The following is a 70,049-nucleotide window of genomic DNA, read 5'->3' as shown; positions in this document are numbered from 1 at the left end:
GCTCCTCCAAAGGGCCACGCACAGCCTGGCTGCCCAGGACTGCTGTGTGCATGCAACGAGTACACAAAAGCAATACAAACGTGCATGCCTCGAAACTACCCCGTGCTCGAAAGAAAGTCACCAAGAGACCGTTTCGCGCCGTCCTCACGCCAACTGTTCCGACCACTGCCCAGCCACACCACGGTGTCCGTCCGTCCACCTGGAATGCTCTCCGTGGCATCAAACTCCACCTGCCTGTGGCTTGTTAGGGTGTGTGTTTGTTCTGCACCAAGTGATTCTCCAATTCTCAGCAGGCGCTGACCAGCGTCCTACACATTAACTCACTTCTGATACTGTCCACCTGGAGGCTGAGACAGATCCCACGGGTTAGAGGCTCTGTCCCACAAGCCTGCCCCCACCGCCCTTCACACTTCAGCCGCGAGTGGCCCACGGGCGACCGATCCCGGGTTGCGTTCATTTGCTCCAGAGGCTCACAGAACTCAGGGAGCCCGTTTACTCCCTGGATTACCAGTGTATTATAGAGGACGTTCGAAAATACGAATCAACAGCCAGATGAAGAGATACAGAGGACAAGGTCCCCTTGGCATGGTGGCGTGTGGAAGCATTCTGGTTCACCAACCCGGAGCCCTCTGAACCCCATCTTTTTGGGGTTTTATGGAGGCTTCATTACATGGGCATGTTGATAAATCACTGGCCATTGGCGACTGATCCAAAGCCAGTCCCTTGTCCCTCCCCAGAGGCTGTGGGCGGGACTAAAAGTTCTTCCTAGTCACGTGGTGGTCCCGGCGGCCCCACGCGGATGCAATCACAGGAGGAACCAACAGAAGAACAGCACGCGTGCGGGAGGGCGTTTTTTCTTTCGCCCAAGTGGAAAGAATTCCTGTCCTCCACGTGCTGGCTTTGAAGAGTTCTGCGACTAGAACAAAGAAAGGAGGGATTCAAAGACAAAATTCAATTTTTTTTTTAATTTTATTATGTTATGTTAGTCACCATATAATACATCATTGGTTCAAAATTCAATATTTAGCAGCCCGTAATGGGCATACTCCTCCTGCCAAACGGGTGGTGTGTTTGTCTTCAGGAATTCAGACTTTAAAGGATGTCTTTCTGGAAGGGAACTTCTGTACTTCCTAGACGGTTGGTGGCTTCTGCAGAACTGGGAGCAGGAGGGAAGCCACGCCCAGACCAGCAAGGCAGAGGCTGCGCAGGGGCGTGGTCTGGGGACACAGGAACAGTCAACAGGAAGGAAGCCAGTGGGCCCCGCACCCGGCCTGATGCCCTGATTCTGGAAGCACATTCTGTTGGGGCACCCGAGGTGGTGCTGGGTTTCCCTCTCCCCTACTCCTAATGCTCAGCAGAGGGAAACGTGCTCGGGAACACTTCCATCGGGTCCAGAGATTCTCAGGGATGCCTCTCTTACTCCTGGCACATTCCGAGTTTTCCAGAAAGAAACGGCCTGAAAGGGACATGCTATGCCTGGGAACATTCTGCTTCACGGGACAGCTGCTGAGACCCTTCTGGGTGTCCTCGCGCTGGCCCGAGTCCCTAGACGTGTCCGTGCAGGGGTCCAGCACCTGACTCCGGCCAGCCCCACCCCGGGCTCCCGGGGACCCCGGGACAGCCTAGCTGGGGAGGCAGGGGGCAGCAGAAGAGGGGCAGAAAGGACGTTCATCCGGACAGAGTTCACTCAGGCCAAATCCGTGTGAGAGAGACCACAGGCTGAGCTGTGTTGTTCCTAGAATAACCTGACACAGATCTCGTTGCAGGAATGAGACAGCAAGGTTAGTGAATTCACCTGCTGGTGAGCAGGCCCACCAAGAACCTGACTTTTCCCTAATACCGAAGTCCTGATGCCCAGCCCTGCAATCCCAGCCCCCCCAAACCCCACACCCCAGCCCCACAGCCCCAGGACCCCCCACCCCCTCAGGTCCTATAGCCGCCCAGGACCTACAACCTCCAGGGCCCATACCTCTCAGGACCCCATATCCTTAGGACCCCACACACTCAGGGCCCCATATCCCCAGGAGCCCACACTGCCCAGGACCCACGCCCCCTCCCAGACCCTACACCCCCAGGACCCACAACCCTGGTCCTCACACCCCTGGGCCCCACACCCCTCAGAACCCCATACCCCCCCAGGCCCTAAACCCCCAGAACCTACAAGCCCAGGGCCCTCCCCACCACCCCCCGCCCCCGGCCCCCGGGCCCAATCCCAATGGTGGCTCAGGAAGCACTCCAGGCCAGAGCAGTTAGAGAAGTGGTGACTCTGAGGCTGCAGGTGTGGGAAGCTGGGGCAGGACAGGTGCCTGGGAGACAGGCCTCCACCCGGCAGCCTGGGGGAAGTGGGCGGGGCCGAGGGCGGAGCCTGTGGAGGATGAGGCAAGCTGGGCCCTGGAGCAGGGCTGGCTCTGCTGGGCATGAGGGCACAACCTGGGGGTCAGAGGCCTGCGGTGCACCTGCAGCTCTCCTGGGCCCCCACCCACCTCCATGACCCACTGGTATAGAATGTTCACAACCAGCTGCATGCTGCTTGGTGGGCTACCAGGGGCTGACCAATTCCGTCCTCTGCCCCACGGCCACTCCTCCCTTCTTTGCTTTGCCCCCGCACACACACACGGGGAAAGCAAGTTCTTCAGTGGACCCGTTAAAGTAAATTCCTCTGGGAGATGCCCCGTTAGCACCACGCTGCTTCCATCCCACCCCAACCCCCCACAACAGGCCTGTCGGTCCTCCTGCCCCAGGGCCTTTGCACATGCTGTCCCTCTGTCTGGGATAAGTCTGTACGCACACATCACCTAGATCCCTGCCGCTGGTCCTTCAGCCCTCTGCACACTGTCCCCTCCTCAGCATGCATGTCCCTGCGCTATGAGCACTCCTCACACTTTGTAATTGGTGCTTCCTTCCATGACCACCTGACTGTGTGTGATTCAGTTAGACCAAGGGCAGGGTCCACCCCTGCGTCCCAGGGATGCCTTAATGGACTCTGTGCTGTCGCCCGGCCGCTCCCCACCACCCCCACTTCTCTGTGTACAGGACCCCACGTCCGAGAAGGCCAGGCTCGAGTCCAGCCACCCGTGGCACTTCGTGTCCACTCCACGGAACTTGACCTTGTCACAGTTCTCGCTGGGGCCCCTGCTGCTCCTCGGACCCCGATCCGGAGCTGTGTCACGAGGACCCCTTCTCCCACTTCTCCGAGAGGTTCTGTGGGTCCCGCAGGTCACGGCCCATCCCCACGGGCATTTCCACACATGCCTGAGCACAGAGTGTCCCCTGACTTCTGGAAGAAATGTGAGCTAACTAAAACATTGCCTCCTGGGAGGAGCAGCCCCAGTGAGCCCTCACCCATGTAGTACTTTGTACTAGGTGAATTGGGGCCACTGTGCAGAGGGCTGAGCCCCCAGCCCCGTCAGCTGGGCTGCAGGAACTGCCCAGCCAGACCAGAGCCATGGTGAAATGCAGCAACTGGGGGAAGCGGGGGCAGGGAATGGTGTGACTTTGGGGGGTGGGGCCTCTGGGGTCCCCGACTCCTGTCTCGGGTCCCCCTTGACTCAGCGCTGCACCAGGAGCCACGTGCCTTGCTCCGAGGCCAGTGGCAGACCGGGGTTTTCGCCCAACACTTGCTGAATGCTGGCTGGGGGGACATGGCACCTGCCAGGGACGGTGGGGGGCTGGGATGGTCCTGCCCTTAGAGGAGTCACGGAGACGCTACAGGCGGAGAGCGCCCATGGGAAGACAGAAGTGCTAGGGAGGGTCCAGTCTGGAGGCCACGTGGTGGGGGGGCCTTCCAGTCTGGCGCAGTGTCTCCATCATCCCCAGACAGAGTGGCACAAGGCCAAGCCCAGACGTGGCTGGGAAAACTGCCCCAGGAGCAGGGTCCTGCCTCCACCAACAAGGGAGGCACCTCCACCAACCGCGTGGGCCCGGAGGAGGGCAGGGCTCTGTGTGGCCGTCAGCAAAGCAGGGCTGCTCGCAGGGAGGCCACAGCCCCAGCTCAGCGGTACAAAGTGCAGGACAGCAAAGTGGCAGAGCCTCAGAGCAAGCGCGGCTCCTGTGTGATTGCCAATGACCGAGCCACTGGGCCAGACACCGCCCCCCCACCCCTCCACCCCTCCCCCCCCCCACCCCCGCACGGCAGCAGGCCCAGGGTGCTTGTCATGCAACCAGCCCGAAAGGAATTCCCACCTGGGGGCACCCCGCTGCCTCAGTCATATTGCCTGGCTAGTTTGGGGCCCCCCTTGACTGGCTTGTGGACAAGGAAGGTCCATAGGAATGCCAAAGTGTGCTTTGGAGGAAAGGGACATGCATCTGGAAAAGAAGGATAAGCCCCACAGGGACCATCCCAGCCTTGCTCTCTGCTCCGTGTGGACCGCGGAGCCGTGGCACCAGCTAGAGAGGTAGGCTCAGGCCCCAGGCCAGCCCCATCCGAGCCTGTGTCCCGGTGAGATCCTCAGTGGCTCCCGGCCCTGCTGCATGGGGGCAGCCCGCCCTCAGGGGCTTTGCAGAACACCCCTGCCGAGGCTGGCCCATCCCCACTGCTGCCCGGAAGGGGGGCCTGTCTACACCTCCCCCTGGGCCCTTGACCCTCATGCAGTCCCTTCCCAGGGCCTCCCTCATGCTGGCCGCAAAGGAGGGCCGCCGTGCACATTTCCCAGGTGCGAGCCAGCAGGAAACCTTGCGCTACCTGTCGGTGGGTAGAACCCCAGCGATAAGAGGGGATTGGACGGAAAAGCTAACATTTTGCTTTAAGCTCAAAAAACAATCTTTATCAACAACCCTATAAAAGGTCAATTTATCATCCCGCTGTTATGCACCCTGTTTCAACAACAGTAGGAAGCACACAGTGAAGGCAGAAACCCACATAGAATCCACGGTGCTCAGGGCTCCCCAGTCAACCCCGGGCACTGAGCGTGGAGGTCCCGGCCTCACTGGCCCTCTCATCCCAGCTTCCATGCCCTGGGAAACCCGCAGCCGCCATGTGAGCAGCCCTGGCCTCTGTCATGGCTCCTGGGCCTTCCTGGCGGCGGTGACCAAGGTGATGATGATGAAGTAAGCATGTCCGTGTCCATTCTAACAGGGGCGTGGCCACGCACCTGATGCCTGGCGGGGTGGCCACCCGATGGCTGTTCCTGCAGTAGCCACATCCCTCCGCTCTCCCTGGCTGACCCTGAGGCCATGCCCTCTGCCCTGGACCACAGCTACTGCTCCCCGAGGGCAGGAGCCTGGCTGACCGACCTCAGAGCCCCACGCCGCCCAGGCCGGTCCCTCACCGAGAGAAGCTCCCGGCTTGTATGCGTGGTGACTGCACCTCTGCACCTTGCAGACGGAGCCCCAGGAAAGAAGTCTGAGTCATCCTGGGGAGAAAGCAAATGCCGAGGGAAGCTGCAGCGAGGCCAGCGGGGCCTCTGCCGTTCCTTCCAGAACGTTCCACGGGAGGCTAAGGGGAAAGTGAGCTCACCCTGCCGAGGCTTCAACCTGGCAAGTGTAAATGCACACAGCTGGCTGGCAGATGCACCCAGACCCGGCAGAAGCTCCAGGAAACAGGCTGAGGTCCACTGGTGCCCCTGTCCACGCCACCCCCTCTTCCGAAACCCTCCTCAGGCTCCCCCTGAGCTCTGTACCGGCCACCCTGGGGGAGGTGGCCCCCGGGAGGAGCAGCCAAGCTGCACTGGCGCCTGGTCTTGGAGGGTGGCAGGGCGCTGGGACAAGGGTGAGCTGCCCTTGGAACTGCACGGGTTGCAGCGGCACACTTTGTTCAGACGTAATAACAGCTATTAGGCTGCATAATTGACCCAAAGAGGGAAGTCACTGCAGCGAGAAACAAAGGGCGCTCAGTGCCGCCTGGCCGCCGACCAGCTGGCCCGTGGGGCGCCCAGCGCCTCTTACGTGGGCAGCAACGTCCCCGGCCCCCGGGGAGGGGCGCCTCCGGGCCCCGGCTGGCCCGGCAGCCTGTGCGTGGATCACGTGCTCGCACCCCCAGACTGAGCACGCTGGCCGGGAGGCGACACTAGAACATCAGCATCACCCCCATTCCAGAGGCAAGCCCCTGTGGAGGGGCACAGCCTGCGCCTTCTCAACTCGGCCCACCGCTGGAGCCTCTGGCCCCGCGCCCGGTGCCGCTGAGCCCGCCGCAAAGATCGGAAAGGCAGGCAGGCGTGCAGTGTCAGTGCCGAGAACGAGGGCAGGGGAAGACCGCACACCGTGTCTAGCGGAGCCAGGACAGCAAAGGTGAACTCGACACGAAGATAAAAATAAAGCAGTACAGGAGGTCCCTGCCAGCAGAGGGCTGTGCCCACGGTGCCCCATGACCACCCAGCCTGGGGCAGTGCGAGGCTGCCAGCAGGCGGCCCCGAGTCACCGAGTGGGCTGGCTCCTCGCTTCCCAAAGATATCTGAGCAGTCCGGCTGCAGTGAACGGCTCACAAGGTTCACCAGGCCTTGTAAACAATTCCTGGACCAGCTTTGAAGGGCAGGAAGTGTGCGGCAGGAATCTCCCCAGGGATGCTGGAGTCATCCGTCGGCAGGACACTCAGGGCGCCTCCGTGGCCTTGCCTTCCCCGGACAGCCAAGGGGTGTACGGAGCTCTGGGGTCACGGTGAGGAGCACCCCATCGGGGCACCAACTGGAGCTCCAAGGAGAAGTGCTTTGCTCACTGAGGAGCGAGGGGTGTGAGGCCCGGGTCCCCCCACCCAGACACTAGGAGCGCCCAGGGTAGGGTGAGGCTGCCGGCCCCAGCCATCCGCCTGCAGAGCCACATCTCCTTCTGGGGGATGGGGGGGGGCCTTCCATCAGAAGGCACAGGAGAGGCTTTTTCACATTTCAACAACAGCAAATGCAATTTCAGCTACCCTCTGCCTTGTGACACGGGAGCTTCGGGGGTCGTGTGAAGAAGTGCACATGGCCCTGCATGATAAGACAGACAGTGCACAGAGCAGCCTCCCAGAGCCCCAACCGCCCCGCCCCAAAAAGCAGGCCCTGGGTGGTCAGGACGCACGGACGGGAAAGGCAGACCAAGGTGGGTGACTCGAGGCTGTCAGCCTGACGGCCGCACAGCAGGACTCCCAGAGGGTAGGGGTGCTTTGTGGGGAGTGCAGGCGCCAGTTTCATGCACACTAGAACATCAGCATTACCCCCATTCCAGGCAGGGGAGACAGAGACAGCCATTCCTGGGCGGCCACTGCGGTGCCCCCCAGACCTCTGCCCGGCCAGTCTCCGCAGCATCCCCGCGAGAAGTGCCTGAGTGGGCTTCTCCAATGGCAGGGCGAGGCTGGGCCCAGGATCCCCTTAGTGCGTGGGCCCTAGGCAGGGGCAGGGAGTGGAGGGATCTGCCTGCTTTCCAGCAGGTGCTCCCTGGAGCCCCAGGTCCTCTCTCCACGAGGGCACACCGCCAGCCAGAGAGGTCTTTCCTCCCCTGCCCAGTGGCCCTGGAGAGCTGTCCCTGATCTCTGCAGACCTGCTAAGGGCAGCTCAGTCTTGCTGAGGCAGCCAGGCTCTGGAATCTGCTCTTCGTGCCAGATGCTGGTCCGGGGCAAACAAGACAGGCTCCCCGAGAGCCCTGAGAGCTCAAATTCTCCTTCACTAATTGCAAACCTGTGCAAGACTGAGCACGAGAATGAAAGCCACCAACTTGCAGCTCAGAACAGAACGTACTGTTCACTGGCTATCCATCCATCATCTTACCTGGTATTCCAGAGGCACAATGTTCCCATAACATAATCGTTTAGTGGAAACCAAGCATTCTGACCATTACTTTTTCTGTACTAGCTTGTTTATTTGGAGTAATTTGCAGCCCTGAAAAAAATAATAAAGCAAGTGCTAAGGGACAGAGACTGCCTGTAGGAGGAAGAGCTTTGTTTAACAGTTTCCCTGTGGGAAAAGGCAGGCCTTTAGGATCCTTCAGCTTTGACACAGGATGGTCTCCTTGCCTTTTTATGGGACGGAGGTCAGCCTCCACAGGAAGGAGCAGAAGCAGAAGCAAGGGAAAGGACTGCAAGCACATGGACTGTGTGCAGTGTGTGGCTCGTGGCTCGGTGGTAGCAGCTCGGGAGCAGAGCTGGGGGACAGCCAGGCTCTCTCTGGAGAGAATGGAATGCTCAGTCAGTTTATTTCCCAGTGCTCACTGTTCTACTAGCGAGCTGGTGGGCATGTTGGCAAAGCTCACACAGGATGCACCGCCAGGCCACGGAGCACAGGATTGCAGTCCCCCTCTCGGGAGCCTTTCCGCTCTCCAAAAGGATAACGCAGCTCCCTTTCTTTCCACTCATCCTGGACCATCTGAGGTCAATAAAGCAAACCCTGCTGACCTCGCCAACAGTCGGGCAGTCCAGCAAGACTGAGAGACTGAGCCTCACGACAGATGGCTGTGGAAACACATGTGTGCACCTGCGTGTATGTGCATCCTGTGTGCGCATGGTGTGTTTGTATACTTGTGTGCGCGGGTGTTGTGTGTATTGTGCACACGTATGTGTGCGTGTGTTCACTGCACGTGAGCATGGGTGTGCGTGTATAAGTCCTGTGTGTGTTGTGTGCACACACGTGTGCGTGTGTGTGTTGTTGCGTGTATGCAGGTATGTGCATGGGTGTGTGGGTGTGTGTCAGAGAAAGCTGCTAATAGAACAAATTATTATGGGATCACAGAAACCTAGACTCCTATCACCAGGACACTATAAGAGCCTGTTGGCTTCAAAGCTTTGTTGAAGAGCAAAAAGGCCTCTGACTCCTACAGGCACTGAGTAACTGAGGCAGGGACCACCAACAACCCACCCCAACGTCAGATCCACAGTTGCTAGGGCACTGGGCCCCTGTGAGCCCACAGGTACTGTGTGAGGTCAAGTTCTTTCAAATATGGACATTAACCCTCAGAGAGGTGCAGAGGGTTCCTGAGGTCACAGCCGGGAAGCGGCCAAGGGTCAGAAATTCAAATGCAGTCCCACCCCACATCCCACCCAGAGCTCTGGCCCCATGCCTAATAGGGGCCGGGGGCCGAGAACGCCTGGTCATGGGGTGAGCACCGCACCCCTTTCTCCAGGGCCACCTCCACAGGGTCCAATCTGCAGGGAGCGGGGGGTCAGACCCCTCCAGCAATCAGCAGGAACTGGAACAGGGTGGACTGCTCAGTCTCAGGTGCAAACGGAAACTCCCATTCGGGAGGAGCCCGCAGTCCCGTGGGATGCCCTCGGGGCCCAGATGTGCTCCATGGGCCTACAGCTGCCAAGCTACCAGAGCTTGGAGATGAAACGTCCCCAGTGCCCTAGACCTCCGAATCCACACGAGCCCCCGGAGATGGGCAGACACTTAGAGGCTCAGAACCCTGCTCTTCCCTGCTCCAGGAAGACCCACCAGCCGGAACATGGAGGAAATGGGCAAGAACAACCCCGGGGTGCCCTGGTTTTCCTCTGGGGCACAGTCCTCCCTGCAGCCCCCAGGCTTACTCCCCCCACCCTCTGGTCCAAGCTGCGGTGGCCAAGGTCTGGACGGAGCCGTGCAGGTGGCCTGCAAGTGGCCTGAGCCGTGGGGCTGCAGGGCCAAGCGAGGAGGTGGCACCCCAGACCACACGGGGGAGGGGCTCCTGGCAGGGGTGCAGGGCAGGGATGGGGTCGCTGCCAGGGACAGGGCCCCACAGCAAGAGGGAGAGGGAGGAAAGCTCTCTCCCCACACACTTCCGTTGGCCAAATCCAAGGAGAAGACCATGCCGTGCTCTCCCGGGCTGGACGAGCCGCTGCAGACACAGACCCGGAGGAGCCGGGAATGGGGAGCACAGCCGGACCTCAGGCCAGAGTCCAGATTTTAAAACTTAGCACACTAATGGATACTTTTCTACTCAAACCTAAATCTTCCTATGAATTGGAAATCCAATTCCTACGAATTGTAATTCCCTCCACCAGGAAGGAAGGGAAGATCGGTGAGTTAACAGAGCAGGCCTGGATGAGATTTGAAGCCCCTTCCTCATGGGCACCAGCGACCCCCCTCCCCGCACGAGTGGACTCCCTGGGGCTGCGGGTCACTTGGACCCGGGGTGGCTCCTCTGTCTAACGTCACCACCACCCCAGCCACGAGCCTGCTCGCCATGTGTCTAACACGTGCTCAGACTGTGCAGATGTTCCAGATAAAGGATTTGTCTTTCGGAAACTTAAAACCGTGCGCTCCGAGGAGGGATACCTGACGGGAGCTGGGCCAGGCACGGGGGCACAGGAAAGGCCTGCCCCGAAACCTCTGCTTCCCGGGAACGGGGTCCGCTGGGGAAGGCTGGAGCCAGCAGGCCGTGTGGGCCTGGTGCACGGCCTGGTCCCCCCTGGGTGCCGGGGAAAGGCTATGGGGACCACGATCGCCCTCATGCCCAGCTGCTGAGTGAACCCTGCTCTAAGCCGGCTGCTGTGTCCTCTGTGGTTACTAATGTCCAGGGACGTCCCAGAGGGGAGACCAGCCCTGGACCAACTGCAGCATTGCAGACGATCACATTTTGTACTTCCAAGTGGTCTTTCTCTCAAAGTGGGTTCTATAACCTAAATTTTACAGCTCCAAGGGGCTTGCCGCCTCAAACCTGACACAGAGACATGAGTCGCAGGTACGCCCCAAACCCTGCCCCCCAGGGCCACCCTCCCAGGATCCGAGGCCCCGTGTCTGATGCGGGCCGGGGGCTCCGATTAGCCAACAGAAAGCACCGAGCCTGCACTGGGGGGGGCCGTGGGGAGGCAGAGCCCTGGGCTCCAGGCATCCTGGCCCAGCCCAGGCAGCGCCAGAGAGAGCGAGAGAACTGTGAGCCCGGGCCAGCCCTTTGGGAGACACAGGAAACACCCAACCGGCTCTGGGGCCATTTGTTCTGCAGGGAAACTAAGAAAGTGCCAAACTCGGGGTTCACAGCCTGCTACCTCCCCCGTCCTCCATCCTTCATGAAGTTGGTGCTTCTCTCCATGTGTTTTTTCCTACGGCTGAGAAGAAATTGGTGTTGTGTCCTGTAAAATATAAGGTCTTCACATTGTCCAGCATCTAGATTCCATTCCCGGACGGGCTCTTGGCAAACATGCTTGATGCTGAGGACGATGGTACCGATGAGGAGGACGGAGGGCCAGAACCTACCACAGTCGTGTGAATTCAGAGAGCAGTCCTTACCAGTGACGTCCTGAGCCCCGCGTGGGAGTCAAGGTGTTCCAGGTGAAACTCTCCCTCTCCGTGAGGAAGGAGGAACACTGAGGCTTGTAACAGACGTCCACAGTATGCAAAAGAGGCTTGAGTGGGAGAGGAGGAGGCCTGTAAAGGAGGGGGTCCCCCCCCCGCAATGCTTGGAGCCGGGCAGGGCCCTTGGAGCAGCAAGAATACTCACTCTCGGTTGTCCACAGAGCAAGGGGGTGCCATGATGCTACCAGGGTCACAAGCAGGTAACTGGCAGCCTGGTGTGGAAGCTGGGATAGAGGGAAGATCTCTCCATTTAGCACTAGATCTGCCCCTTGACTCTCTCCTGTTACAAGAACGTACGAGTGCAGCTCCCTGAATGGGAAAACTCCGTGGTCCCCTCTGAGGAACGCGCTTCAGAGCAAACCCAGAACACGCCCCAGGACAGCGACAATCCTCAGGGCTGTGCCATGCCCTCCACCTGCTTTTAAAGCCCAGGAGGCAGGTCGCTCCTATCTGCCGTGTGTCCCCCACTGCCGCACTGAAGCCCCTCGTCCCCCATGGTTCCATGTGGTCTTTTGAGCCTGCAGTGTCCTGTCCATGATGACAGTCACGTAGAGGATGAGGCTGGGGATGTGCACCCCCAGCTCCTAGAGGAGCGTCTGGTACCCTGCCTCACTCCACTGAGCTGTGTGCTGCTGTTGACCCTGCTGGGGGTCAGCAGGGGTCCTAGCCCGGGCCCGAGCCCAGCTGCTGGCAGAACGCATGGCTTTGAGGTGGGATGCCCCTACGACCTGGAACGGCCCATTGAGAGGGGGCTGCTTCTCCACCAACGTAATCAAGACTCAGGGCAAGGGGCTTCAGCACGGGCAGACCAGCTCCGGATGGCCAAGGCTCCGGCCTGCAACAGAGACGTGGGCTTCACCCTCTGTCCCACGTGTCTCTCTGGCTCCTCAGCCCCACCTGGGTGGGTAGTGGTTCCCCCCAGTCTCTCGGTGCCTCTGTTGAGGCTGGCCTGGGGGCCACATGAGCAGAGAGCAGCCACCGGCTCTCACCCTGGCCCACGTGGGGCCTGAGCCTTGGCTCTGAGGCTGCCCGGCAGGACCTCAAAGCTGAGCATCTGATGACAGAGGGCCAGCCACCCCATTCCCTGGGCTTTACCTTGTCATTGTCTGGGCCCCACAGAGCCGGCACGTGAGCGATTTGCAGAAATCCCAGGGCAGCAAATGGGTGCGCAGTGATTTCCGATGGGTCTTCCGGCAGCCGTGCTTGACCCACCATCAGCAGCCTCTTTCCTGGAATCTGCGTATCCCATCCATCCTGCCTGATGGAAGGAATTCCAGGCACCAATTAGCTGCTATGTAGCAAACACCCTGGGGAGCTCAGGTCTTGTTGAGAATGAGGATACTTTGTCTTCTCTTGCAATGTTGCTTTTCACTTTGTATTGATGTTGCCACTTAGAATTCTATTGGACTGAGCCACCTCCACACAAAAAAAACAACAAATTTAAATCATCCTCCTGGATCATCCCCACTCCAGGAGGATAAGACGAAGGTGAATGTGGCCAGAGCCCCTGTCACAAAGGCAGGGAGACCACGTCGGAGAGCCAAATGGATTCCAGCCCTCTCAGCGTGCGTGGCCACGGGGCTTACGACTTCAAGCCGAGGCGGGCCTGGAACCCTGAAACAATGAATCATGAAAACCAGCTGGGAATCCCACCTCCCCTTGAGGTGAGGAAGTAAAACCACATATTGCCTGGTAGGAGATGAAGAAATGGCCGTGGCTGTAGGATCAGAGCCTGCCTTGCGGGGACAAAAAAGCTTCTACATCATCTTGACGATGTTCCCTTAACTGACTGCTCTCCAGGTCTTGGCTTTCAGACCACAACAGGCTTTCCTGTCCGTCACTGCCTGCTGTCCCCACAACCAGAGGCTGGACAGACAGACCAGTGTGTCTACTCTGAGCGACAGGAAGCCACAAGCAGCAGCAAGAAAAAGTTTGGCTTTAACCAAAAGACTAAATTTCCAGTCAGGCCAGTTCCAGGGGTCATGGGCAGGTAGACCCCCAAGCTGCTTGGACCACGTGCTTCCAGATGCTTCCTTCCCTCTGGAGAATTCTGAGGTGCCAGCATTGGGCACATCAGCTGGCTCTGGGATGGACCGGCTGCCGTGGGGGTGGCCGTGGCCGGCCCGTGGCCAACCTTGAATATGCGGGTCTGCTGGGCATGGGACACAGCTCGGGGCCTCCAAGAGCTCACCTGCAACAGCACTTCGCTTCCCTAAGGCCACTTTCTCATCTGCAAAATGAGGAATCAATATCAACTAGACTTCGTTCCCGCACGGAGAACGTGTGATTCTGTGCCACTTGAAGATTTTCTGTAAGGGGAGGGGGTGGGGGTAAAAACCAATGATTCGGTCAATGGCCCTAGAGTTGCTGACTCCCTGGGGAAGGTGAGGGCTAGCAGGTTGGCAGGAGCCGGCTCCCGGTCAGAACTGGAGACTGGACAGAGCCAGCTCTCAGCTCAAGGTCTCACTGGGCCAGAAGTCCCGGGTAGAGGCTCTCGGGAAGAATCCACTTCCCAGCTCATCCAGATTGTTGGCAGAATTTGGTTTCTTGTGCCTGTAGGATGGAGGTCCCCGTTCCCCAGCTGGCTGTTGGCCGGGAGCCCCTCTCAGCTTTGGGCCCGCCCCATTCCTTGCTGCCTGGCCGCCCCATCTTCAAAGCCAGCACTGACATGTCAAACCCTCTACACATCGACTCCCTCTCACTTCCTGCAGTATACAGTTGACCCTGAACAAAGCAGGTTTTAGGGACACCAGCCCCCACACTGTCAAAAATCCGTGTATAACTTTTTACCCTCAAAACACTAAGAGTCTCCTTCGGACGGAAACCTTGCAGATAACCACGGTTGATTAACAAGTATTTTGTATGTTGTATGTATTATATGCCATATTTTTACTATAAAGTAAGCTAGAGAAAAGAAAACATCATTAAGAAAATCATAAAGAAGAGAAAATACATTTGCAGGACTGTCCTGTATTTATGGAAAAAATACACAGAAGTGGACACGTGCAGCTCAAACCCTTGTTGTTCAAAGGTCAACTGTACTGAGAAATTAGTCTTTGTTCCCAGTTCCTGGCACAGAGCTTCTGGGACATGAGAAGGGCGGGAGTGAGCAACGCCTCCTTTGTTACCCAGAACAGCCCCCTTTAGACCACACCTGAGTTTACACTACGGATGTAGCTCTTGGAGGACCCCTCAACAGCTTTGGGATGGGTCCGGTTACCAGGAAGACCAAGCCCCAATTAGGGTTTGGAACTTTCGGCCCCACTTCTACGTCCAGCGAGAGGAGAGGGGCCAGAGACCGAGTTCCGTCACCAGCAGCCAATGATTCCATCAATCGTGCGATGCAGCGGAATCTCCATTCAAATCGCTAACTGGATTTGGAGAGCTCGCAGGTTGGTGGACGCATCCAGGTGTCAGGAGGGTGGTGTGCCCAAGGGGCCATGGATCTCCACACCCCTCCCCCTCCTGTAATACCATGCGCTGTGTGTCTCTTTCATCTGGCTGTTCCTGAGTTGTATCCTTTATGATAAGCTGGTGATTTACTATGTGAACTCTTTTCCTGGGTTCTGTAAGTTGATCCAGCTAATTATCAATCCTGAGAGGGATCATGGGAGCCCCAAATGTGTACATGGCCAAGCAGAAATGTGGGTAGTCCGGGGACTCCGTTTGTGGCTGGTGTCCAAAGTGGGGAACAGTGTCACTTGTCAGCTCTGATGCTAACTCTGGCGAGTCAGAAGTGAACTGACTTGTCGGACACCCAGTTGGCATTGGAGATTTGGAGAATTGGTGTAAAAAACACTAGCTGTTTGATGTCAGGGGAGGAGGCGGGGGGAAGACTCGCTTCCTCTTCTGCAACCAGCCAGAGAAAACCCTCTGCTTAAAAGCACCCGTGGAAATTAGGCTTGGCCCATGTAGAACATCTCCCTATTTTCAGGTCAACTGATTAGCAACCTTGACTGCATCTACAAAATCCTTTAATCCCATTCTCGGGGAAGTGACCCCAGAGGGTGGAGGTCAGGGGGCCATGGTGGAATCCCACATTCTGCATGGGAGGAGCAGAATCTGGGGGGTGGGGGGGAGACCTGCTGGAGATGGCGGCTTCTAAGAAGCCACGGAGGGGCAGGGCACATGGCAGCCTCATCATCAGCTGGGCTTCCAGGTGAGATGCTCAGTGGTCAGCGGCTTGTCCCGGATCAGGATGGTGGGCGGTGGCACCGGGTATTCTGGGTCCTCCTGAGAGAGGTACGTGATTCCTACCAATATAAAGCTGCTCAGCTCAGAGAGGATTTTGTGGGGCCGTCCTGCTCCCCAACAGAGAGAAACTCTTCCTGGGACCTTGGCTGATTCACAGCCTGACACCATTCGCCCCTCTGCTGGAGCAAGAGTCTCTGTGGCAAGAACTCGGCAGGAGTCTGTGCCGAAGACTGTGCCCTACACAGTAACCACCAGCTGAATGAAGGAGGGAATGAGGCAATGAATCAGCAGCCTGCCTCCCACCCCTGAGCCTGGCAGCCAAGGGCCATGCCTTCCTCCCCACCAGGAGGTGGATGAGCGGCAGCCCCTCCCAGGTCCTGCTCACACGGCTCTGAAGGTCTTTGCTGCCTGCCGGCCTGAACCGTGCAGCCCTGAGGTGCCTCCAGCAGCTTCCAGCAGCCACTTCCTCCCAGAATCCAGACCCCTGCAAGTAATCCTGGCCCCTCACTGATGCCGCTGGCCACACCTGCCTCTACTTGGAAGAGAGAGCTTCGGGAGACCTTCATAACATACCTTTCCTTAGCAAGAGAAGTGAAATTATCTGCCAATCGTTTTCTAGAAGACACAGAAGGAAAGCTGGAGCTTGACTAGGACATAGGGCTGCTTACAAAGACCAAGTGTAACTTTGCCCTCAAACAGGAATTGAAGGCATGCCACAGTCCCCCCAGAGAGACTCGGGTTCCCCAGGTGGGATCACGCCCCTCCCCACCCCTCCCCCCGTTAAGCCAAAGTCTCTGCACATTGGCGGGGGAGGAATCATTCTCTTTGACCTTTGGGGGGAATGCAGCCAAATGAAAAGGACAGGAGCTTAGAAGACCCAACATCTAAGCTCAAGAACTTTGAAAAAAGCAAAAACAAAAACACGTTCCCTGAGCTGACCCCACAGTGTCACTTGGTTTGCCAACATCCTTGCTTTTCTCCTGAAAATTTCTTTTTATCGCCTTTTTCTCAAATGGCTCTTTGTAAGCACCAAGTGCAACACTCACTGTGCTCGTGCTGCTAACAGTTTCATAGAAAGTATAACCCCCAGGGCTGCAGGCTGTCAACATACACGAGCCTCAGGGATGCATTCAGCCTCCCGCCCGTCCTACCAGGGAAAGAACGGAGGCCGCGGCTCCTGATGTGGACAAGGGTCGCCTGCCATAAAGAGGAGTCTGACTCACCCCCACCGTTTGGGGCGAGCACAGCTTTGCTTTAGGCCTGCAAAGAGCTGACATCCGGCTGCGCTGGAGAGAGAGGCCTTCCAAGTAAGGAAGGTGCCCTGACGGGATCCCCTGCTTCGGAGTGCATCCCGCAGCGCAAAGAGACCCCAGCCCCCAAGGTCACTGAGGGACATGGGGGCACCGAACAGGACGCCGAGGAGAGAAGCAGGAGACTCAGGCAGGGAGAGACCAGCTTCTTAGAAAGTGCTGTGTGTGTTTGTGTATGACGGGTATGTACCCCTCAGACGTACAGAAAAAGTGGGAAAGGATACACCAAAATGTGGGTGTATGACACTGCTCATGACAATGCTCCTACTTCTTTCTTTCTTCCTCTCCTCCTCCTCCTTCTTTCTGGTATTTTACAGTTTTCCTATAACGAATACATAAAACTTTAAGGAATGTACAGCGCTACCTTATGAAAGTAGCCTCCCTTGCGAAGTCAGCATAAGCTGGGACCTGGATGGGGGTCCCAGTAGATCAAGTGTTGGGTCCCGGAACCAGACGGCTGCGTCTTAAATCCACCGGTCCACTTCGAGCTCCATGATCTGTAGCAAATGCCTTCATTAACCTTTAAGTATTATTGTCATTAACATTCATCCAGCACTTTCTAGACACAGGGCATTGTGTCCAACAATCTGTATGGATCACCTCAACATGTGTGTGATAATTAGCTTATCTCTGCATTGCCACTGAGGGTTTTTGGAAGTATGAAGGCAATAATGTGTTTGTAAGCACTGTGCACTTTATTACCTGTCCTCTGGAGTATTTTATTTTAATAGCACAAAATCCCATTCATCAAAAAAAAAAAAAAAAAAAGGAAAGAAAGAAAGGAAGGAAGAAGAGCAGCATGTTTGTGGTTGGCACTGTGTCCAAGTGTGCATTTTTTTGCCGGCAAATTCTCCTAGCCCCTGGGGCTCCAACAGGTACCCTTGCTGTAGGTTCTAATCCAAGAAAGCCACATTTCTTAGGAGCTGCTGGCTTAATGTTCTGCAGCGGTCAGTCGGCCAGCCGCAGGGTCTGCCTGCCTGCCCTGCCCTGTGTTCTGCTAAATGTATTCATCGAAGGCTACATTCTAAAGTCATTATGCCGCATTTGTGTTTGCTATAGCATGCTGTGGCAGATGGGCATTTGCCAGGATGCAGACTGCACGCCCACCCCTCAGGACACCCCCCCCCAACAGGGAGAAGTCAGTGCTCCGAGAAGCAAATAGGTAAAATATTGATGAAACTGGGGCACAAACACAGCTGAACTCTTTCCTTGGGCCTCCGTCTAATCAAGAGGGGAAGTGTCTTGGAGAGTTGATATATGAGAAACAGGATGCTTTCATTCTGGGAAGAATAATTTAGCTCCTACAGTCCTGTTTTCCTGTGAATGCTTCCAGGATTTGGAGAGAATTTAAAAAGTGGAGCCCAACAGGGTGAATCAGCCACCTAGGACTGCTAGGAAATCAGCAGAATTTTCTTGCTAGAAAAACAACACAGCACCCCGCCTTTGCCCAGAAGGCTCCCTGGCCTGCCGGGCAGCCTGCTCACAGCGTGCCAGCCCCGTGCGCCTTTCCCTGGCTGGACAGGGTTCCGGTCAAGCACAGAGGCGCAGTCCAGACATCCCGGCCTCATAAAAAAGATTGATTCACTCAGGACACTTCCCCCTGGATGGTTCTCAAAGCCAAGTCTTTGTGGGAAAGATTTCAATTCTTCCGCTCCCGTAAGTCTGTAAACGGGGTCGTGAGCAGCAGCGGCCTGCAGAATTCGGCGGTGGGCAGAGGGCCCTCAGAAGAGCAGGTAGCGGATGCTGACTGCGCTCACAGTCGCTCACCCCGTTGGTGTGGATGCCGTCTCCCCATTGTTGCTCAGATCTTTGAAGTTCTATCACAGCTATGACAAATGATGACTCATACTTAAATGCAGTCATCATGTCATACACGGTATTAATACCGTGGTGACATTGCCGTAAGCCCCATGCCTTTAAGAGGGAAAGGCTCCTGAGAGCATTCTGCCGCCACCATCCTCAGGGACCACAAAGGGCGGCGGCTGCAGAAGGCCTGCTCATTGTGCGGGGAGGGCACCGCCTACATCCTGCAAGCTGTTGCGATAAGCGGCTGTCAGAAGGGAGGGGGCTGCGGGGGCAGAGGGGGAGGGGAAGGAGAGGCCGCTGTTACCAGGCTGGAGGACCAGCCTTGACCTGCTGCACTGATGTCTTATCTCAAGTATGCTCCTGTCTTGCAGGTTTAAAAATCTCCCTAAAAAAAAAAGAGAAATGGGAGCAGGGCTCAAGTTCTGCATCCCCGCCCCCACTCCCAGCGCCCCGGGAGCCTGTAACTCAGCCCCACAGGAAGACAGCGTAGGTGCCATCCGGTCCCCGTCTGGGGGCTTTAACAATCACCTGGACCCCTGCAAACCACCTCCCCCTCGACGGGGACCCCCTACCCTCAATAAAGAGAATAAGTCTGTTTCGGTAAGTTTATTGTAAAAAAAGACTCAAAGCTGCAGCAGCATAATCCTTTAGAACCCGGAGCATCGCCCCGTCCGCTTTGAAACAGCGGTGCAGGTTGCTCAGTCCTTCCGAGCTCCTTCAACTGTCCGAGTCCAGGCCTCGCCCGCCTGGCCTCTCCCCTCCTTCCTGTCGAGAGTGCAGGCTGCTGAGTCACGCCTGCCCTGCCGGTCCGTCCTTCTCGGCCCCGTGGCCCACCGCCCGCCTCCGGCCTTCCCGGGCAAGCAGCCGCTCCCCACACTCGCAGAGTCCCAGGCTGGGGGCCAGCCCGCCCCTGCCGCCGCCGCCGGGCCCCTCCTGCAGGGGGCCGCCCCTCCTCGCTGCTCCCCACGCAGCACGCCGGTCCCGCGCCCTCCGAGGGCGCATCCACAGAGCCAGCCGCGCGCTAGGCGCCCCGGGGCGTCACCATGTCGATCAGACCAAGGCCCCCTCCGGGCTGTCACTCGGGGAGGGTGATACTGGGCACCCAGTCGTTGACGCTGCGGCTCTCCTCGCAGAACACGCTGAGCTTCTCCAAGGCGGGGTCCTTCCACGCGTCCTCATTCGGGTTCTGCGGGGAAAGCGGAGAGGTCAGCCTGGCGCGCCGCTGGCCGCTGGCCGCGGCGGGCCGACGCTGGGGCGGGGGCGGCACTCACCGAAATGAGGATGCAGTGCAGGTCTCCCGGCGCGGCCGCCTCGTCGCCGGCGCCCACGATCGCCGCCAGCCGCTGCACGTCGCCCACGCGCACGATGTCTATGTCGTTCTCGCAGCAGAACGCCTGGATCAGCGTAAAGTGGATCTGCAGCGCGATGTCGCCCTCGTCCTCCGCGTCGGCGGCCAGCACGCAGAAGGTCACGTTGTCGGGGTCCCTGCGCCGGCGGGGACGGGGTGGTGAGGGCAAGGTGGGAGCCCCGGGGGGGTCCCCCGCCGCCGTCTCCCGGGTCTCCCCGCCCCCGGCCGCCCCACCGGGGCCGTGTCCACACTCACACATTCAGGACTTTGGCGGACTCATAGACGCCGGCGGTGAGGCAGCCCTGGCGCTGCGCCGACAGCAGCAGCTCGTGCAACGCTTTCCCGGCGCCCTGCATCCTGCGGACGAGCCAGCGCGGTGAGCGGGGACCGGCCGAAGGCGCGGCGGATCCCCAGCCCCGAGGACACACCCGGGCGCCCCTGCCCGGCGCCCCGGCCCCGGGGACGCACCTCCGGTGCCCAGCTCCCACCCCGCGGCTCCCCACCCCGGCGGGCCCCGAAGGCGGCCGCCCGAGCAGCTGCAGTCCGGACAGGGACAGGCTCCCCACGCCCCGAGACGTCCGGCGCCCGGCGCCGACCCACCTGGCGGTGCTTTCGGGAACCGTGTCTTGGCCGCGGATTTCCTCCAGAGTCATGGTTCGGAGGGCGAGCAGCTAGTTATCCACGAGAGGAGCGAGCGGCGCAGACGCGGCGGACACGGGGAAGCCGAGGCAGCCTGGCGAGCCCACGGCTGGCGAGTGCGCCCCAGCCCGCCGCGCACCCTAATATAGGCCCCGCCGAGGCGCCGCCAGCTGGCGCGAGGCTGCGCGCCCATTGGCCGGCGCCCGCTTTCTGATGCAAATGAGGCGGCCGCCGCGGCTCGTGCCAGAAGGCCACGTGGGGAGGGGTGCGGGGGATGACAATGCCTCAAATCTGCCGCTTTTGTCGGGGTGTTACCAGGCAGACTGGAGCCTGCAGATTTCACTCGCCTTTTTGTTTTTTAAGTCCTTAAAAGGAAAAATTAAAAAAAAAAAACCAAACACCTTGCTTGCTAGTAAGACGCTGCAATTTCTGAAATGCCCCTTTGGGGAAACTGAAGATTTTTTTTTTTTTTGCATTTATTTTTGTTGCTACTTTTCTATTTTTTTCTTTACTTTTAATTGGAAGTTTATAAAACTGTTGCTTTTAAACCGGAACTTAAAGTAAAAACACCCAGCGCGGGCTTTAAGCTTGCAAAAGGCCTGGCCACAGCCCCTTCCAGCGCCAGCAGGATCCGGAGCGCGCCGGCGAGGCCTCCCCGCACGCTCAGCGCCCCGACCCCGCCGCGCTGGAGGGTCCGAGCCGACCTCCCCGCCCGCAGCCGAGCGCCGCGGGGCGCTGGGACGCGCGAGCAGATTGCGGCCGGCGCACGCGGCTCGTTTGCATTTCTATGGAGAGCGCACAATAGCGGAGGTCTGGCGTGTGGCGGTTTGCAGGAGGGACAATCGAGGCTTTCTCTTCATAGCGACACTGTCCACCTGCCGCAGGGTGGGGTGGGTAGGGCCCCGCCACGCGTGGGGGTCGCGGGGCTGCCCGGCGCGTGGGGGTCGGGCCACGTGCCGCTCCTGCTCCCCTCGGTGCTCATCCCCTGCACGGTGCCCCTGCACCCGCGGCCTGTTTGAATGTAATTCCGTCCTCCCTCCCCTCCCCCCGACCCGGGTCCTTTCACCGGCGGCACAGTCTACGCGCTGCGCGAGACCAGGGGGCTCTTGTCCCCCGGAGCTTGAGAACGCGGCTCGGAGTCCCTTTCCTGGGGCGCCATCTACAGGCTGTCTAGAAAAACTCGGGACACCCCCGCCCCCACTTGCATTGGCGTCTAGGGTGCTAGCCTCGGGCCCTGCGGCCACCGAGAGGCCCTGGCGGGTCCGCTGAGCCCCATCTCAGCTGTGCGTTCATGGGAGCCAGAGGAAGGGCTGCATAAACCTACCCGGGAGGGAGGTGAGGACAAAAGGAGACTCCGACCCAGCGCTGATGGAGGCAGAGCCCGTATTTCTTAGGCTATTTTGAAATGTTCGAATTACCTAAATATACATATGTAAAAGTTGTTTTCCAATTATAGCATAATAAAACTAGAAGATGTGAACAGACAGTGCTGTGATGTCAGCATTTTGGCACCCCGTAAGCCAGCACGTTCAGATCATTTGCCCACGGAGAGCATCACTTTGGGTGTCTGCATCTCTCCGTGCTACTTGGAAACTCGCGCTGGGGTGCCCTTCGTGGCCCCCTTTCCTAGGTGCGGCCTGGAGCCTGGGCGGGACAGCGCGGGGGGGTTCCAGGCGAGCCCAGGCTCAGCTGCAGGACCGGGACAGAGAGTAAGAGGACCAAGTGAGCCGGCGTCCTGCGCCCTCCAGTGGAAGTAGAAGCTGCGAAGTCGGGGCCTCTTCCCGGAATCCCAGAAGCCGCTCTTTGCTTACCTAATGTCCCTGACATCCCGGGTGCACCTGCCACGTTCGTGTACTACTGCTTCCTTTCTTTCTTTGCTGGTGGTTTAGGAAATGATAGTGTGCCTGGATTGGATAAATATGTTTATTCCTAAGTGACTGAGGTGTAGGTATTGCTCATCTTTATGTATCAGATTTTCTTAAAATGTGTTAGTTCCCGCCCCAGGAAATGTAGCAAATTATTTCACATCTTACCCTGCCCCTCCATTTATAACAATACAAACCTGTGGGCTCACCAGGTCTTAGGCCCTCCTCTTACAGGAAGGCCACCGGACAGGCCTGACTGGGGGGGGGTGGACAGGGAGCAGCATTTCTAGTTGGCACTGAGCCAACCTGCAGGAAGAGGGCTGATTGACAACCCCTTGGGGTTGTTCTACTTTGCTCACATTTTTAAGGTATTCAGTTTCAGGAAAACCGCCTTTCTGACATAGGATACAGCTTCACATGGATTTATTAGGTCAGTCCAAAAGGCAGTCAAGCCCTCATCTCAGTTGGGAAAGAAACATTTTATCTGGAAGCAAATTCGGCCTCCACCAGACCCTACCACCACCTTGCAGTCTAGACAAATGCAGAAGCCTCTAGGTTGGCTGATTCCCGTCTGCTGAACAGACTAAAGGGAGAGAGTAGGGAATGTCCAAACCCTGTCCGGGGTCACCCGCCCCAAGCTAGACAACACGCCCCCCACCTGCAAACTGCATTCAGCCGGTGTCTCAGCCTGCTGGAGCCCCAAGTCCTCGGATGCTGTGATGTCATCCAAACTCCCTGGGACCGCACCCCTAAACCTTCCCCTGGACCTTATTAATCAGGTGGTAGTGAGTTTATTAAGCACACATCCTCGGGGATGCTCTGTTTGAAAAACTCTTTGGAAATGCTATTTAAGTGTTTTTGCTAACACATTCTTTCTCGTGGCCTGGCTAAAATGTTGGTGGAGTTACCGCTCCCTGGGGGATGGAAGGAAGTGGCTTCAAGTAAGCAGGAAGGCTTAGGAGACATTCCCTGCTGCGGTTTCTCGAACTACTTGCTTAGGAGCGAGCACAGTGCTGTTGCACAGCAAGCCCACCAGAGGCTGCAGGACACGGTGGGCTGCTCTGAGCTCTGTGCAGCCTGCAGGCAGGTTCCCTTGGCCCCTGGCTTGTCTCAGGGACAAAGGCAGAACCGCCTTTCAAAACCAGCAGCTCTTACATAAAAATCTGCATTTCCAGCTTCTCTTGGAAAATGGAGAGATTTGGCCGCCATGTGCCTGTGGTCCCCCCCACCCGCCCCAAGTAACCTTCATCTGGGGGGAGAGTCACGGGGACCCCCAGACTGGCAACTCCCCACAGTCCCCACCACAGCCCTCTGAGGACACCCAGCCCCGCTGCTCCTTCCTTACCTGCTCCTCCCCTGCGGGGCTTTTTGCAAACTTCACAAAGAAACAAGTTTGAAAAGCAAAATAAAGGGGTCGGGCTCTTAAAAGATGAGCTCAAATTGGGTACGCACCATTTGTGTTCCCTACTGGGCAGGACTGTATCTCCGACATCAGCCCAGGGCTCTTGGAGCATCAAAGCACCCCGTGGCTCCTCTGACCCCAGCCCCACCCCTTCGTCCAGCCTCCCTGCGAGGCAGGGTAGGCCTCCTGGGTTTCAAGAAGAGTGTTGGGTTTTTTCCCCCAGGAACTCACAGAAGGCAGTGTGGGCATGACTTGGTGACAATACTAAATTGACTCAAAACAAGAAACTACATCTTTGTGCAAGACGCACACCTACGACCTAAAACCCAGCAGCAGCGCCTCCAATGAGTCCCGGCATCTGACGGGCACAGAGCAGCGGCGCCCCCACCCACCGCCACACCTGGGGAGCTGTGAGGTCAGTGGATGGGGAGGCTTCAGAGGGCAGCTGAGACGGGGACGGGAAACCGAGAAAGGGAAATCCCTAGAGCGCAAGCCGGACACCTGTGGTCGATCCCTGTGTCGAGAGGGGTTTCTGGAAGGAGCAGTTACTCCTGGCTTGGTGAAACCCCCTGAAACCCCTCAGGAGGTGGGGGCAAATCATCCCTGCGCTTGCCACTTTTCCCACCATGAGTCAGCAATGATGTGTGACACGTGTCATAACCCCGCGGCTCTCATTGCCGCCGCCAACCCCCCACCCCCAAGAAACCACAGATGTGCTGTCCTTCCCGGCGTGGCCATGCACCAAGTCTTCTGAGCCTGGGCTCCCCCCTACGAAAAGAAGATCTGCCCTTTGCCTTTCATGAGCCTCACTGGGAGTTTCTAAAGGTCACACCGGGTCACCATTTGGCCCACACTCGTTTGGTTTGGTGGGCAGTGTGCTAAGATGGCTTGCAAATTCAGTCTGACTTGTTTGTGTAGGTAGGAGTGGGTGGTAGCTGTCCATGTCACCCAAGACACGTCCCAAACGTCACATTGGCCTGCTGGCACGCTGAGCCCCCTGCCCAGCCTCTGTGGGTACTCGATCTGGCACTTAAGCCTGTCTGTAGCAGCGAGGGGTGAGCTGAGACGCTGTGGTCGCCCTTCTGAGTTCGTTAACGGACAACGTATGAGAGGCGAGTAGAACCACAGAATTTCCGAACCGAAAGTCCTCCTTTAGGTTCTGAAAGACAATTCAGAGTAAGTGTCTAAATACCCAGAAAAGGGAGCATGACATTGGAGATGCGGTTAGCAGAATAGGCTCAGAGCTGGGTTTTGCTACTTACTTAGCTTTGACCTTGAGCAAAAAGTTAGTGCATGATTTAAATTGTAAGGGGAAGAGTCCCTGCTTGTTGACCCATTAAATCTACTCTTTCTAAGTTCTCCTAAAGAAGTGAATTCCCTGGGACACCTGGGTGGCTGGCTCAGTGGGTTAAGCATCTGCCTTCAGCTCGGGTCATGATCCTGGGGTCCTGGGATTGAGTCCCACATCGGGCTCCTTGCTCAGAGGGAAGCCTGCTTCTCCCTCTCCCACTTGCCCTCCTTGGGCTCTCTCTCCCTCTGACAAATAAATAAATAAAATCTTTTTTTAAAAAAGTGCATTCCCCAAATGTGTATTATAAGGAAATGTTTTTTGCAACATTTCTTCCTAATATTGGAAACCGGAAGCCACCATGGAGGCAGGTGGTACACTATGGGGTAGCCCTAAACGAAACCTATGTGGCCATAAAAGATATTCTGAAGAGTATCTCGTGGTGGGATAAAGCTTCAGACACAATGCGGAGAATGGTCTGATTCCGGGAGTGTGTAAGCCCTCGGCGCCCATGACTCTCACTACACACAATGTCTAAACCAAAATCCCGGCTGGATGCTGGAGGGCTGAGACTATGCAAGATTGTTTGTCTTCTTCTCTGTACTTTTCTGCAATTAAACTTTCTACAACTTGATCTTCTGTAAGACAAATTCAAACTTCTCAGGGACGACAGCCTCAGCGCCAGACGGCGTCCACCTGACGTGTGCGCTGGGCATTGTGCCGAGGGATTGGTGGCCATATGGTAACAGATCGAGAAGCCAGACATCCGCGGGGCTGTGCTTCCAGGGAGGGAGAGGCCCGGAGCGTGACCTTTGACTCCTGAGCTGTGTCTCCTGCCGTTTGACTCTGGTCTGTTCGTAGCTAAGGGGCAGCGGCTGCGTTGCCCTGGGAGGTTAACTCTGGAATGACCAAGATACGATCTCGGGCGGCTCAGCAGAGGCACGAAGGAGGAGGCATGGCCGCCGAACACCTGAGGACGCGCCTTCCCAGAGACGCGCAGGTCGCCAAGATGTGCGTTCTCGCAAGAAGCGGTAGATAAAATTCTCTCACTCCCCCTCTGCAAAGATGTCTACTTCCCAGAAGTGAATTACAGCAATAAATTGTGAAAATTGTTTCCATTGTTTATATAATTGGGAACTCCAGAAAATCAATATAGTTAAGTATATTTTAACCTATTTTTGAGACTCTTGTAGGTGCAATTCCATTTTTCTTTCTTTTTTTTTTTAAGATTTTACTTATTTATTTGACAGAGAGAGAGAGAGAGCACGAGCAGGGGGAGGGGCAGAGGCAGAGGGAGAAGCAGGCTCCCCACGGAGCAGGGAGCCCGACATGGGGCTGGATCCGAGGACCCTGGAATCGTGACCTGAGCCAAAGGCAGGTGCTTAACCGACTGAGCCGCCCAGGCGCCCCGTTCCATTTTTCAGTGCCGGACTGCATCCATTTGAAAAGAGCAGAGCAAGTCTTGTGTATCCTGTTATCAGGGGTATTCGTGTTATGGTTTTATTTACCAGACTTTTATAACGTTTGCTGCATGTCAGGCACGATTCCAAGCACTTCAAAAACATCACTGAATCCTCACGATGACCCTGTTAGGTCACAATTGTCAACAGTCTCAGATAAGGAAATGTGGGCACAGAGAGGGTAAGCAACTTACCCAAGGTCACACAGACAAGAGGAGGCAAAGTGTGGCTTGGAACTCTGACCAGCTAGCTCTGGAGCTCGTCACAAAGAAGGGAGAGACAAACTCCTCCATAAAACCTTTTCTAGGGCCTTTGGGGCAAACCATTTGGTCCACGAAGTAAAAATTAAAAAAAAAACAAAAAAAAAAAAAAACCTGTTTGGCTCTCCTTAGCCCTGACCAGCGGTGCCTATCGGGATATCGTGACTGCAGCGCGCCATCTTGTGGTCAGGAAGAGTATAGCTTCCAGCTCTGAAAAGCAGCCTCTTCTTTCTATCTAGACCTTTCTGGGCTTCCCCGGGGCCAGCAGCTCAGGCCACACACCCCCAATAACACACAGAAGCAGCAGGCTCCCTCCCTGAGGCAAGGAGCTCTGAGCCTGCTCCGCAATCCACGCGTTGAATCATGGTGTAGAAAGCAGGCAGACCTAGAGGACGCTTCCGTGGGGTTTGCCACAGTAGATCCTCAGTGTGAACCACCAACATCACGGGAGCAGAACCGACCCCCGGGGAACATTGTGTCAGTGGAGATGCTCCTGCCCACTACACAGACGGGAAAAGTGAGGATCGGGGTCACACAGTTAATGATGGAGCTGGGATTTCTGGCCACCCGCCGCCGGACCTCATGCAAACCTCAGGTTCATGCTGCCTCACGGTGGGTCGGGCCTGGGACTGGCGTCTCCCCACGTCCTTTGGCGTTCTGAGCTCCCCTCAGCAGCCACAAGACGTGAGTGTATGGATTGTTTTTTTCTTGCAAACTCATGGGCAAATTGAAATTTGAAGGAACCTCCAAGGCAACGTTTCCCAAAATGCTGCCGGTTTTGGACACACAGTACTCCGCAAGATGTCCATCCCAGATGAGGGCAGCTCCACGGGCTGCCCCCGGTTCATCTGCCTCCACCTGTGATTCCTGTCTCACTAGTAACAGGGTGACAACTCCTCCGTCACCGTGGGACGCAGCTCCAGCCCGATGGCCCCGCAGACCCCGGCGGCCCAGTGTGTCCCTGGACCCGCAGCATCAGCCTCCCCCAGGAGCTCGTCACACACGCAGAGCCCCGCGGCCTGGGAGCCCCAACTGTAACAAGATGGGGCAGCGCCTCTGCACATCTTGTGAGCGATGTGCTGTTAGGGAGCCCGGGTCCAGGATGACAGAGAGCAGCCAGGCCGAGAGGTCCCGGGCGGGGGCTGGGGTGGGCGGACTCACCCGCATTCGGGCATGAGGACACTGTGTGGCGGGCGGTGCAGCAGGGTGCGGGGACAGGAAGGATGAACTGCGAGCCAGGAGCCGTGAGATGGTGGTTCGGGACCCCAGTGGGCTTGGGACCTTTGAAGGACCCGGGGAGGCCACCGCTGGACGGACATGGACGGGGACACCCGGGCTGGATGCATAACCTCGAGACTCTTCAAGGCCATGGCCCTTTGTCGAAAGTCCTCTGAGCCCAAGAAAGGGCAAGGTGGCAGGCTGCGGTCTCCCCGAGCCCACTCTCCCCTCCCACACGGACCAGTATTCCTGATCTCCCTCGTCACCTGACCCAGCTCTGGCCAGCGGAGAGGGAGCGTCCCCAGCCCTGGCTCACACAGGAATGGCTTTCTAGCAACTTCGGTTTTCCTGCGGCCACAGTGCAATTTCACCGACTGTCCCAGTGATATGCATGCCAGCACAGGGAGCCCAAGGTCACGGCCACACACTCTTGTCTCCTGTCATCTGAAACCGTTCCGGGTCTGTTCGGTGACACGACGTGTTTTGACATCTCGTTGTCGGCTATCCTGTCACGTGGGCCCCTCTGAGGCTCCCTCAGGATTCGATTCTGGGGATGCCGTGTCCTCCCCGACAGGTGTCGCGCCAGCTCTGATGGGTCTGTTCTTACCCACGGTCCCACGTTGGTGGTCGTCTGACCAAGGGAGTCGGCCAGGCTTCTCCAACATAAAGGTACTATTTTGTCCTTTCCGACTAGTGAGTGCTCTGCAGTTAGATGCTGGGGGTCATTGCAGCCGTCCTGTCCCCAGCGACGGCCGTCCAGCCCACAGTGACAGCCGTCCTGCCCCCAGCGATGGCCGTCCAGCCCACAGTGACGGCCGTCCTGCCCATGGTGACAGCCGTCCTGCCCCCGGTGACGGCTGTCCTGCCCCCAGCGACGGCCGTCCTGCCCCTGGCGACAGGCGGGTCTGCTGCAGACCCCAGCCCTCTAAGGGCAGTAGTGGTTAGCTGTGTTACAGGTTTACATCCCCCCCTGCTGTTCTGGATAGACAGAGAATGTTTGCTAGTTCCCCTGGACCCACGTTAAACTTTGTAAACATTGTTTTATTTGAGTAGAGTCGACACACAATGTTCCATTAGCGTCCGGCGTGCAACATAGTGAGTCCGCAACCCCACGCATTACGCTGCGCTCCGCACAAGTGTGGCTGCCGTCTGTCACCGGACACCACTATCCCAGAACTGTTCGACCCCATATTCCCGTGACTTGGTCATTCCGTCACTGGAGGCCGCGACCTCCCTCTCCCCTTCCCCCGCTGTGCGCATCCGCCCACCCACCTCCCTTCCTGCAACTGTCAGTTTGTTCTCTGTCTTTGTGGGTCTGTTTCTGCTTTTCATTTGTTCGTTTATTCACTTGCTTTGCTTTTGAGATTCCACATATGAGTAAAATCATACGGTATTTGTCTTTCTCTGTCTAACTTATCTCACTTAGCATAATACCCTCTAGGTCCATCCATGTTGTCACAAATAGCAAGAGCTCATCCTTTTTATGGCTGCATAATATTCCCCTGTGTGTGTGTGTGTGTGTGTGTGTGTGTGTGTGTGTACACACACATATATACCATCTTTTCTTTATCCATCCATCGATCGATGGACACTTGGGTTACTTCCATATCTCAGTTACTGTAAATAATGCTGCAATAAACATAAGGCTGCATATATCTTTTTGAAATAGTGTTTTCACTTTCTTTGGGTAAATAGCCAGCAATGGAATTACTGGATCATATGGTATTTCTATTTTTAAATTTTGGAGAAAACTCCGTATTGTTTTCCACAGTGGCTGCACCAGTTTGCATTCCCACCAACAGTGGATCAGGGTTCACTTCTCTCCACATCCTTGTCCACACTAATTTCTTGGGTTTTTTTGATTTAAGCCATTCTTATAGGTGTGAGGTGATAGCTCATTGCAGTTTTGATTTGCATTTCCCAGACGATGAGCAATGCTGAGTATCTTTTCATGTGTCTGTAGGCCATCTGGATGTCTTCTTTGGGAAAATGTCTATTCAGGTCTTCTGCCCGTTTTTTAATCAGATTGCTTGGTTTTTTCGTGTTGAGCTGTATACGTTCTTTATATATTTTGGATATTAACCCCTTATCGGTTATGTCATTTGCAAATTATCTTCTCCCATTCACTAAGTTGCCTTTTCATTTTGTTGATGTTTTCCTTTGCTGCACAGAAGCTTTTTATTTTCATACTAAGGGAAGGGGTTCCTGACCTCCCTGCGCTCCCGACAGCGAGACCCCCACCTCCAGGGCAAACAGTGCGGCCTTCATCCTCGCACAGCCCTCGATCACATCCCCGTCCACTGTCCCCAAGAAAGGGACTGGATGAAGAAAGTGCTTCGATCACATCCCCGTCCAGGGGGAGGGGAATTCCTTCCCTACGGGAAGTCAGGGACCCCTGCTCAGCAGGCCCGGGGCAGGGGGCGACACAGACCAGACCCAGGACAGAGGAGGGGGAAGATGTGAGGGGGTGGGGATACACGCCAGGTCAGCACCAGCTCCCGCTGACACAGGGCGGTTTCTAAGAGTGAGTGGATGAGCAGAATGAATTCTGGGAGGGGAGGGGAGAGAACCTTCTCCCCGACATGTGGTCGGAAGTGTGCAGCGTGATGAAAACTCGCCTCGGCTCATCTCTGAAAACGCACACAGCACTTGCCTCTGTGAGTGAGATGGGGCCACGCTTGCCCACGTGCCACTCTCCATGGACTGAGGCCACTGCCTTCTGCACTGGGACCCAGAGTGGGGGCCCAGAGCCTGCGCAGATGGGCCTGACATCCTTCGGGCCCTGCCCAGATGGCCAGTCCCACACACACCTTGCCCAAAGTTCCCAATTCCTGCACTATGCTGAGACCTCTTCTCCCCACTCTGCAGATGTGGGTCATCTTATCCCAGGAAGCCTTGAAACTCAGGAGGAAGTTTCCCCCAAGCTCTCTACATGGAGAATTTCCTAACAGACACGGCTTATGTTCACAGGGGGCCTAGGACTCATCATGTCACCAGCAAAGACATCAGCGGGGATGGGAGAAGTGGACCCTGTCTCTGGACAGCCAGCAGCCCCCAGGCCCTAGGCGGAGGCCACTCCTCCCTCAGAGCCATCCCACCAGGGTCCTTGCAGGAAGGGAAAATCCGGTGACCCAAGCCCCGCCACCACCCACGTCCCCCAGGGACACAGCACTGGGCCCATGACCACGGGTCCCCTCCGGGGCACGACAGCAGCCTGAGCGACCGTGTTTCTCTGCCGGGGATGATTCTGTGTCTGTGGTTATGTGTGTGTTGTTGTGACACACACGTCAGCCCAGCAGGAGGCCGTCACCTTCGAGTGCAATCCCATTTGGGACCCCGTGACCCAGAAACCCTGGGGGTGTGCGGGGAACAGTGTGCGCCGGAGCCTGCCGAGCGCAGGCTCGGAGACCGTGTGACCATCCACGCCGTGGCCACTACCCTCTTCAGCCCTCAGAAGCCGGTGTCACCCAGGGCGGTGCTCAGAGGTCCTCCCTGCCAGGACGGGTCCTCCCTGCCACGGCTGAATTCTGTGAGGTCAGCGAGCGTTTCCGAAGGGACGACCGTGTGCCCCGGAGCAATCCTCTCTGTCCTCTCCAAAGGCCAGCTCCCCTGTGTTCAGGAGGACAAAGGGCAGGCAGGCAGCCCAGTCCCAGCCCGGCCGCAATCACTAGTTGAGCACCTACTGTGTGCAAGGCGGTTCACACGGGCTCTGACCTCAGGAAGTCCAGCGTCCAGGGGAGGCAGACGGGCCGCTGAGCACCTCCCGACCCTGCCGGCCATCACCGTCTCCCTCTTCATGTGGCCCTGGCAGAAAGCCAAGGATGCGGCCTTGGGAGGCGGAGGGGGGGGGGTCCTGGGAGAGGCACGGCTGTTAGATGAGTCACAGCCAAGAGGGCTCAGGGGAGCATGTGAACAGGAGGGGTCTGCCCCGCCGTCAGATGGCGCTCGTGTCCCGGGGACAGGGGAAGCTCCGGAGCAGCTCCTCAGACTAATACCCGAGGGAACCCACCCCAGGGTAGGAGGGATGGTGGCCACGGACCCGCTGTGTTTTCAAATAGGTTTGGGCAATGCTGGGTCGGAAGAAGCCTGGGCCAGCTCTACAGGAGTTAGCAAAGCTTTTACTTTATCACAGTGTTTCTCAACTTTCCGAGAGAGAGGTTTTGGCAATCTGTGGATATCAGACTTACGTGGCCACACACCCTTTGTATGGACCATGACATCTGGGTTCCGTGGGACACAGCTGGGGGAGACAAATGTCCCAAGTGTGTCCTAGCCCCAACACTGATAGGGGTTCATTCGCAGAGGACAGCACTTCTCAAGGAGGCGTCCACACCCCGAGCTCGTAACACAGCCCCCAGGGCATTCTGACCCCTGCCCCAGTCTGAGAAGCACGGAAATCAAGGAGCCTGGCGACAATCCTGACGCCCTCTGACGTCAAAGCCAGACTCTGGGGAGGGAGGGTCCCTCAAAGGCAACAGAGGGAGTAAGGAATTTTAGGGGCAGTTCCCGGAGCTGAAGGTAGCTGGGTGAGGGGCCATGCGGCCAAGCCCAGGGCCGCTCTGCAGGGTGACGGAGCACCCCCACCCCATGCAGGGCCCCACGGTCACCACCAGACCCGGAAAAGGCCTGTCGCCATGCAGGGACGGAGGCTTTTCGTCCCTTGGGGTGAAGATTGCAAACAGCAACATCAGACAGGCTCAGCCAGCCAGGAACGTGACCTGAAGCCCAGGGTCGTCTGCAGCGTGAGGCTTGTCCAGAGAACGTGCGGGGGTGAGAGGGGGAGCAGAGTCCCCCCCCGGAGCCCCCTACATACTCAGGACCCAGATGTCACCACCAGGACACAGCCCTCACCCCGAGGGCAACACAGCCTCCGGGGAAACTTTAATTACTGGAAATTGGGCCAAACTAAGCAGAAGTAACAGGGTGACCCCCTGGCAGCTCCTCAGGTCATGCCCAGGGGACAATCCAGGCTGAGGTCAGCTGCTGGCTCCCACCCTCCGCGCCTCTCTCCCCCAGGATAGGGCTGGCTGCATGATGGCCAGCTCAGCAAGGCAGGGCCGTCCTTCTGCAGACCTTGTGGACATTCAAGACAAAGTCTGCTGTAGCACTTTCCTGATTATTTCCTAAATGCTGGAAGGTTTTGACTGAGGGCACAGGTCTCTCCACCCCAAACTGTGCAACTCACTTACACAGTCTCCCTTTCACTCAAGGGTGTGAGATTTGGGGGTAGCGTTTCCCACGGTCCTGGTCTGGGTGTACGCATACGCAGTTTCAGACAGTAACATTAACTCCGAATTTCAGAACCGCGTTGGGAAGCATTAACTCACACCCGACGCCCACAGCCGCGCTTGGGCTCACAAAGGCACAGAAGAGAGATGAAGGGGGCTCAGAGGGCCCAGACACTCCGGCCCCTCGGGGGTGGCAGCACCCCAGAGCAGGATTTAGGATGCACAGACAGAGCCCTGTGTGCCTGGGCGCTGCAGGGAAGAGAGGAGACGCACTGAAACGTGCGCATTCCAGGTCGTTTTTGTGAACACACGGAAGCGTGTTTCCAGCATGTGTGACGCACACGTGTGAGTCCATGGCCTCTGTTCTGAATTGCCCCCCGCCCCCCGCAGCGAGTCACCTGCGCCCCGGACAGCCACCAGCCGGGCTGCAGCAGGAGCCCGGCCCCTCCTGGGGGTCGAGAACCTGGACTCTCACTCTGCCGACGGCGAATCACAGCCCAGAGCACGTGCGCCTGGGTCAACCCTGGAATGCGGCTCCGTACCCCGTGTCTGCACACGGAGAGGTTTGCGGCTGCTCACCCGCACCCGGACCAGGACAGAACCCCCGAGTCGAGAAGCCCTCACCGGATGACCCTTCCTTCTTCAGTGCCGTGCACGGCAACAATGAAGAAAATGGGACTCGGGCTGAGCACATCTGCCTGTGGGTGGCTTGGGGCTTGTTTGTTACCAGCCTGTCCTGACTCACACGCACGTGCTGCCCCTCCCGTGCTGCCCAGTGGGGGCTCCGCCAGGGCTGGACACACTTTGCTTGGAGTGTTGCCCACACCACAGAGACGGTCTCCCCGGCCCTCCAGTGGCCCCAACCGCAGTTAGGGTCAACAGGTCTCCTAGGAGAAGTGGGTGACGCCCTGTGTTAGCCGCAGAGAAGACACGAGTTCCTGACAAGGGAGCCAGACAAACTCAGCCCCCCTCTCAGCTATAGGAGAAGAGCCCCCACCCCGAGCGCGTCCGCCGGTGGAGGGGGGGAGGGTACACCCCCGGGCTGACAGGTGCACTGTCTTCCTCCCAGTGAGGAAGGCAGCGTGGAGCCCAGCAAGAGGCCCAGCTCCCCACCTTCACATGAGCTGTCCCGTGAGGATTCCATGCCCCCACTCCCCCGCCAGCCAGGACACGCTGGATGAGACGAGACCCCCGGCCGGGTGGACCCCTTCCTCCTGTGGTGTGGGGGGCGGGGAGGGCAGGAGGGGCTCCGGAACCGCATCAGGTCAGCGTGCGCTCACACTCACCCACCGGCCCTTCTCTTTCAGTTCAGAGGGCTGTCGTGCACCAGCCTTCACCCTGTGGGGTCCGATGCCGTCCTTAGGCAGATGGTGCCAGAATCGAGTTGAACTGTGGGACACCCAGCCAGTCTGGGGGGACGTCCACGCTGGGGCGGGGGCCCCACATACCAGAGCTGGAGTCAGAATCATGCGCTGTGCATCAGCGGTCACTGAGATGGCATGGTGTCAGCAGGGGAGGGACGTGGACCCACCCAGACAGCCAGTGAATTTTTGAAAGTGTACCCTTGTCAGGAAATGGTGCTGACGCAGCGAAACCAAACCAAACAATTAAAGCCAACCCATACCTCACCGAACCAGAAAGGCTCGCTTGAACTGGGTCTTAGATCAACATGCGAATGCCGAAAGTATGGACCTTTAGAGATAAACAATAGGAGAAAGTCTTGGTCGCCTGGAGTTAGGCAAAGGTTTCTTAAATTGGACCCCAAAAGCATGAACCATATATTTTAATATGTAGTAAATTAGTCTTCAACAAAATTAAGAATGTTTGCTCTTCAAAAGACACCATTAAGCCAAATGAAAAGGCAAGCCATTGACTGTGGGAAAATAGTCATAAAACATATAAAGGCCTTCTATCCAGAATATGTAAAGAGCTGTTACAACGCAACAATAGGGAGATAGCCCAATTTTTTTAAAGGAGCGAAAGATTTGAACAAGCAGTGTTCCAAAGAAACTATCAGGGGGCGGTAAGAGATGCTCAGCATCGTGAGACGTGAGAGAAACACAGAGGAAAACCACAATGAACTGTCACGGCACGCCGGCCAGAATTGACAAGACTGAGGATACCAAGTGCTGGTGAAGGTGTGGGGAGGAACTGGAGCCCTCAGGCCCTGGTAGGAGCGATGTAAAATGGTGCAGCCACGTTGGAAAAGCAGTTTGAAAAGCAGCCTCTCGTAGGGGCTGACTCAGCAATCCCACCGCGGTGCATCTCTCGAGAGCAATGTGGATGACGAGTCAGCACGAGAATTGGGTGTGAATGTTTAGAGCGGATTTACTCATAAGATCGAAAAGCTAGAGACAACGTACACGTCCATCAGGTGCGAACAGGTTCACAAACTGTTGTGTATCCCTACATTCCACAATACAAAGAGGCGATGTCTGTCACTTGCTAGCGCGGATGATCCTAAAAGCACGATGCTACGTCAGACTCTGCAGAACACGCACTGCACGCCATGAGCACACAGAGGAGGAGAAGCTAGCGACAAAGCAGATCCGTGGCTTGTGCTCGTGGGAGGGGACTGACAGCAGAAAGGCAGGAGGGGGCCCACCATGTGATGGAGATGTTCCGTCACAGCCGAGGGGTGGTGGCAAGACTAACTTGTTAGAACTGTCTGCGCTATTTACATGGCGCATCTCGGACACCTGGTGGCTCAGTCGGTTATGCGTCTGACTCTTGATTTCGGCTCAGGTCATGATCTCAGGGTCGTGGGATTGAGCCCCATCTCGGGCTCCACGCTCAACATGGAGTTTGCTTAAGATTCTCTCTCCCTCTCCCTCTGCCTGACCCCCTCCAAAAATAAAAATAAAATAAAAATCTTAAAAAAAAATGGCGCATCTTATTGTGTGTAAATTATCCCCCCATAAAACTGACCAAATAAGGAAAAGAAATGAAGCATTTTTTTATTCTTATTTTAATCCCCATACATTACATCATTAGTTTTAGATGTAGTGTTCCATGATTCATTGTTTGTGCATAGAAAAGAAGCATTTTTTAAAGCATATTCTTTTTCTTTTTTTTCTAATAATCTCTATGCCCAGTGTGGGGCCTGAACCCACAACCCCCAAGATCAAGAGTCACATGCTTTACAGACTGAGCCACCTAGGAGCCCCTAAAGCATAGTCTTAATTTAGGGCCACTTTGGAGAACGTTGAAAGGACGACAATAGTTTGAGGATCAGATTAAATTTGAAAGGTCTAAAGGAACAATGATTCAGCAGTAACTTGATGCTAGGGAATCCAAAAACTGGGGGCACAGCACCACCTAGTGGCCCAATTGTGCATTTAAACGATCCTCATCTGGTGAAAGATGCATCTAAAAGTTACAGACTTTGACTCTTCCAGTCTTTAAATAAAGGTCTAGTAAAAAGTGTTTCTAATAAAAATTTTACCAAAAGTAACATAATAACATTTTATACCTACTGGTAAAAAAAAGAAAGCATTACCTACCTTTGAGCAACAACGAAAATCATACTTCAGAGATACTCATTTTAATTAGAAACAAAACAAAATTGCCTGTTGCCACTATTATTTAACATTTTTCTGGAAGTTTTAGCCGAGTCATAAGATTAAAAAATAAATAAAACAGAAACAAGATGTAAAATTATTTAAAAGGAGGAAATAAAATGATTGCAATTGGAAGGTAATGGAGCAATGTATTTAAAACATAAGAGAATCATCTTAAAATTCTTACAATGCATTAAGTGATCAGAAAGCAGATTAAAAGTATCAAAAGTAATAACTTTTCTATAACAGAAATCACAGACTGTAGGCTAAAATGATGGAAAGATTCTATTAATAATAAAAGTAGGAGCAACAAAACAAAATAAAATGCCCATAGATAATCCCAAAGGCAATGCATAGTGCCTATGGAAGAAAACTATCAATATTTACTGAATGGAGTGTAAAAAAGTTTATATGGTGAGACATATATCATTTCCTTTTTTAAAAGATTTTATTTATTTATTTGACAGAGAGACACACAGCGAGAGAGGGAACACAAGCAGGCTTCCTACCGAGCAGGGAGCCCAATGCAGGGCTCGATCCCAGGACCCCAAGATCATGACCTGAGCCGAAGGCAGATTCTTAATGGACTGAGCCACCCAGGCGCCCCAACATATACCATTTCTTAATGGAGAAACTTATAGAATATATATGTCACTTCTCTTCAGTTTATCTTACATATTTTATGGACCTTCAGTCATATCCACATATGTAGTATTCAGATTAACTTTGATTATATGAACAAGTTTCCAAAGCAATCCTGTAATGATTTTGACTGAAATTCCACATAAATACTACATATCTATATGCCCATAAACAACGTACCACATTGTATCACCTTCTTTTTTTTTTACTTTGTATACTAAATGCGTCTTTTGCAGCTTGCCTTCTTTTGCACAAAATCACCATTTTGAGATACATTCATGTGATTAGTACTCTTTTGTAGGCGTGCCCCCCAGTTCATCCACGCTCCTGTGGATGGACATTCGCGTTACCACAGACAGCGCAGCCCTGACTACGCCTCATTCCTCCAGGCACATGCATGCACCTGCTGACAGGTGCAGACATCTGACGGCAGCCTCGCTGGGTCCTGCATGCACCTGCTCAGCCTCCCAGGTACAAGGAGCTGCTACCCCAGGAGGCGATGCATGCCAGGCTTGCAATTATCTGCTCTTTAAGGGCTAAATACATGCCCTTGTCCCCTTGGGGGACACTGAATTGTGTCCCCCAAATTCACATGGAAGCCCTAGCTGGGATGCACGTTGTTGACACAAGCCAGGAGCTCAGAAAGAAGTCGTCCTGGGGGAGGGGGAGGACTGAAAATATTAACACAATGAGTAACTTGGCCTGGAATTTAAATACCGCGGACCAAGCGCAATGTGGTTAATGCTTAGCCTGGCCCCCTTCCAAGGGAGCAAAATAGGATATAGCGAAGTGGAAAAGACAGTTTACCAAAATGATGACTGTGACCTTCAGGACTGCTGTAACCACAGAGCCCAGGACACGCGCAGGTTTTTCAGGCCGGCATCTGGCCCTCAACGCCCTTTGCAAACTGGTCACTAATTCTCCCACAGACCGGGTAACGTTGGAAGCACAGAGCTGCTGTGGGGTCAGCACCGGGGACCGAGGAACTGCAGGGCCTTGGCAATACCGTCTCCCCAGGGACTGGAGCCAGCGGGAGGAGGCCAGGGACAGGAGCGACCTGCAAGCCTAGCGGAGGCGTGAGAGGCCCACCTGCTCCAGCCCACGGTGGGAGAGCGGAAGGCACCACGCGGGCCGGCCGTCGCGGGCCTGGCAGGGGGAGGGGGGCCCTGAGTCGGCACATATCCCACGTCCATCCCGCCCCACTCCGAGCGCTGTACATCCACCACAATTGCTCCCTGGATGACCAAGAGTGTTCACTGAAGACGTGAGCACCCCATCAGAACATTCTGGAACAAATCTTTGGTCACTGCGAGGGTCCCGGGCCTGAAGAGTCCTCTGGGCAACCAAGAGCCACCACACTGGTGCAAACGTGATTGCTGAGGACAGTGCCACGAGGTCTGAGAGGTCTGAGAGCTGGGAGACACATGTGGGGGCCAATGTCACGGCCAGCTGGACCACGGGCATCCAGCTGCATAGCCAAACAGAGTTCTGGGCACGTCTGGGTAAGACTCACCCCGGAATCCGCCCTCCCCAGTGAGCCTGGGGCTCGTCCCATCCGTGGAGGCCCAGATAGGGCAGAAAGGGGAGTAAGTCCCTCTGTGTCTGACTGCTGAGCGGGGACGCAGTCCTCTCCTGCCCCCGGGCTAAGGCTCAGGCTGCAACTCACACCGTCAGCTTCCGAGTCTCCAGCCCTCGGACCGCAGATCTCCGGACTTCCCAGCCTCCATAACTGCGTGAGCCAATTCCCTGCAATCAAGTCTATGTGTTATGTTTCTCTGGAAAACCCACACCGAGACACGCATGTTCATTAACAAAGACAAGAATCAAAATTACATTTGCAGCACGATCCCAATTTTATGTACGTAAATACATATACGCAGATGTGTGAACCCATTTGGGGAAGAACACAGCAAAATACCCCGGTGGTAAAAATACCCTGGAGTTGTGGGACCACGAAGGATTACCACTTCTTTATCTCTATGTATAGTCTGAGCCTAATTTACTTTTTTCAGAAAATAATGAACATCTGTTTTTTTTTTTCTAAAATCATACCACCCACTTTTAAAGGCATTTATTTGCAAACAACAGAAATATGGAAACTACCCATATGTCCCTCCACTAGTAAATGGACAAAGAGGTGGACCATCCGTACAAGAGACCACACGGACATGACAAGTCGCTGGCCCACATCCCCGCGCATCACAGTGATGTTCAGACATCCTGCAGAGTGTCCCATCCCATGACACCCACGTCAAGAACGGGGGGCCAGTGAGGGCAAGCAGATGCATCACTGTCTGGGGAGGGAGGGTGTTCGTTGAAGAGGACACAGGGAGACTTTGGGGGTGAAGGAAAGGTCCTGGGTCATGGAGGTGGTCTCACAGGTGTGTACCTCTGTCAAACGCACCAAATTGGACTTTTGCAAGTACATACAATTGACAGTATGAATACTAAAGCCTTCGTAATGTTAAATTGTTTCAAAGCAAACACCGCCTGGTTATAATTGAGTAACCGGATGAGGGAATGAATGCATGAATGCATGAGTAAAATCCAGGGTCGCCTGGCTGCTTCCTGAAGAGCCACCCTCCCTGGGGCGCCCTCTGGCCAGGAAAGCCTGTCCCCCAGGGCAGCTTCCTCTCTGGGGGTCAGTGGACGGGACATCCTGAGGTGTGGTCCGCAGGCTCTCAGAGCATCCCAGGGGGAAGGGCCCCAGTTGTCCACCGTTGAGATAAGCTTCCCCCCACCACCTTGACGGGTAGCTCCCAGCGCAGGGTGTATTCTCGTTCTCGGCTCTTTCCCCCGGGACGCTGGTCACTGGGAGCCCAGAGCTGCTGCTGCCGGGGCTCCAAACACCCAGGGAGACCCCTGATGTGATAAGGAGCAAGGTCAGCAACCAGGAGGGTGGAGGAGGGGCTTCCTGCTGTCTGCTTATGGGGCCGGCAAATCCCACACCCCCCCCACACACACACTCACGCCTGTGGGGTCCTGACAGTTGCAGCCAAACAGGCCCGACTCACACAGAAGACCCAAGAACAGCAATCGTCTGCCTCATGTCCACACGTCACCTGCTGATACTTATTCACCGACTGGTTTGAGGGGCTTGGGGGCCTTTTTGCTAAGTATTGTTTCTGATTTAATTTTATTCCTTCCAAAAATGATGATCTGTTACGTGTTCCAATGTTGATAGGCTCTTGAACAATGTGGGGGTTCGGGGGTCCCCCTCCCCCCCCGCAGTCAAAAATCCATGTATAACTTTGGTCTCCCCCCAAAACCTAACTACTGACAGCTGCTGTGACCAGAAGCCTTACCGATCCCATCAAGAACTGACACATACTCTGTGTGTCGTATTATATCCTACGCTCTTCGCAGAAGTCAGCCAGAGAAAAGAAAATGTCCTTAAGAAATCATAAGGACTATAACTTGGCTAATTGAATTTAAATTTTAAAAAATGAAAAAAAAATCATAAGGAAGAGAAAGTACATTTACTGGACCGTAGTGTATTTATTTTAAAAAATCCACATGTAAGCGGACCCGCAAGGCTAAAACCCATCTTGTGCAAGGGTTAGCTGTATTTATAACAATTGAATGTAAAAAGGATCACACAGCCACACAAAAACCTAAAGGAAAATGCTTCATTTTTTATATGAGCACTGTGGTCAGTGCGAATGTATCCAAGAGAGATAACTGCTCCCCAAATAAAACAATTTGCAAAATATTGTTTACCATCATTTTCCTGAATTCTGCATATTTTAAGAGCTGGCTATATATTGTTAAAATAGATTTTTTTCAAAGAAAACATCAAACTGCTCATATTTCCATCTTGGGGCGAATGGTGTTTTCCTTCTGCTCTGCACATCCATTGCTCGGGCTGTAATCACAGGGTGCTTCTCGCTCCCCTGGAAATGCCATGTGACTGCAGGGCCCCCCCAAGCCCCTTCTGTTCCCTGCTGTCCAGCACACCTGGAGCACCCCCACCGTGGGACGGGCCGGCCCCTGGAGCTGTCCCCACCACAGTGAGCATCTTCCCGAACTCGCTGTTGTCTTTGGGGCATTCCCTGGGATACCATCCTGGGACTGCACTGTGGGGTCCCCACTGTGAATGATTCCCACGGTTCTGGATAACAGGCTTGTGGACGGCCCTGCCCGCCACCGGCCAAGCGTGAGAACACAGTGTTGGGGGCCAGTCCAGTGCCCGCACACGAGAAGGAGCCAGGGGAGATCTGACAGCCGGACCTGGAGCGTTCACACCACGAGGCGAGCCCGTGTGTGGACCCCCATCTGCGACAAGGTGCCGTTGGCCAGGTGAGGGTCTTGTTCGGGTTTGTTCTTTCAGGAGCATCAAATAGGACTCTGGCACCTGCCTATCACAGGGGCCAGGAGGTCAGCATGTGAGCACACTGCCCGTGCTGCACAGGAATCCAGGGAGTAGAAAGAAGGTTTGGATTTTGCAGGCACTTTTCTTATGTTCATGTGCAATGCCCTACTGATGCATCCCAACCGAGTTTCCTCTTAACTTTCTGAGAGATTTTGCAGCCGGAGCCTTGCCTGGGAGCCCAACCGCCTGCCCCCCTTGGACACTGAGTGTCCCCCCTGCAAGGGGACGGGGATTCCCAGTCCTGGTGGTCAGCATCCTGGCAAGGAGTCTGGACAGCCCCTCCTCCTGCCGCTTAGCCGGCGGGCCATGTCCACGCTGTCCCCAAACCCCTCCCTGAATCTATTTATTTCTCTCCATTGCTGAGGTCAGGAAGCCACCATTTACCCCCTGGATAACTGTGGTGACATTTCCGCCGGTCCTCACGCGGCTCACTTTGGTGCCAGAGTGACAAATAACAGGTGACAGATGCAGATCTGATTTGTCATCTGCCCGCTCTAAATTCCTGATTGCTTGCCACGCTGTCCAGCTTGGCAGCAGCATCCAATGTGCTGCTCAAATTTTATTTAATTAAAATTAAAACCTCAGCCCCTTGGTCCCACTAGCCACACGTCAAGGGCTCAATAGCTTGGCGTGGTGATGGACACCATGTTGGACATCATCGATGTGGAGCTGTCCCCTCTGCTGGGGGCACTGGCCTCTCCAAGCCCACCTCCCCCAGCGTTCCCCACACCCACCACCATCATTCATCCTCATCCCTCCAATCCTTAGTGCCCAAGGTCCCTCCCCACCCCAGGACCTTTGCACATGATCTGCCCTATCTAGTTAATTCCTCACCTCCCTTTAGAGCTCAGTTTTGGTGCCACTGCCTCTGAGGTTCCCCTGCCTTCCCTGCAGGACAATCAGAGGGCTCCTTCTACTTCTCCAAAGCACTTATCGCTGCTGTAACTCAAATAATAAGCCAGACCACCCATTGCCCAGTGTCTCATTCTCCCACAAGAATGGGAGCTCCCAGACAACCCCCAGAACAGGGCAGTGCTTGGCACAGGGCGGGAGATGAATAAATACCCGTTAAATCAATGAGCAAGTTTACAGCCTGATTCCAACGTGACTAAGTATCAGAGGGGTGTTAACGTCTGGCAAAGGGGGCGCCCCTCACTTTTAACGTGGAACAACTGAAGCCGTGAATTGAATGTTTCGCCGATCCGGTGCCTGCCTCATGTGGCATTTACTCCAAGGATAGAGGAGGGGTGGGGGAAACCTACCCGCGAGCATAAGGATGTGGCCCAGCTCCCAAGGCCCCCGCGGTTGAATGAAATGTCCCGTGAATCCCAGAGGCCATGGTCAGAGAAGGCCGTCAACAGCAGGTGCACTCGGTGGGTCGTACGTCCTTGGGTATTGGGATTCCCCGCTGCCGTGTGCTCTGGGGAAAATGATGGTATGGCTGGCGTCTGCTTCAGTGTGAACCCTGCCTCACACACACACAGTGGTATGTGTGGGACGGCTTTTAAACCCCAAATAAAGCTGAAACTGTAAGGCTTCTAGAAGAGAACCCAAAAAATCTTCCCTACTCAGGTGTAGACAGAGGCTCCTTAGGACACATAAAGCAAAACCGCGCAAGAAAGTATTGGTGAATCAGCCTCCGCCAAAATGCAAAGCTCCTGTTCATCAAGAGACATCAGTAAAGAATGCACAGCAAGCCACATACGGGGAGAAAACGTTTGGAAAACACAGTCAGTTCTTGGCATCTTCACAGTGACTGTGTTCTCTAAAGCTACCCGAACGCTGAATTTGCAAATACGGGCTGGGACGTCGCTGCCAGGGAAAAGTAGAGCAGGTGCCTAAGAGCCGCTGGTCACATTTTCATCAGCTGATCGAAGCACCACCTCGTTTTATGCTTCTGTTTAAAGACGCCTGATCTAAGGGCTGCTGAGATTCATGAGCATGGGGCTCGGGGCCAGCGGCACCGTCGCTCACGCCCGTCGGCTGGGCTGACACACGTGTTTCTCCGAGAGACAGATCACAGCCTTCTGGTGCTCCTGGACACGAGACAGCACTTTAAGCATAGTCCTTGAATTTCAAACAGAGAATCGCCAACAAAAAGCACAAAATTGCAAAACACGTGGCACCGAATCGACCGTGAAAGGGGCCCTTGTTTACGGCATGAGCTGTGCAGCAGACGCTGATCCTCCCTGCCCCGCACGCTCACCAGTGACCGGGAAACGCCCTGAGCCTTCATTCGTGGTTACAGATACACTAAAGTGAGCAAGTGAATTCTCACCTATGGAACCCACAAACAGCGAGGGTCGCCTGAGTCTGATGAAGGACCGCGTTCAAAATATGGGAAGAACGTCTGCACGGCCCGGGTCGGCCCGAGGTCCGCGGGGCCGAGGCGGAGAGCCCCCTGAGCCCTGGGCAGGACGACCGCTGTGCCGTCACTGTCCTCTCGGGGTCCCATGGGCCCCTGGTGTCCCCGGACCCAAGTTGCTGTCTGCTGTCCTGCCCCGGCTCGGAAACTCAGACTGATTCCGGGACGTGTGAGAACGAAGCCACTCCCCCAGCCTCGTCCAGCGTCGAGGGCAGGACGTGGGCATCTGACCGGCAATGGGTTTTGTTCAGTAAATGTGTCAAAGGAGGGAATCGGTTTCCCAGGGCACGTTGGCCCCTCTGGGGGCGGCCTGGGTGCTCAGCTTTGTCCAGCTACAGCTGCAGGCACTAGGTCCCTCCTGGGAGAGACGTCCCAGGACTGGGGACTCGGGGGCAGACTGGGGCTCCGTTTCAAGGGCAGGTACTTGCCTCACTTTTGCCCCTTCCTGGGCTCTTGACACGGCACCTCGCCCCTCCTTCACCTCTTCACTTGGCTGTTTCTCTCCTTGTCTGCCCTCGTGCGTCACTCTCTAACCCACTCCTTTGTTTTGTGAGAAGGCCGGGCGCAGTGCGGCCGTCTGCCCGGGGGCTCAGGGCCCATCCCGGGCTCAGAAGACCGCCTGACACAGGGGGTACCCAGTGCCTCTGTGTGGCGGGGATGGCCACCCAAGGCCAGCTCTCCCACTTGCAGAGTTTTCTCTAAACGCCTAGCATCTCTGCGTTCCGTCTCTCACACCGAGTCAGCCTCATGTCCATGGAAGTTGAGACAGCCTCCCTCCTCTCTGCCTCTATGGCAAGTACCTGCATTCCCTGTACCATTTCAGGGGGTCAGCCTGTCCCCCAGTCTAGATTTCTCATCTGGAGCCCACAGCAGCCGTGCCGCAGACCCCTCGACTCCTGTCTGGCACTGAGATTCTGGAGAAATTATCCCACAGATAATTCCAAATGCCATGGAATGCCTGGACCTTCAAGCCGTGAGAAGTTCTAGAATGTTCTAGGTAGGAAGCTAGGAGAAGGGGCCATCAGGAGGTGGGCACAGGCAGGGAAGCTGGCTGGGGACAGAGACTGGGAAGAACCTGGTCCAGGGGCAGCCCCCCTGCGCCTGGGTCTGGCGTCTCCCCCGGGGGGCATGCACCTGCTGGGACGGGGCTGCCGCCACCCTGTCCAGGAACCACCCTGGACCAACAAGCACCTGCTCCAAGGGTGTCTAGTTCAGCCCCCTCTCCTGCTTTCAAATACCCTCTGTCACTTCAGAAACATCATGGTGACTGTGATTCTAAGCGTTGCCTGTAACATTCCCTGGCAAGCTGGGACATGCCGTGAAGCCAGACCGGAGTCTCTGGGTCTTTCTCCCCAGTTAGGATTGTGGCTTGCAAGTGTCCAGAACAGTCTGCAGCTCCATTCCCCTGCGGCTAATGTAACCCTGAGAGCAGCCCCACTCGCCCTCGCTGTGGCACAAAGGGGGTGGGAAGGGATGGTACACAGGTGATGTCTGCAGGTGCCTGAGCTGGGGAGACGCACCCTCTGCAGGGTCAGAACACCACCGCCCTCCCACATTCGGACGACACCCAACCCACGCCTCCATCTGCCAGGGTGGGCTGTAGCCGCAGACCTTCCCCGGGCTGGGCGAGCCAACGGTGAGCCCCTGGCCCTGGACTGCTCTCCCCTTGGTCCCACGTGCGAATCCATCCATCCTTGCAGGACCACATCCTCCGGAAAGCGTCCCCCAGACCAGCTCTGTGTGGCTGGTCTTCACACGGGACCTGCCCTTTCGAGTGATGCCTGTCCTACAAGTTGCTGTTTCCCTGATTCTGTTTTGTTTCATTTTAATTAACAATACATGGATGCTTCTCACGTGCCCAACTCTGAACCAAACGTTCCAAGTGCATTTCTCCTTTAGCCTCCCTCCCCCCACACAGGCATCAGGCTCTGCCTCTTACAGATGGGGAAACTGAGGCCTGGGGAGGCATTTGTCCCCGTCCTCCAGCTGCTTCGTCATGATTCACACTCAAATCAGGGTGGAGCAGGGAGAAGGCCACAGGAGAGGGGAGGACCCACGCGGGGGCAGGCGGGGGCTCTGGGGCAGCACGCAGTCCCCTGGGGAGATACCTGTGGGCACGGCCCCGGGGGCAAGAACCATCATTAAGAATTTGAAGGCGGGAGCGCCTGGGTGGCTCAGTTGGTTAAGCGACTGCCTTCGGCTCAGGTCATGATCCCGGAGTCCCGGGGTCGAGTCCCGCATCGGGCTCCCCGCTCAGCGGGGGTCTGCTTCTCTCTCTGACCCTCTTCCCTCTCGTGCTGTCTCTCATTGTCTCTCTCAAATAAATAAAATCTTAAAAAAAAAAAAAAGAAAGAAATGTGTTGGGCGCCTGGGTGGCTCAGTTGGTTAAGCGACTGCCTTCGGCTCAGGTCATGATCCCGGAGTCCCGGGATCGAGTCCCACATCGGGCTCCCTGCTCAGCAGGGAGTCTGCTTCTCCCTCTGACCCTCCTCCCTCTCACGCTCTCTGTCTCTCATTCTCTCTCTCGCAAATAAATAAAATCTTTAAAAAAAAAAAAAAAGAATTTAAAGACGTCCTAAGTACCTGGAGGGATAGACCCCGTTTGTGGACTGAAACTTTCAGTATTGTCAAGACGTCAATTCTCAAAAACCTGATCTGTGAATTCAGCGTGATTCCACTCACATTTCCCTGCACGTGAGCTGGGCTTGGCAAGCCCAATTCCAAAATCCGCGGAAGCAGAGTGGCCACGACCTCCTGGCGGTGGAAGAACCTGTTCTACTGGGCGCTGGGATTTGTAAGAAAGTCACGGAAGCTAAGCCCGGGAGACATTAGCACCAGGGCTTGGGAGAAACAGCCTGGAGAGCTCAGAGGGACACCCGTCTTCGTCTGCGGGGAGGGGGCCTCGGGGCAGCACGGTCTCCTCGGGAGGCCATCCCCATGGCAGCCGGATCCAGCCCCAGCCATGGTCTCTGCATCACATGCTTCCAGCAGCAGAGAGTCTACGTGTAAAGGGCCGGGCCATTGAGCTCTTAGAAGTCACACAGGCGACCTTCAAGACCTCTGGTCGACAAGGACTTCTTAAACGTACTCAGCAGCAAACCCAAAGAAAATACTGAGAAATTAAGTACTTCCAGGCATCAGTAGGGACCACAGAGAAAGCAAAAACGGGCAGCAGGAAGGGATGGTGTTAGCAGATAGTGCTGAGAGGGTGGTAGCTGGGGGATGAGCCTCCTGTGGGGTGAGGGGAGCCGGGACTGCGCAGGGGGTGTGCAAGGGGGGCCCCAGAAGCCGGCCACGAGCAGCTTCCTGAGCTGGAGGTGTTTGCATGGGGGGCTGATTTACGATAAGCAATGCATTTTCTGAACATTTCTGAATGTGTATCACATTGCGCAATAGAAAAATGTGAAAATACAGTTGATCCTTGAGCCACACAATGGCTGGGGAGCCGCCCCCACGAGGTCAAACATCCAGTATAACTTTTGACTTCCCCAAAACTCAACTACGAGCAGCCTACTGCAGACCAGAAGCCTTACTGATTAACGTAAACAGCCGATTAACACATAGTTTGTGTATATGTATTATATCCCATGCTCTTACGATGAGTAAGCTAGAGAAAAGAGAATGGTCTTAGGAGAATCAGAGGAGAAAACACATTTCTGTATGTCCCACTTCTCAAAACTATTCCGTGTACAAATGGACCCATGCAGTTTAAACCCACGTCGTTCAAGGGTCAACAGTATGATACTTAATTTTTAAAAATCCTGCAACCATGGATGAAGCTGTTTATTGTTATAAATAGATGATAATGACATGTGAGCTGTATTTTTAAAAGAAGAAAATGTTCTTGGTTGTCGGTAAAGCTTCAGGAAGCTCTGGAAAGAGAAGGGGCTGCCCTCCTCTGTGCAATCCCCCCGGGCTTCCCTCATAGGCCACGCAGGTGGAGCGCCCAGAGTTCAGCACCTCTCCCCCCACTTAATGCCCCCCTGCCTGGTCTTCACAGGCCTTTGCAGAAATAAAGAGCAGCTTAAGAAGTTAAACATGCCTGCTCATGACCGCCCCACCCTGCACTTGCAAGCCTGCCATGTGAGAGACGCCAAGTGTCTCGGCGAGCAACGGTGACCCGGGGACAGTCACAGAGCAGGGCATTCTGTGCCCTCACACCTGACTCGTGCCGTCAGGTGGCACAGAGTCTGTGGAAGGGGGGTATCGTGGGGAACAAGAAGGTCCATTCCTCACTGGAAAAGCAGTGTTTTCAAGGACACTGTGAGCCCGGGGGGGGCACGCCAGCACCCGTGGAGAGCTGGCTGTGAGCTGGGTGTGGCCGGGGCAGCGAGCAGGCGGGCGCCCCACGTCTCCACACCCACCCCGGGCTCCCAGGTCCTGTTTGGAGCAGGCTGGTGTCCTTGCAGGCAGCTCCAAGCCTGGGGTAAAGGTCACAGAACAAAGCACTCGAATGATTAACAGGGACAAACGTCTTGCTTGGGCCCCGAGCAAGGACGCTGTGGCTTTGCGTCTCCGGGGTCTCAAGGATGTGGATAGTTCAAGCATCTCCAAAGCCCACAGAAGTAAGCTCAAGGGTCAAAGTCAGAATGCACTTCGCTCTGAATTCAAATTATGTTTTTAGGCATTGGGCAAGGGATGAAAAAGAAATACTTACTATGTCTTTATCTTTTAAGGGAAATAACCTCCCGCAAGAGTCACCATGGCCCGAGACAAGAGCACGTTGAGTGGGGAGGTGGCCGTGGGCATCCCCCTGCTAGGGAGGGATTGAAGATGCAGAGCCTCTCGAAGCATAACCTGAAGAAGATGCACGTGTACGCCAAAGTAAACTATAAAAAAGGAACAGGTGTGAACGTTTTTTAGGGCACACAGTAGTGGGTGCTGGTGAGGATGCAGGGTACCTGGACCCCCCACACACTGTGGATGGGAAGACGAAATGGCGCCGATGTTTGGAAAACAGTTTGGCAGTGCCCTTAAAAAGTTAAACATAAACTCACCACACGACCTAGGAATTTCACCCCTGGGAACTTGCCCCAGAGATATAAGAAGATCTGACCGCACAAAGATTTGTATGTGACCGTTCACAGCAGTGCACCTGGCCAGAAGGCAGAAAGGACCCCTATGCCCAATAACAGATGAAGAGATAGCTGGTTTATCAGTACGGTGGGGTATTACGCCACATTTAAAAGGAACAGACTGCTACAATGCGGGTGAACCAAAAAAATGTTATGCTACGTGAAAGAGGCCAGGGGCAGAGGGCCGTGGGGGGCACGACGGTGCAGGTGTGGAATGCCAGGAAGGAGGATCCGCACACACAGGGAGAGCATGGTGGCCTCGGGGTGTGGGGGACAGGACACAGGGATGTTCAGGGGTGATGGGAGTGCCGTAGACCTGCATCGTGGTGAGGGTTGCATAACTCCACAAACTTGCCGAAATGCACTGAATCGTATGCTTAACATGGGTGAACTGTGTGGTGTGTTCGTTATGCCTCAAGAAAGCCATCTTTGGGGAAAAAAGAAACAGTAAAGAATGAATGGAGAATAGATTATTCCACAAATAATACGGAGCTGTCGGCCACGTGGTCCAGGGAAGGAGATCAGTCTAAGTCCTGACTTGTGATGCACTCACCAAAACCAACCTAGTTTTCTATTAGCCAAACCATAAGACGATTAGAAGCGGTTAATAGATAACCAGTTTCCGTGTGGGGAAAGGCTGGCTGAGGACAAGAGCAAGGGAAAGTCTGTGCAGGGAAAGCGAGGCTGACGTTTGGTGGGCACTTATAGGCATGCAAAATACACCAAAGCGGCTTAGAAGACAAAGGGCAAGCCAAAAACAGAATTTCACTGCAAATATGGCAGAGGGTTCATTTCTTTAATGTTTAAGTGTAAGAATCAATAAGGAAAATGTTAAGAGGCCCAGCGTCTCCTGCACAAAGACAGCGGGGCAGCCCGTGTTCCCGAGCTCCGAGGCGGCTAGCCACGGTGCCCATGCTCTCCCAGAGACCCTCGCCCTGGGGATTAGGGCTCTGTCCCACCAATGTGCAGGGACCCCCTCGTGAAGCTGCAGCACCGCTCGGAGGGCACAGTTTGCCGTGGTGATGGGTCTCCTCGCTTCAGCCTGAGTCTGCAATGTTCTGCCTAAAGACCGGAACGAGAGGGAACAGAGCGACTCAGGACAGGGTGCACGCGGGATGCACCTGCGTGCAGAGAAGCAGGACGAGGCGCGTGGCCGCACAAAGACCAGGGCCTGAGAACCAGCCAGAGCCAGCATGAGAAGTCCCCATCCCCTCTCAGGCGTGCAAGAAGGCGCACATCTTCATATTCTCCAGCTCCACTTGGACCTGGCCCAGGACTGGCTGTCGGTCTCCCTCCCCTGCTACACGGGCTGTGTCCAGGTCTCGGGAACGCTGGGGGTGCAGACAGACATCCTGCCCAGCACCCACCCCGGCCCCTGACTGAGCACAGAAGCACATCTGCCTGGGGCACACGCCGCTCCCCGGGGCACCGTGTCACTCTGCAGGGCCTCCTCGGGGCGTGGGCAGCGGTCCCGAAATCATGGCCCCCAAGCCCACTGTGTCCTCCCCTGTCCTGGGTCTTCCCGCCCACCAGCCCACCCAGGAGCACCTCGGCAAGGACACAGGGTTTAAAACACATGCCATACACGTGTATGCGTGTGCACACATGTACACCACACACGCGCACACGCCACATGCACGCACACGACATTACACACCACGCACCGCCACGCACACAGAGCACAGCTACACGCACTTCACGTGCAATAAATCGCTGACTTTGCGGAGTCCCCGGTGCCCCCACAAGGTGCTGAGGCCACGTAAGGACTCGCCATGCTCAGAATGCGGTGAGGGGGGTGGAGAGGGACCAAGCCCGGAAGGTGTCTGATCGCTCGCCCCCCTGATCGCCACGGAGCCTCACTCCCCAAGCCTGGGGAGGAATGAGCTGGGCTGTGTACTCCATCCTGCCCTGTACAGCAGAAGGAAAAATGTCATGAGGGCTAACAGAGGACCACAGGCTTGGGGGGCGGTCCAGACAAGCATGGGGTGACCCCTCAATATCCGAGAGGCTTAGTGCATTGAGAGAACGGTCTACTACCTTTGGCACTTTATCTAACAATAGTTTACTTAAAAGGCCATCAACAATCCCCCATGGTGCAATGCTTCTCAAACTCAGGGGTGCATCGGAACCCCTGGGGGCTCACTAAAACACATTTGCTGGGTTTCTGAGTCAGCAAGTCTGGGGCAGAACCTGAGAATTTGTATTTCTAACAGTTCCCAGGCAATGCTGAGGTTGCAGGTCCCGAGACCAGACTTTGAGAGCCACTGCCCTAAATACACACCACTCTCCAGCGGGTACATCAGAGATGTTCTAAGAAAAATCAGATGTCCCTAAAATGTGAAACATCGAGTGCAAACTCAAGCGCTTCCGAACACTTAATTAAAATCGAAAGACGACTTTATCAGTTGCTCTTGAGCATTTTAAATAAACAGCAGGTGAAGCCCTTCCACACGCATTATAAGGATTACAAACAATCAGTGCATGCTAGGTAAATATTTACCAAAGTGGTAATTCATGCATCTCAGCTGGCTTTTCCATGATCTTGCATTCCAGGTCAGATTTCTGTTTCCAACATTTCTAGTCTCCCCCGCCCCCGCCCCCGGGGCACAGGTTTACCGTCCAAAGCCCAGTAACTCAGAGTGAGGCACGTGGGTGTTGGTCGTGTCCTGCGGGCGAGGCGCCCTGAGCCGTTCCCCGGGGGGACAGCCCGCTCTGTGCAGCAGAAACCCCCCAAATTACAAACCCCAACCAACTGGACTGGTGTTGTTCTGGGACCTAGGCTCTACTCCCGTGTCTGCTTGTTCTGGACGTCTTAATGCGGCCGTGGGCTGTAGACGGCTCACGCTGACCGCAAGGGCCAATCGGTGGTGGAATTATCAAGAATCTCAGGAGCCATCATGAAAAATCAAATTACATCAACTTAGAGCCAAACTGCATTAAAACCAAGGTAATACATCCTCAAACTCGTTGCTCTGTACTTATTCTACTGTTAGCTCCGCCCTGCGGTGTTTGCGTCTGCTGTGTCTGTGAGAGAAACGGGACCTGACCATGAGCTGCTTGCAGCTCTGCCCAGCCCGCCTCGGTGACCTCGTGTTGGTAGCTAGAAATCGGCCACGGGGGGAGTCTTTACGCCTCGGGAATCTGTCAGTCGGTTTCCCCGCCCAGGCAATTATTAAAGCTTCACCACGACGATGTCGGTTCTGTAGTCACAGAAGGAAACTTAGAACATTTTAGTAAGAATTGTCGCTATTTAGGGCGACGGGAGGCACAGGTGCCAGGGACATGATGGCTGGAGCCCAGCTGCGGACCCGCCTTCTCCCCACTCGGTCCCATTGTAGAAGGGAGCGTGACGGGCTTGGGGGCCTGGGGACCCGGGAGCTGGGGGTGGAGCAGGAAACAGAGGCTGCAAGAAGCGGGGGGAGGGAGGGGGGACCCGCGGTGGGTGGGGTGGAGGCTGTGCAGGGAGCTGAGCGCGTGCAAGTGCAGGTGGGCTGGGAACCCGTCTGCTCGCTACCAGGGAAAGAACTCGCCGGAGACAGGGGGATGGACGGGAAGGGGCACAGATGGAGGGCTCGACGCTGTCGTGGATCCAGGGATGTGAGAGGGAGGGCTGGAGCGCCGGGGGTGACCCAGGACCTGATGCGCTGGAGGTCAAGCTCAGAGACGGGGCAGGTGTAGGGGGTTGTAAGCAGACCTATAGTCACGTGCTCCTCGCGGACCCCACCCCTTTCTTCCAAGACCAGCAGGGGAAGACGCACCTGCAACAGCGTTCTCTTTCACTTGGACCCTTTATAAATGCAGCTGACAGGCACTTGCCATCTAGAAAGTGCACGGGGCGGGCGTGGTCGGGCACAGCCCTGCTGCCGGGGTCCCGGAGCCTCACGCCAAGCACAGAATTGCTGTGTCTGGGGATGACGTCTCTGTCCATTTGTCCCCATCATCAAACGAGCTGGGCATGCACCCATGTGACTGGGCCAGTCGAGCCGTCTGTCCCCACCTTAACTACACGATCACTGTCACACGCGGTCACACACACGGTTGGAGAAGCGATGGCCATGCATGTGAATAAAGGGTACCAAACATAAGTTGGGGCTTTCTCCATATGGCCTCATGACAATTTATATGTTGCACACACTTTGTGAGATGCCCGAGTCCTCTTTGGAATGAAGCAGGTGTCTTTGGCTTCCTCCGAAAGTGGTTTTTTGGGAAGTCGATTCCGGGAAGCACAAGTAGGGAGTGGGGAGATGCAGGGGAAGGGAGAACAGCCACCAAAGGCACATTCGTGGGCAAGTCACTGTGTGGGTGGGGGGGCTTGGTCCCACCGGTCCCTCTGAGACCCCAGAGGACACCCAGAATTGTCCTCCATGCGTGACTGGTGGGCTTGCCCCAGGTTTGCAGATGCCCCTGCATTTCCAGGGCCCATCTGCATGCGGGGACATCCCCGTGATGCTGGAAGGAAGCCCCAGCGAGGGAGCCGGGATGCTGTCCACCCCATGCAGCCGCTGCAGAGCTCAGGGGGGTCGTGGGAAGTTGGGGAGAAGCACCAACAGCAGAAGCGCACAGATTATGTACATTTAAGAAAATGAAGCAACACGTCAGTGATCCTTGGAAACAAGCCGTCTGTTTTAAGCTTGTGGATAATTGACCCAGTGTTGTCTCCCACGTTGCCCAGTAAAGGCATTCCGAAACTCTCTGCTCGCACTGACCTCCCTGGGAGGAGGTGGGCGTAGGAAGTGGGCAGGCGCGTCTCCAGCAGTGAGCCATACAAGCAGGAACTCACCAGGCTGTCCGGGGAGGGGGATTCGCAGAGCAAAGGTAGCTGCAGCCCCCCGTACCGCCAGAGATGGAAAAGATGCCCCCCACCCAGGAAAAAGGACAACTCTGTCTTAAAAAAAAAAAAAAAAAAAGAGGCGGCAGGCTCTCCATTCCCCATCTCAGGTTGGGGGGCATGAAGACTGGTTTCTAGGTCTCAGAGGGTTAGGACAGACTTCCAGCAAAACATGGCAGGACCATCTGCCATCCCGGGACACCCCTACCGTGACCACAAAGGTCAGAAAGGGGTAAACCTGCACACGACCAACAAAGGACTTGTACCCCAATATGCAAAGAACTGTGACGAGTCGGCAAGAGAAGACATCCCAACAGAAAAATGGGCAAAGTACCTCGGTAATCACAAAATACGTTGTGCCCGTGGTGTGTCCACACAATGGCGCACTGTGCCGCGGTCAGAACGAACAGGCCCGGCTCCTCCCGTCCCTGCCTGGCTGACCGGCACACCGCCAGGCTGAGTAACAGGAGCCAGAGGTGGGGGGCTCTGCGGAGTCCTGCGGCCACGCTCAGCCACCGAGGGCGACCTTCGCACACACGAAGCCGGAGGAATGGGGTGGGAGTCTGCTGGTTCTCCTGCCAGGCCTCGGGCTTTTAAAACTTTGTGCGTGTCTCACCTTGGTAAAAATAAAATTAATTAAAAAAAAAAAACAAAACTCTGAACTCCACTCAGAGGGTCAACATCGAGTGCACCATCCCTGTGCATCTACTCTGTTCCCGGGGCGGTGGTGCCTACGGGTGCGGAGGACCATAAGACCTCTGCTTCCTGGAGCCCTGAGTCTAAGAAAGAGACAGCACTCGCCCAGAGGAGCAAGGCAAACAGAAACCGCATGTCCAACCGCCCAGAGTGTCGGGCAGTCTGTCGTGGGCAAGGTGTCTTGCCTCCCGGGGTCCTGCAGCTACTTGCTCAAGGCCCCGGGCGACTCAGTGCTCGCTGTTGGCTGAATTTAACAAGAAAGGCCCTTCTTGTTCCAAATGGCCCCACCCCACCCCCGTCATGACAGTATTCCATTAACTGTGGAATTTATAGTTCAAGGGGAAAACGGGCGCCCCCAGCCTGTGGGTGTTGAGTCAGTTTTGTCTCATGCACGACCCCGTGCAGCTCTAGGAACCAGGTAAATGTGGATCATGAATGACTAGGGCGTAAAGCACCAGCACGTGTTTTGGAAGGGCAGGGATCCCTCACTTGGCCCCCTGCACAGGGAGCACAAGAATAAAGAGGAAGTGGCCCGGAGACCAGGCTCTCTCCGGACCCGGCCACAAACGGTGTCTGCTCACAACCAAAGGACCTGGCCCTTCCTTGGGCTCTGAAGACAGGAAGCAAGAGGAACATCTGGTTTATAGCTCAACGCCCCGCGGAGGCTTGTCTGCCACCCTCAGAGTGGGGCCTCTCTCTTCTACGGTTTCTTTCCAGCCTGGGACCCGACTACCGACTCCGACTACCGACAGTCACTCACGGCCCCTAATGAGCACACACAGCAGAGTCATCCTCTGGCCGGAGCCGAGCCCTGCACCAGCGGCCTCACTCCCCCACGTAGAAGGCAGGCGGACGGTCCCTGCGGAGGCTCCACGGGCCTTCCGGAAGCCCACACAGCCTGCAGGCATGAGGCAGGTCGGAGCTCAGAAATGCCGGATCACCGGGCTGCAGTGTGCCTGCTGTGTGGACGTGACACCGAGGAGCTGGCCTTCTCCCCGCCCCACATTCTCCCCCCTCCCTTGGATCGCAGACCTCCTCAGAAGCCTGCATTTGCCTGCCGTTCTCTGAAGTCAAGCACTTGATCACGTCCTGGTGGCCACCGTCACGGCTTCCCCCTGCTTTGCGGAGCCCCGCCTCAGTCTCCTCTGACCTGTTGGCCGTTTGGGGCTCCCTGGGCCGGTGGGCGTGGGTGTCCCCAGGGGCTCGCAGCCTGCAGCCATGCACCTCCCAGCCGCCACAGGGCACCCAGAACTCCCCTTCCCCCCACCGCCCGCACCTCCCTGAGGCCCTGACGCGGACATCCCTCCCCAGGAACATAAATGTGCCCCTTAGAAATGTAACAACTGTCAACAACGTGTCAAAGCTCTGAGTCCATTGTGAAATCCACGACAGCTGCACTCAGAGAGTGTGAAGATCGCCACTCTTCATCCAGAGAGAAAATTGGAATTTTCACTATCTCCGACAAGTGTTCTGAACTTATTTCTATACACAACCCCAATAAAACTCAGACACACCCAGCGTTCTGCACACAGGCACACACACACAGCCCTACACACCCATGTGCTCGTCCCAGGCACGTGCCTCCCACGGCGTGAGCGACTGTGTACAGTCCGCATCCCCACCGCAGCACCCAGGACCCTCAGCAAATGCTCGGTGGGCCTGAGGGCCACTGACGTGCTCCTGGGGACCACGCAGGTGAGGGAGCACTGGCCTGACACAGGGGTGGGTGCTGGGGGCCCGCTGGAGACCGAGATCTGGCCGAATCGCAGCCCCAGAGACGTTCGAGGAGCGTGCCGTGAGGAAGGGAGCGTTTTCAATCTCCAGTGTTGTTTTTGGTGTTGTCCATTTTACTTGTCATAAATCACAACCCATGCAAAGTTACGCAAGCATGTGCAAAGTTATGATGTGAACGTCCGTCTGTGCATGTCCTGGGAGAACCACACACACGCGCACACTCACACACGCACAGAGCACCTAGCGTCTACCTAAGCAGGGCTTTGCTTCCTTCCCATCCTGCAGGACACAGTGACCCAGGCAAACAGCTTTATTCTTCATGATGAGAACTTCCCGAAAGACCCATCGACTGGTCAATGGAAAACATCCACAGATAGCTTGCACACTAAGATTCTGGGGATCCTTCAGCTTGCTGCTCTCTGGATCCCCGCCTGTCACCCCGTCCTCACCGAAGCCACCTTACACTGGAGGTCGGATGCACAGGGGACTCCGACCTTGCCGCCCCACAGAGGCTCTGGGGCGTGGGCCTCCCTCCTGGGGCCAGACGCTTGCTCCCCTCGCGCGCAGGTGCTGGTGGTGGGGAGGTCTGGGGTTCTGGCACCAACGCTCACAAGCAGATCTGGGGTGACCGGGCTTGTGTCTCGACAAACGTCTTATTTTTTAATTGATCTTTTTTAATCATAAAACCACCTGGATAAACATTACTAACCCCCTAATGGAAATAAGTCAAAACAGGGAGGTTGAGTTCCCAGAGTGGCTGGAGAAGAGCAGGGCCGCCGTGGCCCCACAAGGAAGGAGGACGGGGAGCTGGGGAACTGGCAGAAAGCGAGTCCATCGATGCTCGAAGGGGGAAAGCACAGCAGTTAGGAATCGCAGGACGGAATCAGGTCAAGGGCCTGGCTCTGCCCTCTCTGCCCCAATCTCCTCCCCTCGGCCGCTGTGTGGGGTTTTCGCTGCACGAAGCTGCCCCCGGATGGCCTGCTATGGGTCGTGGTAACCCCAGCCTGCCACCTGGCGGTACCACCAGACACGGAGCTGGCGCTGGGGCCGCGGGATCCTTCCTACCCCCGCCCTCCAGCCGCCAAGCCACAGACACTGGCTGAACTGGGACCAACCTTGGCATGTTGTGCCCGTGACATCTTGTCAGCCATCTGAGGGATCATCCCTGGTTTATCTGTCACCATAGCAACTGGAAAGCTCCGGAAAAGCCAGCCTTATGCTATCTCCCGATATGAAGGCTCCATCTTCCGAACAGCAGACATGCCTCACGCTAACCACACAGGCCCCGGCTCGCAGGGCGTGGGGACGCCACCCACGGGCCACAGCAGAGGGGGAGTTCCCCGGCCGGGCCGCCCCAGTGATGCAGATGGCCCGGTGTAACTGGTGCCACGAGCAAGGAAAGGGCCCGGCGGTGGCTGGCTGTCTGAGGACTCAGCATTGCCGTCCGGGGCTGCTGGGCATGGAGCATCGTGTACCCAACACCAAGGTGACCCACCCGCCCCCGCAGTGCACTGAGGGACGGGGCCGCCCGGAGGGGGTGACAGAGCGGCTGTCATGGGACACCGGCTTTGCTCAGCAGCCCTCCCAGGCCCGTCCACGTCATGACACAAACATGCCCACACCCACGGAGGGCTTGCGTGTCGAGCAAAAGCTCCTGGTCAGGGCTTCCGATTATAGATGGCATCGCGACAAGCCATCCTGTGCCACCTCAGTTCTTCTCCTGGCTGCTGAGATGGGCAGCAGGCTCGTGCCAGGAGCCCAGGCTCAGCCGGGGCGTTCTCACGCATCCCCCGTGTTATCCCCGCGACAGCTCAGAGACGTTGGTGTTGTTCTGTCCATTTTACAGATGACAGAACTGAGTCTCAGGGCATTAGATCACAGAACCCAGATTCAAAGCCCCCGTGATTAGGGCAGTCAGATTATATACAGAGGCCCTTTTAAAGTCAAATCTCAGACACACAACAAGTAACTTTAGTGTAAGTATATCCCAAACATGGCATGAGACACCACTTCTATCTGCTACATCTGGGGACTCGATCACATTTAAAGCAAGTAGCCGTCCACGGGCTAGGATGTCCATGCCAGTTGCTGGCCGGGCTGAGCCATGGACGCCCCGAGTGCTCGCTGCTCTGGGCCGCCTGCACCACCACAAAGGAATGGCCGGAGCTCCAGGGTGGAGGCTGTGAGTCCGCCCCGGGAACGGGCTCCCTTCCTGAGTACCAGGCACCGGAACCCCAGGTCACAATGGCTGTGGGCACCCCAGGCTAGGGAGTGATGCGGGCGCCCCCAGGTGTGTCCAGACACCCAGCGCTGCGTGTGTATTTTTCAACCCTTGACAGCAGAAGCTGGACACGTGGGGCAAGAAGGGCTCCTGGCCAGGAACCAAGACAGGGGCCCTGGGAACGGCTTTCTCGTGCATGGATTCCTGGCCCCATTCCATTCCTAGCATGAGAAAATTCCTCATTGGCAAGAAACACAGACTGGGATGATCCCAAGTCACCCCCCATTCGCAAAGACCCCCGACCAGGGATGAGCAGACAAAAATCAGACTCTCCGGGGAAGACCCACGGCGCACAGAGAAGCGCCGTGCTGGCTCGCAGGTCCCAGGGCTGGGGGCGCGGTCTCATTGGCCGAATGTCATCCCCCCGGGATCCTAGCCCCCCACCTGTTTCTGGAGGCCAGGACAAGCGGTTGCCTCAGGGGGTTGGGGAGAAACTGGACAGTGATCCACCTGGTCATCCATACAAATATGTGGAGAGGAATAATCACCCCAATAGGGCATCTCTGGGGAGGACCTGCAGACCAGAGGAGGGGTGGGCTTTGTGTCTGCGGGTGTGTAGGGCTGTAAGAGATCCCCCTCTTGAGCTCTCCTATTTAGAGTGGGAACCCGGACATCCCCACCCATCGTCAGAAACTGACACGGAAATTCTGTCCAGGCTGTCGTCCAGCCCTCCAAGATCATCCGCGTGCTCCAGGCCAGGGTGGGAAGGACTGGGACCACAGCGGGGGAGGGCACGTGCCAACTGACCTCAGGGCACCCACTACCCAGTCCCTGCTGAAGCTTCTTCCAGTGCCCCCTCATGCCAGGATGGAGGAGGTCAGGACGGTGTCTCAGGGTGAGGGGGACCCCTGAACAGGTGGCAGTCCATGGGGTCTGCAAGGTGGAGGGCTTCCCAAGATCACCCGGCGACCTGGCCAGATGGGACATGGGGGAAAGCTCGTGGACAGGGGTGCGGTCCCTGGCACTACATGACCAGGCTCCACCCGAGGGTGGGCACACACGGGGGAAGGCTTTTGCTCTCTGGAAAAGCAATGGTGATCGGAGTGGAGAGTGTCCCATGGGAGTCGTCCCCTGTGGGGACTGGGGCGCACCAGGCGACAGCCTCGGGGGACGGGGCGGCACGCTCCATGGGTCCTGCCGTTGGGGCCTCTTTGTCACCTCATGGGAATGCCTGAGCCCCATGCGTTCCCGCTGCAGACCGGCCCCGATTCATCTCCAGCTCCCGTGAGGACAGGTTCCCAGTGGCTCAGCGGGCTGAGGGCCGATGTGTGCGTGGCCATCTGTGCCCCCGATGCTGTGCCCCCATTTCTGCTCCTACAGAGCCGTCTCTGGCCTTCGCTGAGCACCCAGAGCCCACTGTGCTCCCGGCATGTCCCCTGGTTCTCCGCAAGGTGCCGCCCCTCCACTGGCCCCATCGTGGTCCCCCCGTACCTCCGCTCTCATCCGAGCTGCTTACCGCTCCCCTTACCACATTGGTCGGTTCACTTGGTTTAAACTCAGGCTTCCACGCCCTATCCCAAGGATCTCATCACAGGACTCCCCCCATGGCACCAGCCTCCCGTCCATCTGGTCTTCGTGCTCTGTGCAGTCCCTCCCACACCCAGCAGCACTGACCGTGTCACAACAGGACGTTACAGACCTGACTGTGAGTGACCTCCAAGGCTGGGTCTTAAAGGACATGGGGCCTGCCAGGCTGTCTGCGAAATGCCGCCACCACGCCCCGCCCATGCCCACGCAGCCCCACGGAGAGCCTCATACAGAGAGAATCCAGCAGCCCAGCGTATGAGCGAGCTGCCAGCCACACCTTCAGATGAGACCACAACCCAAACCACCCAGCCAACCGCTCCCACATTGCTGACCTGCAGAAACCAGGACAGATCCTGCACTTTACATTTTAGAGTACTGAGTTGGGCAGGAGGAAGAAGCTGAGGCGTTCTGCCACCTGATGCTGGGAAAGGACAGTCCAGATTGTCATCTACATCCACACCCACACATGTATCAGAGGACTTCATGAAACCATGCATATCATTTAAGCTAACACCAGCTGCTATCTTCCATAAATCCTAAAATCTGCACAGCTCAACATGATGGAGGTGTACTTCTCGGGCACATCCCCACCCACATGGCTCACAGCGAGCATCCCCGCGACCCAAGACAGGCGCAGTAACGGGCCGGCACCTGAACGATGCAGGTATGCCCACTGCTACGTCGCCTCCCCAAAGGGACATCACGCTGGTGGGTAGAGTCTCCACAGGGAAGACGCCCAGGAGAACTGAAAGAACTGCACTCCACTGCCTCCATTCTGACCTCGGTCTGCACTTTTTATTAATTTTTCGTTCCGGCGCACCTGTGAACTCAGGCAAAAGGCCCCACTCAGGCCTTTCCCCACAGGCAAAGCATCCAACCCAAGCAGCAAGGACTGCCCTGAGCCAGCAAGACCGCGCCCCTGATCAGCCTGACCTGCACCGCCCACCCGCACACACCCACCGACCCCTGTCCCACATTCTCCTGTCTTTCCAGCACGGAGGAAATCGTCTTGGAGGTGTGGGCCTGCTCTCTTCCCCGCGTCGTCCTCGCTGAAATAAATTATTTCTGGTCTCACCTCCCCTTGTCTCTCTGCCTTTCGATGCCGTCAGCGTCGAGGGGCCAAAGCCGGCCTGTTTGGGGACTCCGGAGCCAGGTGCTCTTCCCCTGAGCCCCAGTTACAGGGCACTGCAGTTGGAGGGAAGAGACGAGGCCGTGCGCTCACGGGGAGACCCAGCACAACTGCAGAGACAGACCCTGGGGCGCCACCTCCCAGGGAGGAAGAAGGGGGAATTTTTCCAGGGGGAAAAGCCCATGAAGGGCTTGTTTTCCCTTAACGTCCTCCCTGGGGGAATGGCCTAAATGGGGACAAGATGATTCTTGGGTAAAAATTCACGTGAAGTTGAAGTGGTACCTCCCCAGAGACACGTTCGGGAATTTCGCAGAGGCCTTCTCCCTGTGCGCCCCACGGCCGCTGCCTGAGCGAGGCCGGGCAGTGGTGGCCGGGGCCGTGGATCCCTCGGAAGCTGTGGGGCCTCCAGGCCTGGGCTGGCCCGAGTCCCCGCCGCCCCGCCCTCTGCTCTAATCTGTGTCCCTGCTCCACGCCCCGTCCTCCCTTCTCCTGGTGTGTGCAGACCAAGGAAAGCCGCGGAACAGAAGAACCGGTGAAATCTTTGCCAGAGACAGTGTCCACTTACCCACTTACAGCCAGGGTATCATCAGAGGTGACACGTTCTAAATCATTGCTGGGAGTGTGGTCAAAGGAAACACCCACGGAAGACAAAAAGGCTGTTGGCATGAATCATTCTTAATCACAGCGTCTGCAGTTTCAGGGCCTGGAGCTGGTCCTCCCGAAACACACCTTTAATGGCCCTGCTCCCCATAAATGTTCACACCGGCTGGGAAGACACCACTCCCATCAGGCAGATGGTGAAAACACCTCGCCGACCCGCCCGCTCGGAGCGGCCAGGGCCGCGGGGACCTGTTTCCAGCCTGAGCCGAGCACAGCGTCGCCCCCGCCCCGCACGGCCCCTGCTATCCTGTCTTCCCTATATCCCTCTCCCTCTGCCTTTCCTTCCTCTGTCCCCAGCTTCCTGCCGAGTGTTCCTAGGAGCCAGCCAGCGAGTTCCGGTCGCTGTGAAGTGGGTGGTCAACAGAGGCTCGCCACGCTCCATGGATTTCAGGAGATTCCGCCTTCCGCCCCCCGCCCCCCGCAGGCCCAAAGACTACCCAGCCCCCTGGTGCATCCTGGCTCTTTGCTAGCACGGGGACACTGTTCAAATCCTCATTATTTTGAAACAACGGGCGTTGGTTGGCGAGGATGGGGAGAAAAGGGAGCCCTCGTGCACTGAGGGTGGGAATGCAGGCTGATGCAGCCACCGTGGATCAGTGTAGAGACTCCTCAACGTGTTAGAAATAGAGCTACCCCACAATTCTGTGATTCCACTTCTGGGTATTTACCCGAAGGCGACGAAACCACTGTCTGCAAGAGCTCTCTGCTCCCCCACGTTCATGGCAGCATCGTCCACCAGGGGCCGGTCGTCCAGCGTGGGATGCGTGGACAGGGGAATACTGCGCAGCTGTAACAAAGGCCGAGCACACCTGGAGGTCAGTGTGACAAGTGAAAGGAGCCGGAGAGAGAAAGAAGCTGCGTGATCTCCCCCGCTCCCGGGTGAAATCTGAACAGGTAGGAGCGAGCACAGGACGGCGGGGGACTGGGGACGCATCAGTCGCAGGGTCCACGGCGGCAGTTACGCAGGAGGACCCAGGGACCAGCGGCAGCCCTGTGCTCACCGTGCGCACGCCCACGGTAACCGGCCGGGGGACGGCGGGTCCAGAGCTCGGCTCCAGCCATCGTGTCCCCGGCACCAAGCCTCCCATTATGGTGCCCGATACCCTAAATAGATACAGTTCTTATTAAATTGTTCTAAGTTTAAAAAGTAAACTAAAACAACCAGCTTGGGTGGTGATTTTAGGGGCATGGGTGCTGAGTCTCCCGAGCTCACTTCTATACCTAAGATGTCCCGCGCCCACGGACCAGGTGGCCAGGAGATGTGGGTAAACGGAAGAGGCAGGGCCTTCACCTCCTGGGACTAGAGACACTGTGAGCCTCTGCCTGCTAGGCTGGGGGTGGGGGCGGTTGGGGGACACGGACACCCCAATCCCGTCTATCCCGAGATCGGCCTGTGGGGGACCCAGCGCACGTGCACTCAGGAGGTACATCACTCATGCTGGTCTCTAGACTGGCCTCCTCAGGTGGGAGGTGGCCCAGGTGGCCCAGGTGACCCCCCCCGGGCCCCCCCCCCCCCCCCCCGCTGCGTGGGGAAGCCTGGAATTAAAGACCCCTTGCAGGGAGAGCCTGGGGACTTCCCGATGCGTGTGGAGCCCCTGGCACGCCTCCCCGCCCCGGGCCTGCCTGGGCCCAGGTGAAATCAGCAGGGACCTCCTTGCCAGCACAGAATCGTGCAAAACCGTACACGCCTATTGCTTTCATTTGATCATTTCAGTGGGTGTGGATGCAGTGGTGGGTGAGCCCAGTGAAGTCCAGTCGGTGGTTCGAGCTTAGCTGCCCGTGGCTCTCTCGCCAGCCCTGCCCTCCCCAGAGAAGTTCTAGATGCTGGGAGGGCGGGCTGAGGGTGGAGGGCAGAGGGCAGAGTGACGTGTCTGCTCTCTTGGCTTAGCCAGGCCCCTGAATTCCCAACAGCCCAAGATGACGTCTCTGTGCAGCGGCCCCAGCAGCCCCCTGAGACGCAAGGCCCAAAGGTGCCCGGTCAGCAGGGGCAGCCTCCCTACTTCCCAGGTATCCAGCCCAGGACCCCTCGGCACCACGGCCAAGACCCAGGCTGCAAGGGCTAGAGCGTGGCCTCCAAACAACCTGCCACACGCAGGCCAGGCCCTGGCTGAATTGCACAGCCAAGTGGACACCGCAGGGTGGGCTCCCTGTGTCTCTATGTGTGTCTCTATCTCTCTGTCCCTCTGTCTCTCCGTGTCTCTCTGTCTGTGTCTCTCGGTTGGTCTGTCTCCATCTCTTTCTCTCCACGTGGCCCCTCCCGTGGCTGCCCTCAGAATCTAGTTTGTCAGGCAGAGACTACCTGAGCAGGTGTCCCCAAAGCCACGTGGCCTCCTGAATGGGAGCCTCAGGCGTCCCACAGACCCGGACCCCTCCTGGGGAGTGGTGGGGGTCCCCAGGAAGAGGTCGGCCATCCCAAAGCCCCGCCGCCCACCCCAGGACACAGCCGCCTGACCAGATCCTCTCCCTCCTGCACACAGCCTCTGCAATCCTCAGGGCCCGAGGGCAGCTTCCGACCTCCTCTTCCATCTGGAGGTGACACCCTCCAGCGCCCCTCCACCTGCCCTGTCTGCTGACAAACAGTGTTTACAGGACGAGGGATGAAAATCATATCAGTTCAGCTTGGTTGGAAAGGAATAAATATGTCTGTGTGAAGTAATGCCTACTCAGGCTGAAATCCTGTGGATATCTCCAAACAAGTGGTTTGGGCTGCAAATATGAAAAAGCCCATCTCGGGGGCACTTACATAGTAATGCACTTAGTGGGGTCACAGAAGAAACGGTCAGACCTGGGGCCATGGCCTGACCTCCCGTTTCCATTCCCAACACAACGGCCTTTAACCCTCGTGCTGGCCACCACCTGGTTACAAAATAGCTACCAGAGCTCCGGGCACAACACCAACGTCCCAAACTGGAAGGGGCAAGGGAAGCCTATGGAGCCTCCAGATGATTTTTTTTTTTTTTTTTTTTTTTTTGCCTCACAGGGTCCCATTCACCCCCTGGAACAATCAGTGGTAAAGGAAAGGGGGATTATTGCTGTGTCTAGTTTAGACTAAAGGGGCATGGGAACCCTCTCTCTGGGAGCTCGAGGGCTCTCAGCCTGCCACATAAATTCAGAATTGGGTTCTTCTGGCAAGAAAAGAAGAGTCTGGGGCTGGGTGGTGAGGGTCCTGGATATTTAACTGGCTCCCTATTTCAGGCAGGGTCTATGTCTGGAGCTCAAATCTTGATTCTGTTTGGATTAGAGAAGGAAGAGAACGAATACGTGAGCAACAAAGCCAGTGATATCTCATCATTTGAACCCCACATCCCACACTTTCCCTTTGAAACAAAAGGGATCCAAGGAGTTCCTTCCCAGCCACCCCCGTCAGAGTCCCGCTGAGGCCTCGATGGCCTCGCAGACCGTCTCCAGCAGGTGAGGTGAGGCCAGGCCAGGAGGATGCAGGCAGGGCCAGCAGCGGCCACAGGGGTGCTGCCAGGGGACCCAGCAGCTGCAAGGTCTCTGATGGCTGAGGGTCTGTGGCATTGGCGTCCGGAGCTGCTCAACACTGTCACTCACTGAGTCAGAGCGTCTGCCTTGGATTCCCTTCAGCCTCCGTGGAGGCTGTGGCTTCCTCCAGGACCCCTCCTCGTCTTTGGAGCCCAGCTGCACAACTTCAGTCTCAGCACAGTGACATGCCCGCCACCCACATGCCGAGGCCAGCCGAAGCAGCCCCATGTGTGGACACCCCTGCCCAGGAGAAGGGGACGGCCTCTCCGGGAGCTCCCCAAGTTGGGGATCAGCCTGCACACGGGACTTCCAGCAAATCTGGATCAGAACCCCGCACAGAACTATCTCAGATTCTGCCCCACCCATCAGCAGGGTTTCCCAGGCCAGCGTGGTTCCTCCACAGGAACTGTGGGCTCCACCCAGCAGGCCACGGAGACGGTCCACCAATCCTCCTTGGCTGTCTCAGAGGCTGGGATGCATGGACACGAGTGTGTACACAAGTCTTGAAACCAGGCCCCAGATAACAAGCATGCGTTTCAGTAGGGACCTCCCAGGAGGCACGATTCCTGAACAAGGCTGGGCCCCCAGGGCTGTGCTTCCCAAATCCAGGGTTCCTGGGGGACAGGTCCCACTGGGGCATCCTGTCCCCCCGGGGCAGATTGACAGTCATCCTTGGTCTTTTTCCAGGGGGGTCTTCTCCCTTGTTACCTTCCTTTGCTCTCTCTTCCAACCCTGAAAGGGCCAAAGCCTCTTAGGGTACCTGATCCCAAGGAGGAATGGGGATGAATTCATGGTAGACAGGCATGAAGTCCCCTGCAGAGCCCAGGCACTTTCCCTCGTCCAAACGGGCTCCTGGGTGAGGAGAGAAGCCTCGAATGCAAAACAGAAGGAAGGAGAGGGGTCCTCACGTCCCTCTGTACAGCACGTCCCTCCCCTGGTGTTCCTGGAACACCCATTATCCCGTATCCTTCTCAGACCCGGCTGAAACCTGCCTCCCTACAGAGATGGGGTCAGATTCCCGCACAGACACATTTACCGGTGCCTGAACCCCGAGGACGTGAGCTCCTCACAGTGGAGGGGAAGCGGTAACCTCAGGGGAGGAGGCCTTCCCTCCTACACCCACCACCTCCAAGCCAGGCCCCCCCAAGGGCTGCTCCCTGGCGCCGGCTGGAACAGTCCCGGCAGGCTGTGGTCTGTGTGCCGGAGGCGGGGAAGGAGGAGGAAGAAGAAGGTCCCAGATGGGGGAATCTTGCCTCACAGAACCAGGAAGGGCAAGTCCAAGCAGCACGGCCCTTGGTCTCAAGGGCCACCACTCACTCACGGGCATCAGGGACAACCTCTGCCTCCGGGTATAGAAAGAGGGTCGGGGGGAGCAGAGGGGCCACGGGTCCCACTCGGGCCAGCCGCAGCGTCACACAGTTACAGGCGAGTGAGAATCGGTCACGGCCCAGTGAAAATAACCGTGTAAACCATCTCAGCGAGCTCACTCAGCAAGTGCGCTCTTTACAGACCACGGGAGGAATCTATTTTCTGCTCTGAAGGCGGAGCCAGCAGGCGACTACAAGGTGACCTTTATAAAGCGACAACGCGTGTGGGGGCATCCTGAGGATCCTCCTCCCCGGCAGGGCTGGTCGGGCGGGACCGCGGGGCCGCTGTCCTAGCGGAATGCGCATCGGGGCTGGGACAGGTACCTGAGCCATGAGGAAGCCACCCTACTGTCCTCTGGAAAACACATCTAGACCGATGGTTGCTCCTCTCGGAACTGGGTTTGTTCCAGAGCAAACTTTGCTGCCTTCCATTTGTCCGCAGTGAATACACCTGCTGCTGTACCCAAGACAAAAGTCACTGCCCCGCTCTGCCACGGACTTCCTCGTTCAGCCCTGCTCCACTGTCCCCTGTCCTGGGCTGGTGGCACATCCGCGGGGCGGCACCCCGCTGTCCTCGGGCCATCGGCACATCCGCGGGGCGGCACCCCAGGGTCCCCGGGCCATCTGCACAGCCGCGGGGCAGCATCCCAGGGTCCTCGGGCCATCGGCACATCTGCGGGACGGCACCCCGCTGTCCTCGGGGCATCCACACAGCCGCAGGGGGGCATCCTGGGGTCCTCGGGCCATCGGCACATCCACGGGGCGGCACCGGGGTCCTCGGGCCATCCACACAGCCACAGGGGGCATCCCGGGGTCCTCCGGCCATCGGCACAACCGCAGGGCAGCACCTGGGGTCGTCGGGCCATCCGCACATCCACGGGGCGGCACCCGGGCCCTCGGGCCATCCACACATCCGCGGGGCGGCTCTGTACTTTCTTAGCCAGAAGGGAAACAGCGTCCTGCATCAGAGAAGCAGTCAACACTAGGATAGCCCACTCTCTGCCCCTTTCTCCTGAAACGCTTTCGGGGGCAGGATTTTGTCCGTCCAGATTCAGCTGTGTGGCACTTGGAGCCTTTGAAAGGTGGTGTGAGTGAGTACGTCAATTTTTTCCCTATGCGCTAAAAATATTTGTGTTAGAAAAAGAGAGGCCTTGGCTGAGAGGCTCCTTTACTAAATACTTCTGTATTAGAGGGGAGAATATTTTGAGGTTTCAGGATTGAATCCTGCCCGAGTCCCTCTGGTCACTTCTGTGTCACTCACCACAGGCATCAGAGAAAACAGCAATTTTTCTGAACGTGACGTTAGAGGCCAAGCATCCCAATACAGTGCTGAGGACCAAAGCCCCATCCATAGGCGGGAGTGCGTTCATTTCCTGAGCGCTCTGGGAATGTGACAGTTTGAGCAGATTGTGGCAACAGATGGGGAAAAATCACCATCTGATTTTTGGCGTGACGTGGAGAAATAGAATGTGATGAACAATAATGAGAGAGGCCGCGTTCAGCCAGAAAAGGCAGTCTGCAAACTGCGAGGCTCGATGAGGGTCAAGGAGCTTGAATCCTATGAAGGGCACCTTGCCACCTTCCACACCCTGGTCCTGCTAACGTCCCCCAAAAGCCCCTGAGCTGGGCACATGAACCGTTTCTACGAAGTTCAGAACCTGCCCAAGAATGCAAGCGCTCCTCGGGGCGCACAGACCCTCAGCTCGGATCACATGGTAACGCAAGAGACAGACCCCCCAGGCCATGACCTCGGGGGGAGCAAGGAGGGGGGAGCTGGCAGGGACTCCTGGGGGAGCTTCCCTCGCCAGCAGCCTTCGTCCTGCAGGTGGGTATTGGCTGTGTCCTCCTGCAATACGTTTTGTATGTTTTAAATACTTAGTGGTAAAATCTAAATATTTGCACACAGAGTTTACTCCAGTGTGTGGACCCTGCGAGTGCTCAGTGGGAACGGCGTTTTTAGCTGTCATTAGGCTTCCACATTTAGGGGGTTGTCCTCTAACGCACGTGAACGAGTACACAGGCCCCCTGAACCCTTGCAGACTTGCAGAAAAAACGCTCGGTTTGGGTGCTTGCGGCTCCCAAATCTAGACGGAGCTAAGAGGTGCCTGGGGCAGCGTGTGACCGAGGCACGGGGAGATGTAATGCTTCTCAGGGTCTTGGGGCTGAAACTCCGGTTTGTAAAGAATGACAGAGGATAGCAGTTCCATAAACAAAGCTCCAGCTTCACCTGGCAGGCAAATACCTCAAGTCATTAAGTAGTATTTTAGGTACATTTAATTTACTGAATTATAAACACAACGGGCACGAGACCATCCATATTATGTCCAAATGAGAACACACGGAAACCAAGAAAATACACAGATGTATCCCTGTGAAAATGAACTTAAACTCTCCAGGTGGTCACTTTGCTCTGGTAGGTGCATGGGGCTGGTGAGGGGGCCCACGTGGCCCCGTCAGGACCACAGAAACTGGGAAGTGGCACCCACCGTGATTTTCCCTCTTGCTGGTGTGAGCCGAGAGCCCGACGAAGGCCTCAGTCTCTGGAGCCCGGGCATGGGGAACGGGGAAGGGCGGGTGCACGTGAAGGCGTCGTGTGGCCACACCAGGGCCCAGAGATGGGCTGGCCACCACATCCTGCCCTCCCCGCCTCCAAGCTGCCAGCCTGGGCCATGTGGGCCATCTCAGAGCCAATGAAGCACCAGCCCAGGGATGGAGAAGCTGAGGGAGGATCTGACGGAGGCAGCGAGACCAGTGAAGGTGTGCGAGCTGCAGGGGTGTCCGCCGGTCCTGCCTCCACCCCTGTAAACATAGCAGCCTCTGTGCTTCACCCCTGCCTGCAGGGCAGTATGGCCCAAGCTGACCCGCACAGTGTGGGGGAGCCCGGCCCCAGGGACTCTGTCGCGTCACCCCCTCCCGCAGTCTGGGAGAGTCCAGCCGAGAGCCACTGCCCACGCTTGCACACCCAGCCCCGGCCCACGCGAGGCCCCCACTTACAGTTAGCTCAGGAACCTGTCCAGCCCCCTGCACCTGCCATCGTCGCTTTCATTCCCCTGGACGACAGACATCCAAGTCTCACTGGACGCCTGGGAAGGCCGTCCACCGCCAGAGAGGAGCCGGCTGACCGCAGAGAAACCCTGA

General features: G+C 56.5%; 2 protein-coding genes across 3 annotated transcripts in view; one reads left to right on the top strand and one right to left on the bottom strand.

Moving 5' to 3' along the window:
• Positions 1 to 19,078: 19,078 nt before the first annotated feature.
• On the bottom strand, positions 19,079 to 57,777 carry GADD45G (growth arrest and DNA damage inducible gamma). Of its 2 annotated transcripts, none has more exons than XM_021694338.1 (4): positions 57,577 to 57,777; positions 20,085 to 20,186; positions 19,753 to 19,966; positions 19,079 to 19,667 (listed from the first exon to the last, which is right to left on the bottom strand). In XM_021694338.1, the coding sequence occupies exons 1-4, from the start codon at positions 57,582 to 57,584 to the stop codon at positions 19,557 to 19,559; spliced, it is 435 nt and encodes a 144-aa protein (XP_021550013.1). In that variant the 5' UTR covers positions 57,585 to 57,777; the 3' UTR covers positions 19,079 to 19,556. The 2 variants fall into 2 exon arrangements, with proteins under 2 accessions (XP_021550013.1, XP_021550012.1); XM_021694337.1 differs by lacking the exon at positions 57,577 to 57,777 and adding an exon at positions 20,430 to 20,574.
• A 10,765-nt stretch (positions 57,778 to 68,542) lies between these two features.
• SEMA4D (semaphorin 4D) overlaps positions 68,543 to 70,049 on the top strand; it is a 95,286-nt gene continuing 93,779 nt past the window's right edge. Inside the window, exon 1 of the mRNA XM_021694376.2 lies at positions 68,543 to 68,626. Within this exon, the coding sequence (XP_021550051.1) occupies positions 68,543 to 68,626 (84 nt within the window). The remainder of the gene's footprint in view (positions 68,627 to 70,049) is intronic.

Source organism: Neomonachus schauinslandi, chromosome 13 (assembly GCF_002201575.2).
Source record: "Neomonachus schauinslandi chromosome 13, ASM220157v2, whole genome shotgun sequence".
Lineage (NCBI taxonomy): Eukaryota > Metazoa > Chordata > Mammalia > Carnivora > Phocidae > Neomonachus > Neomonachus schauinslandi.
Note: the sequence above shows the minus strand (reverse complement) of the source record. Positions and strands in the feature narration are given on the sequence as shown.

What these genes read in the sequence shown, in the direction of transcription:
- GADD45G (XM_021694337.1), bottom strand. Translation starts at nt 20,482, where the DNA reads ATGACTCTGGAGGAAATCCGCGGCCAAGACACGGTTCCCGAAAGCACC. An exon ending in GTTCCCGAAAGCACCGCCAG is followed by an intron (nt 20,187 to 20,429) that starts GTGGGTCGGCGC and finishes GCTCGTCCGCAG; the next exon opens with GATGCAGGGCGCCGGGAAAG. An exon ending in TGCACTGCATCCTCATTTCG is followed by an intron (nt 19,668 to 19,752) that starts GTGAGTGCCGCC and finishes CTTTCCCCGCAG; the next exon opens with AACCCGAATGAGGACGCGTG.